The sequence below is a fragment of the Sebastes umbrosus genome, chromosome 3, assembly GCF_015220745.1.
Source record: "Sebastes umbrosus isolate fSebUmb1 chromosome 3, fSebUmb1.pri, whole genome shotgun sequence".
Classification (NCBI taxonomy): domain Eukaryota; kingdom Metazoa; phylum Chordata; class Actinopteri; order Perciformes; family Sebastidae; genus Sebastes; species Sebastes umbrosus.
Genome location: NC_051271.1, coordinates 5,357,902 through 5,429,990, shown reverse-complemented (window position 1 = coordinate 5,429,990; position 72,089 = coordinate 5,357,902). Strand labels below are relative to the sequence as shown.

At 40.5% G+C, this 72,089-nt stretch overlaps 2 protein-coding genes across 9 annotated transcripts; both read left to right on the top strand.

Moving 5' to 3' along the window:
- The first annotated feature begins 26,582 nt into the window (after positions 1-26,582).
- On the top strand, positions 26,583-69,274 carry LOC119484601 (phospholipid-transporting ATPase ABCA1-like). 8 transcript variants are annotated; one of them, XM_037763516.1, is made up of 49 exons: positions 26,585-26,755; positions 31,555-31,663; positions 33,033-33,126; positions 34,227-34,368; positions 35,183-35,301; positions 40,052-40,173; positions 42,411-42,602; positions 44,732-44,818; positions 50,517-50,760; positions 50,857-50,996; positions 51,100-51,216; positions 52,327-52,521; positions 54,394-54,602; positions 54,689-54,865; positions 55,131-55,353; positions 55,540-55,761; positions 55,853-56,057; positions 56,153-56,266; positions 56,397-56,571; positions 56,675-56,806; positions 56,904-57,043; positions 57,145-57,282; positions 57,401-57,630; positions 57,747-57,819; positions 57,907-58,109; positions 58,218-58,269; positions 58,414-58,527; positions 58,780-58,928; positions 59,085-59,209; positions 59,412-59,510; positions 59,637-59,826; positions 59,947-60,041; positions 60,127-60,159; positions 60,261-60,366; positions 60,596-60,670; positions 61,321-61,490; positions 61,582-61,759; positions 61,857-61,972; positions 62,071-62,215; positions 62,349-62,472; positions 62,581-62,710; positions 62,802-62,985; positions 63,117-63,223; positions 63,553-63,694; positions 64,476-64,610; positions 64,731-64,834; positions 64,946-65,038; positions 66,291-66,534; positions 66,620-69,274. In XM_037763516.1, the coding sequence occupies exons 2-49, from the start codon at positions 31,598-31,600 to the stop codon at positions 66,755-66,757; spliced, it is 6,807 nt and encodes a 2,268-aa protein (XP_037619444.1). In that variant the 5' UTR covers positions 26,585-26,755; positions 31,555-31,597; the 3' UTR covers positions 66,758-69,274. The 8 variants fall into 8 exon arrangements, with proteins under 8 accessions (XP_037619440.1, XP_037619438.1, XP_037619444.1 ...); XM_037763514.1 differs by having other exon boundaries at positions 26,587-26,755; positions 44,729-44,818; positions 56,400-56,571; XM_037763515.1 differs by having other exon boundaries at positions 26,587-26,755; positions 44,729-44,818; positions 57,750-57,819.
- Positions 69,275-69,519: 245 nt separating this feature from the next.
- spink4 (serine peptidase inhibitor, Kazal type 4) lies at positions 69,520-71,625 on the top strand. The gene is made up of 4 exons (XM_037763622.1): positions 69,520-69,647; positions 70,479-70,510; positions 70,824-70,936; positions 71,447-71,625. Exons 1-4 carry the CDS (start codon positions 69,596-69,598, stop codon positions 71,490-71,492), a joined length of 243 nt encoding a protein of 80 aa, XP_037619550.1. The 5' UTR covers positions 69,520-69,595; the 3' UTR covers positions 71,493-71,625.
- Positions 71,626-72,089: the final 464 nt, after the last annotated feature.

Below are 72,089 nucleotides of genomic sequence, written 5' to 3'. Positions count from 1 at the left end.
TACGACTTTTTTCTTGTAAAGTTATGACTTTATTCTCGTAATGTTACAATTTTTTCTCATAATATTATGATATTATCTAATCAGAGTGCAAACTAGTAAAGTGCTGATTAAGACAATATATACAAATGAGGATATATGTGGTGTATATACTTAGGCATATATTCAGATTGTAGTTGGATCGACATGTGTTATATTCTGATGAATAAGAGTTTATCTATAAATTGCATACTGATGAAACATTGCATAAAAAAATGTTGTATAAGAGTATTATAAAGAATAAATGGTATATACAGGTGGAGTTGTTATTTATTATTTACACCACATAGTACAACATATGTTTATGAACTTGACTATTTTATCTGGAAAAAAAAACAAATTGTAGACTGCTCATGTTCTTCTCCTTCATAACAATAATTGATCTGAATAAGTACCATCCTTCTACCTCCAATCTGTCTTTGCTTGGCAAAATGTGTACACCATGAGTTGATCATTGACAGTCCCTTAATGGTCGACTGATGATGTATTCTATTGAAAGACTCATCAGTCTGGTGTCAATATTAATCATTGTTGCATAGTCTAGTTATTGGCATTTCTTTGCTCATTATTGAAACTGTATCTGCATAGAACAAGAGAAAGCTTTCCATGACTTTTATTGCATCTCTCCAATATCACTCACATCTTTTGCCTTTCTAACAGTGGATAAGACTCTTATGACTGTCACTTAAAATCAACCTCATATATGAGTCAGAATCAGCATCAGAATTAATCGGCTTTATTTGCCAAGTACATACAGTACATACAAGGAATTTGACTCCGGACAAGGACAACAAAGCTGGACGTATAAAGGCAAAGAATAGACAGAACTGTTATCTACACAAGTGATGATAAAATAAGTGTTTATATAAATATTATAGAAATATAGAAGATATAGAAGATATCTACAGTGAGTAGGATTTATGTTGACAGTGACACATGATAAGTGAACGTAAAAATGAGCCGTGTTTAATCTCACTACCATGACAAAGGATATTATAAAGAGCTGCAGGGAAATGACTCATTTCTATCTCTCTAGGTGATGAAACTGAAAATCCTGCACTGTGTTTGTCATGCAATTAATCTTTATGAAGCCTATTAAGATATGGCACGGTGTGAATTAATACCTGTGTGTCGACATAAACTTCAAAGGCCTCACAGAGGTAGGAGTTGTGCAGTGCAGTGTTGGATTGCATGAGATTGCATGTGCACCATAAACAATGGAGACTGTTTATGACACACATTTGTGATTCTTTAATCTCTCTGTTGGACCGGATGTGACCAGGCGTTGTTCAAACTAGTGAGTATCCTAAAGTTTACAAGAATACACAATATGTGAGCCTGAATAAACATAACATAATGCAACATAATATATAGTTACAGTGGATGTAAATGCCAATACCAATAACTTTAATGAAGTGTTGAACCTATGGGACATTGGCGTTTACAGAAACTTTGAGGGAACATTTATGCAGAGTTTAAGAGGTCAAATATTCTGTAATTCTGGCTAATTCTGACAAATACATTTTTCAGCATGTCCACTGAAGCAACCAGTTATCATCTATAACCTTTGAATATTAATATTGCGTGGGCAGAGCATTACGATATCCACTTTTTCCAATGGGATTTCTCTATATTTCAATCCAAAGCCCTTTCAATAACCAGGTGTTTACAGGGGTTACTGTTTATTTATTTATTTGGTTACTTAATATTTATTCCCTCTTAATCTATATTCCTCTTTTTTCTGTAAAGAATAATGTAAATGTGTATTATCTTGAAATGAAAATGAAATGAATTACAACCTTGATTTTTTGGGTAGATGCAGCTTGGGGAAAAAGCGTTAAATGAATATAAAATAACAAAATAATAAGTATAGAATAAATATGAAAATAAACAAATAAGTAAATGACAAAATAAGTAAAATGCCCCCCAAAAAAATCACACACGTAAACAGATGTTTTAGTCTTGTATAAGTGTTTTCTCCTCAGGCGGTACAGTAGAGGGCGCTGGAGTCCAGCGTTCCCGCTGCTGCTGTCCAAGGAGGAGAGGATGAGTCACTCCTCAGTGGCAGACCTTCATGGTGACTTTGGAAAAAACGTGATTATATAACAAACACAGGCATGACACACACATAAACACACACACACATGTCTTGGGCACACCCGCAAACAAAAGAAAAGACACACATGATGATGGTGTACATGGAAGACACATAAAACACGTGTTAAATACACTCTTGCACCGTAACATTGTCCTTCACAGAGAGAGGACTCCTGAGACTGAACCGGCTCAGACGGACCAGAGTAGGCAAAGATACTGTGGCCTTCATACGTAAACAGCAATTATGGGAAACGCTGCCAGGCAGCACCACATTACTGGTAACAAGGCGCTGTTTAAATGAGCAGTGTAGATAGAGAGAGAGAGAGGTAGAAGAAGAGCTGAGATACAAGAGAAGAAAAGAGAAAATGTAGAGATTGTTGTGTAAGAAATCATTCAAGTTAGAGTCATAGTTCAGTTGTTATGAAGTTTCACTTGTGTCAAGAATTCTGTTGGAAACAAGAGAGTCAATATCTTACCTTCTTATCTTACACAAAATAGAAAGATTATATAAGATTGATTTGAACTAGAAATGGTGGATCATCCTGCTGGTAGATTCAGTCTAATAAGACTATTTTTAATGCTTGGGTATATTCACATTCACATGTATTATGTTGCTGTAATGAAATGCTACAATGAGTTATCCTCATGTGACCGCATCAGGTAAAGTGAAAAACAGCTTTTATCCCTCCTCAAAAAACTACCTGCAGCACTGTTAAAGCTGCAGTAGGCAGGTATCATTTGGTATCAATGGACAAATATTCCATAATAACCTTTCAGCATATTGTAATTCAAGTGTTCTGAGAGAAAACTAGACTTCTGCTCCTCCTCATGGCTCTGTTTTCAGGCTATAGAAAATCTAGCCCGTGACGGGAGACTTTGACCAATCACAGGTCATTTCAGAGAGAGAGAGCGTTCCTATTGGCTGTTCATTCAACAGAGGCAGCCGTCAATCACTCGCGAACTCCGATCAAACGGTTAAACTAGGCAGCGCTGATCAAATATGAATCAATATTCTGTTACTGTAATGCCTATTTCTCGCCTCAAATGTTTTCAGAAACATCTTGTAGTGTACTGTTTAGCTGTAAAATGAGAATGTTGGCTCCGGCTGGTGGGCGGTGCTTGGTATTTCCTCAACTGATCTCAACGTGGCTGCCGGGTCACAAACTTTCTCATTTTACAGCTAAACAGTACACTACAAGATGTTTCTGAGAACATTTGAGGTGAGAAATAGGCATTACAATAACAGAATATTGATGTTTGATCAGCGCTGCCTAGTTTGACCGTCTGATCAGAGTGATTGACAGCTGCTCAGAGACGGCAGGCTCCAGCTCGGCTCTGATTGGTTGTTTTCCTCTGGTCTGTGAAATCCTGCAGATGCCATTAGGAGCAGTGGAGGACACCGGAGGACACAGAGACACATGATGTTTTTCAGATTACCTGTCTCATGCACTACTGTCAGGATATAGTGACCGTTTTATAAAAATAACTTTTTTAATTCCTATTTGCTCCATTTCTACCCCTCTCTAGTTCTAGTGGGTAGAACATTTTTCTATATTCTTTTATACCTTCTTTCGGTGATCTACCATTTAAATAGATGATATAACCTACTAGTGGGTGTAGTAGGCCCCTATTGACCCACATCTATGGTGCTTATAGCGAACGATAATGCCTATTTAATAGCCTGACAACAATCTAATCGTCTTTTTTCTTTCAGTTTTGTAAAACAGATTCCATTGCTGGTCACAGCAGGAGGTGAGATGATAGACGATTGAGAGGCTTTTCTTTTAACAGAGCTATACAGATAGCCACGGTGAAAAATCCCACATGGTCTCTCTCAGAGAGACAAGCAGCTGACAGTAACACATGTTTCTTGCGATTACTCGACACTTGCTGATTCACGTCTGGGATCACAGCCAAATGGAATACTTGAATTACTTGGATTTCTTACATATTTAGAGGCTGGTCTTAAAAGGTTTCAAAATGAGACATCGACCACTTCCTTTAAAAAAAAGCCTACTCCCACAAAATAAGTGCATATGACTTTACTGAGGATGTGACTCACTCACTGTAAGACTGCTGCTCACCGAGAAATTAGTGAAATATGGGGATTCAGTCTGGATCACATCCGGAAATATAGTCATACATCATGAAAATGTATTAAGTAAAATGTCTCCTTTTGGTCTACACACAATTTGTTGAATTTCATCCACATTCAAATCCCTTTTTTAGTATAAAATGATGTAAATGCACCAGGATGTATAATCCTTACAGGGTTTATTTTTTAGACTGAACATGGTCGACTAAATGATGATGGAATACTGTCGTGGATTTCCCCGTTCGCCCGGCCAAAACCGCCACAGATTTATTTCTATCCCCGACTCATTAGACCAGAAAATCACCAAACCAGCTTACTGTGAGTCCAAGCAAGTATGTTTGTGTGTATGTTCATGTGTACATCTGCAACCATCTTTATTGTGACATTTCACTATAATAAACCATTATCAATTAATTGTTATGTGAATTGTTTGTCTGTGTTTCTAATGATATTTCTTAATGATATTGATTTGTTATTTTGTGTTTTTTCTTGTCTTATTGGAATTTCTTTGATCTATTCCCAATGTTCAAATGGTAGTTAAGACTTACTTTATACCACTACTACTCTTAATAATAATAGCATTTTTTCATCCCCTGTGGCCTTTTTTGGCAACACTTCATTTTACTGGTCTGCAAATTTTATGGTAATTAGGTGATAATTAGCAAGTCACCTATTTGAAATGTCTTTGGAATTACTGCCAAATTACCCCAATATTAACCTCAAAACTCATCAAAAATTACTTTGTTTGGCTGTCTTGACTTGATACTTGACTCTGGGTTTTTATTATTATTATTTTCTATCTATTATAAACATTATTTAATAATTATATTCCGCTATTTCCCAATAAGCAGTAATAAATAGCTGGTAATTATTATTTAATACATTTCCAGAAAAGATTACAAAGTTAATTGTTATGCTTTATTTCCATGTCTGCTGATAAATATATAATAATTAGCAAATAACTTCTTTGAAATTGCTTTAAAAAACTCACTGAATCATGACATCAGCTACCAGGTTACATTTGTGTTGACAATAAGTCACACAATGGTGAGATTTGTGCCTGATCAGAAGTGTCTTCTACTAGTTTTGGTTTTCCTTTTCTGATGAAGAGCAGCCACTCATGTTTATAATAAAGTAATTCTCGATACATTTTAAGGTAAATATTGGGGTAGTTTGGCAGTAATTCCAAAGAAGTTTCAAATAGGTTACTTGCTACTTATCACCCAATAACCATGAAATTTGCGGACCTGTAAAATCAAGTTGTTACCCTTTTTTTTCCACAAGATTTTTTTACAACTAATTACTCAACCAAACAACTGGTGAAGCTGTATTTCTTGCCGATGGATGGAGCAGAATTGCCATGCAGCGGTGTTCATCACTTCCTCCCTCCTTCTTCCTTCCCCTTCCCCTCCTCTCTCACGTGCATGCGGCAAGAGCAGCGTGCGGGGAAACCAAAAAGAGGCTCATCTGTTCCTCACTGGGGCAGCTGTACTGCTTCGCTCTCTCCTTCCTCCCGTCTCACCTGCTCCGTACACCGCCGCTCTTTCCTCTCCTCATTTTGCCATTCATTCTTTTTTGACCTCATTTGTTTGATCTTTTGCTCTCATCTCCCTTCCCTGCCCCGAGGGTCTAATTTTTCTTCATATATCTTATCTTCTTTTCATCTTCCTACTTTTTTTTTTGGAGTTGCCTTCAAGGTCACTGGCTGGAAGCTCTTATACTCTTATACATCCTTGGCTTTATGCATGCATTTGAATGTCCTTGCAGTGTTCTCATAGCCAGAGCTTCCTTTCATCTGTGAAATACATGGTTTCATCTCATCCACTGTCCAATAATAGATCCAGCTGCACAGCGCGCTTCTGGACAAAATTAAAGCCCTTTTTTTGCATTAACATTGCAGCAGCTGCTGAAACATAGTATTTTAAGAAAGTACAGGCTACAATAAAACAGAATTCTGTGGTTCTGACCGTTGGACACCGTCTCCATAATGATTACCAGAGGATATCTTAAGACAACTGGGAAGCGGGGAAGAACACTTTGAACTATTCAATTACATTTTTCTTCCATTTTGGGAAATATATTCACCGGGTTGGTTGATGAGAGATGGTTGATTGATACCACTTCTTGTGTCTATACAACCCAGGCGTATAAACAGCTTGACATTACAGCGACACTCCGTGTGTCATGAGGACGCATTTTAGGCTTTTCGCGTGTCATTTGTACGCCACGCAAAAAAACTAAGGTGACGTCCGCAGTTAGATTGAGGCAACAAAACCACTCTTTTGGGTTGCATTCACACGAGATCATTCGTTGCGGCGGAGGTCTGGGCGAGTCACTTTAATGGCCCATTAACTACAACGATTAACACCTTTTGTTCCCTCATGGCTGGCTTGTACAGCTCTGGATCGCCGGTTACGTGATTGGCCACCGCAGCGTGACGTTGGGTTTGCATTTCTCCAAAAGTTGATTCTGTTTCTACTTTTCTGCTGCAAGCCGCTGCGTTTACGGCACCCCGAACAAACTCATTCAAAATGAATACCACACCACCTGATTTCATGTGAATCTTTAGGTTTAGGCAATAAAACCGCTTAGTTAGGTTTAGGAAAAACGTCACGGTTGGGCTTAAAATAAGTACGTAAACTAAGTAAAATATGCACGTTAATAATGTAACATAAGTACAGAAATCACGTCACAAATGTCAATAAAAAACGCGTGACAGACGTCACTAACATAACTTGCAAAACACAACAGCAGTCTCAAACGCTGGTCTCCTGGTTAAAAGTTGTGTGTTTGTTGGACCCGTCCACCTCCCCATCCTCTAAACTGTCTATCTTACTTTTTATCCTACATCACTGGCTATGAGCGGAGCATATTGCGTTGCAGTCAGTATAGACAAGGCGTACAAATGACACGCAAAAAGCCAGATAGGTGTTCTTATTGCATATTATCGTGGTATTCACACGCCTTTTCCTGCCAACAGGCTGGTCTAAATGTTATACCTCGTTTGTTTTTTTTTACTTTTTAAACTTTGGTAAAGGTTAAAATAACAGCACATGAGAAAGAAGTGCTAGTAGGCAGATTGTATTTACCTTCGGACACAGTCGGGCCAGCTGTTTCCCTGCACTGAATATCTTTAAGCCAATCAGCTGCAGGCTGAAGCTACACAAACAGACATGAGGGTGTTATCGATGTTCACATCGAACTCATTAAAAAAAAAACGTATTTGCCAAAATGTCAAACTAACCCTTTAAAATTCTGGTATGCCATGTCATCATGCCAATGAGCATAACAGCAATAACCTTCGGTCTAGAGAAGATCGCCTATGTTATTCAATCCCTTTTCTATAAACTCACTCCCTCTGAGAGTATTAAGTCCTCCACACTGCCAAAAATAGCCACGGGATCTCCTTTGGGAACTACAGCAGAGCTTTGCTGTAATAATCTGTGCATGTGTGTGTGTGTGTGTGTGTACACAACAATCCATTCCTACAAGGACAAAACTGCGTTCATTTGCATGTGCATGTATATATGTGCATGTGTTATTCCTTCATATTTCATGTTTTAGTGTGCTTGATTCCTCTTGTGTTGAGAGCCCAGCGCTCTAGTTTCAACATCCCGAGACATTTTCACACATTTTAGCAGATTAATCCTTTGAGGTCAAGAGAGAAACAACCGCCAGCAGAGTTTGACGTTTCAGAGCCGAGCGATTCATTTCATCACATTTAGATTTCCTTAAATGCTCACAGTGATCTCTGAGCGTGACATGTCCTCTTGCGGGTGTGTGTGAGTGTACATGAATAACTTCCACATAAAATGTTGCTTAATCAGCAGAGTCAGACAGAGGCCCTGACAAGAGAAAACAACCACGGCAGCAGAAAGAGAGAAAGAAAAATATGGGACAACTATTCCAGATGGTGGGCCGAGAGAGGTAGGAAACAGAGAGAGAAAGAGAGAGAGAGAGAGTAATCGGACAAACACAACAACACAGCGTTAACTCTCTCCAAACATACCAGAGAGTCCTAAAATGGCTGAAAGTGGACAGGCAGATTACAGATTAATTATGGAAGAGACAGATGCAAAGTACTGGAGACAGAGAGTGACACAGATACAGAGGAACAGACAGAGAGTTATAACGACAAGAGAGATAATAAATGGAGAGATAGAGACTCATCACTGAACTTTACATTTCTTTTTTTTGTTGCAACACGCAACATTACCACATCAACCTCCACTCTTTCCTGTTGATAAGACACCACTGATGTTGCAAACAGTCACTTTGTTTTAATGCAGCTTGTATTTTATCTGAACACACACATGCACATTTAGTATGTGTAAAACACAAAGTAATAGCAGATTGAAGAGATAGCTCTGTTCAATGGAAGAGCAAGATGAGTTTTAAACACTCGTGTTCATGTGTTTTGATGTTGACTTATATCAGAAACAAAATCACGTTTCCGTATTTGGTTGCGTTTCCTCTATTTGCAGCTACATGTGTTGTGAAATCGGTGAATAGGTTTTCTTACGTTCCTGTCACATAGATTAGTTTTGACACAGTAAATGAAAGTTGTGAACTTGTTTTTATATTAAGTGATCATCACAGCACACTACATAGGCTATATGTAGGAACTGAAGTAAACATCCATCCATCCATTTTCCTCAGTTGGACGTGTTTGGAAAACCTCCAAATGGAGGCGTCCAGGAGGATCCTGGTCAGATGCCCGAACCACCTCAGCTGGCTCCTTTTGATGCGAAGGAGCAGCGGCTCTACTCCGAGCTCCCTCCGGATGTCTGAGCTCCTCACCCTATCTCTAAGGCTGAGCCCAGCCACCCTACGAAGGAAACTCATTTCGGCCGCTTGTATCCGCGATCTCATTCTTTCTGTCACTACCCAAAGCGCATGACCATAGGTGAGGGTTGGAACGTAGATGGACCGTTAAATCGAAAAGCTTTGCCTTCCGGCTCAGCTCCCTCTTCACCACAATGGTATGGTACAGCGCCCTCATAACTGCAGACGCTACACCGAACCGCCTGTCCATCTCCCGCTCCATCTCACCCTCAATGGTGAACAAGACCCCAAGATACTTAAACTCCCTCGCTTGGAGCAGTGATTCACTCCCAACCCGGAGGGCGCAATCTACCATTTTCCGGCAGAGAATCATGGCCTCAGACTTGGAGGTACTGACTCTCATCCCGACAGCTTCACACATGGCTGCAAACCGCCCCCAGTACATGCTGAAGGTCACGGTCTGATAAAGTCAACAGAACCACATCATCTGCAAAGAGTTTGGGGGCCTCAGAATTGAGTCGTTGAAGTAAACAAAATTTGAAAAAGGAGTTTTCAAGTGTGAGTTTCTGTCATTAATGGCCAACACTGACCTGTGAACATAATGAATGTAAGTCATTCTCCAACATAATAGAAAGGTTAATGACCACTGTGGTGTTTTCTGAAATCCCCAAAGAATCTGTCTGGAAAACACTTCTTGGGATATTCGAGGGATTCCACATGCAGCGGGATGCCTGAATAATCAGACTGAGAGCAGACAGACTGATAGAGAGAGAATAGACTGAGGTCAGAGTGGCCGCCAGCTGTTTGAGATGAATAGACTATTATTTAGAACAGAGGGCGGCAGATGGATCGTCAGCACGCTGATATACACACACTGAGTAGAGGGAACACTCAGATGACCAAAAAAGAAAAACAATCTGATTGTTGACATGTCATTGTTTGTAAGCACCTTTTTTAGATTTGTTTGAGCACAGAATGGAGTAACACTTCATTTTACAGGTCTGCAAATTTCAAGGTAATTAGGTGATAACTAGCAAGTAACCTGTTTGAAATTTCTTTGGAATTACTGTCAAATTACCCCAATATATACCTCAAAAATAACCTTATTATAAACATTATTTATAATTATATACCATTATATGCTAAAATAGGATATAATGGTTAAAATAGGGCCCTTAGGCTTGAGAAGCGGCTGCTCTTCATCGGAGGTGGAAAACCAAAACTAATAGAAGACACTTCTGATCAGACACAAATCTCACCATTGTGTGACTTATTGTCTACATAAATGTAACCTGGTAGCTGATGTCATGATTCAGGGAGTTTTTTAAAGAAATTTCAAATAAGTTATTTGCTAATTATCATCTATTTACCAGCAGACATGGAAATAAAGCATATCAATTAACTTTGTATTCTTTTCCTGGAAATGTATTAAATAAATTACCAGCTATTGGGATATAGCAATTTATAATAATGTTTTTAATAAAGTATTTTTTTATACATTTTGAGGTAAATATTGGGGTAATTTGGCAGTAATTCCAAAGAAATTTCAAATAGGTTACTTGCTAATTATTACCATGAAATTTGCGGACCTGTAAAATGAATTGTTACCCAGAATGTAGATGAAGTGGTAATCTGGGGTAAGGACACTTAAAACTAAAAATCAGTGACTTTTTAATGTAAATAAATATCTGTTTGACTTATCGTTACTGCTAACGGCAAAAATTCACCCTGTAAAAAGGCAAAGCTTTTCGATTTAACGGTCCATCTACATTCCAACCTTCACCTATGGTCATGCGCTTTGGGTAGAGACCGAAAGAATGAGGTCGCGGATACAAGCGGCTGAAATGAGTTTCCTTCGTAGGGTGTCTGGGCTCAGTCTTAGAGATAGGGTGAGGAGCTCAGACATCCGAAGGGAGCTCGGAGTAGAGCCACTGCTCCTTCGCCTCAAAAGGAGCCAGCTGAGGTGGTTCGGGTATCTGACCAGGATGCCTCCTGGACGCCTCCCTTTGGAGGTTTTCAGAACACGTCCAACTGGTTATATTTCTACATTTGACAAAATTAAAAATCCTCTAATGTTCAGCAAGTAATGTATTTTTTTTTTCTACACTAGAGACATTTCATAATCAACAGAAAAGCCGAGCTCACCCCTTTTGACCCTAAACATGATCTCTACATCTGCAAAGACGGGATGAGATGAGCGTTACAGATGGAGGCGAAGCGAAAACAGAACATGGAGAGTGATGTAAACTGATGAGTGAGATTTTATCAGAGAGAAAAAACATTTATAAGGATAAATATATATACACACACATACACATAGTGAGTGGATGCAAACACACTCAACATTACAGATACAAACACTAACAGATGCCTTGTACACACACAAACACACACACACACAAACACACAAACACACACTCACACACACACACACAATGGTCGGGTCAGTTATAAGTTCACGACGGCCGCCCACTGACAGCACGGACAACACATTATGCAACACGCTGTATTCAACAAACAACTTTCACCTACATTAACTCTGTATTATATGCACCACAAACACTTCTTCTGAGTATTTATATTCGTAGTATTTAAATGTATTAAATGGGTTTTTCCGACAAAAACATCTTGAGGTCAACAGCAGCACACATGATGATGATGAGTCTGTTTGGTAATGTTTATCATTAGAGCTAAACACAGCAGGGTATACAGGGTCATTCTACCATTAATATCATATATATATTTCCACTTTAGTAAATTACACAACACAATATGTTTCTTTTGAATACTTCATAAATCCAGGGAAGGGGTTTCACTGAGCACGTTATGATGTCTTGTTAGCACCAGCCGGCTTCACGTTCAACTAGCCAGTACAAACACAGTCCTTTACTGCTGGACACTGAGGGGCTATGGGCTGTTCAATCAATCAATCAATCAAACTTTATTGATATAGCACTTTTCAAACAAGTCAAATGCAATTCAAAGTGCTGTACAGACGATTGACAAAAATGTAGAATGTTAAAAATGGATTTAGAGACTAATGCACACCAAAACAACCAGTATAACAGTGTATTGAATAAGGAAGCAATAAAAGATGAGTATTTAAGATAATAAAAGATCAATAAAATACAAGGAAATAAAAATTGATTGATAAAAGAAAAAATACTAAAATACCACATTAAGACACCAAGACCTTGAGGAACACCATAGAAAAAGCCATGCTGTGATTTTGGATCAAAAACCTTTGACATTTGGAGATTTCTGCAAGAATTGCTTGGATGGCGAACACTAGAAACTGCTCAGAAACCCCCTTATTGTCAATCTACCTAAGAAAGTCATCCATCCTCTGAATGTTCTAGGTCTCTGGTTTGTGGCTGTAAAGTTTCATGAGGCTGTGATTATCCTAGAGGTCACCACAGGTCATTATATACAATGAGGTCAAGTTTCAAAAAATGGTCTCAATACAATGAAATGGCTCCTATGGGGACTAACATCATCACACATGAATACAGTTGGGGTCATTGGATCCACAAGAGTCTCAACTTTACAGTGATACCATTTTCATTCACATATTTTGAGGTCAGAGGTCAAGGGACCCCTTTGAAAATGGCCATGAAAGTTTTTTCTCGCCAAAATTTAGTCTCTAACTTTAAAGCGTTATTTAGCCTCCTTCCATACAAGCTAACATGACATGGCTGGTCAGACCACTGGATATGAAACTAGAAAACCAATGGATTCTTTAGGTTTTCTAGTTTCATATGATATCAGTAGCTTCACTCTAGCTCTAAAACTGAACCTGCTACAGCCTCTGAAAGACAGTGAAGTCAGTCGGAATCGCTGGTCACACATTTTAAACATCTTGGTATAATGTATTTGTATATATTATATTATACAATGTTTTAATATTGTTAGCCCAGATCTTATTTCATGTTTTTGTTCGACTCAAATATTGACGTGTAAAACCCTCTATTCTTATCAAAAATCTAAATGTCTTTGCTGTGTCATGCAGTGATCCAGTAATCCCAGCAGGCAGGGATTAACAGCCTTTTACACAGTAGGAAATCTTGACGTGATGTCGTAGCAGGAAAAGCACAGGTAATTAATAACATTAACGAGAGCTGCTGCATCCCATTTAGTCTGTCCCATTTCAGGGCTCTGCTGGCGTGCACGATGACCCAGGCTTCATTAGGACACAAATGGAACGGAGCATTCGTTAATGACATTAATTCCACCACAAGTCGAAAGGCATTTATACATTTTTGATATTTACACCTTGAAGCTATTTTAAAGGATCACCCTCTGAGTTCAAACTTTTTCTTAGAAAGTCTATAAAAGGCACAAGTGATGTCACTGTAGATAATAAAATGAAAACTTTATTCCTAACTGCTCACTTGGCTCATTTAGCATTAACCCACATTAACACCACATGACTGTCTCGGAGACTTTGTACTTTGACACATATCGCTGAAAGAAAGAGGATGTTTGCTGATGTCAACAAAGCCTGCGGTTAACACCTCAGACTCTTTAACCGGCACGACATGCACACTCATGAGTCACACCTGCTGCCAGATGCAATCAAGCGAGAGAGAGAGAGCAGCGAGTGCGTGTTTTTTTCAGGAGGAGTGTTAATATATTGCTCTGTGTCCACATAAATCTGAAACAAACTGATGGCCACAACAACAATATGTCTTTGAAGTGTGTTCACAGGTCACGCTGCACCGCTGCAGTTATGATGTCATCTGTGGGAGCTGGTGGGTCACAAGGACCAGCACATAGCGGTTGTATTTACACAACCTTAACTATGGTTCTTTGTGTCCTTTGTGTCGAGAACAGAATATATGCATTTCTTTAATTTAATCAAATTCAGTGTATCTATAAAAAATTGCGTCTGTTTTCCGCTGAACAAGATTGTTTTGCATGTAGAGGCCTGGTTAATGTGATCTGCTACAGGTTTTATCTTCAAAGTCACACATGAAATGAAGAATGCATGAACGAGGGAAAGTCCTGGACAGACCAGAGGTCAGCAATTAGACTCAGCCGAGGAGCGGTGCTTTTCAACGCTGTTCATGGGAGGCCAACAAGATTTACACCAGCAGTGGAGACATGGGCCTCTGGATTTTAAATTCTTTGTCTCTTTAAAGGTACAGTGTGTAGGATTTGGCAGCATCTAGTGATGTGGTTACCTCTCGATTCACTCCTCCCTTTCCAAGGCTGCGGCTCACGTTACCGCAGTTTCAGAAGTGTGTCGATGGCCTACGGTAATGTAAAAACGTGAAAGGCTTTCACTAGAACCAGTGTTTGTAGAAACATGGCGGACTCTGTGAAGAGGACCCGCTTAGGCACAGTTTGAACTTTAAAAAGGCTCAACTACACACGATTCTTAGTTTCAGGTGATTAAACACTAATGAAAACATGAATATTATATTCCATTTCTGCTAGACCCCCAAGAATGTTACACACTGTCCCTTTAAATGTGTTTTTAAAATCACACCAAGATTTATTTATTTAAGCGAGACTGATGTTTGATGTTTGAACTCTTCTTTCCAGTTTAGACCTACAGTATAGCCCCTGAAATAGACAGATACGTATTTATTCTAATGATCTATAAATATACTGTAAACAAACAAATCCAAAGGATTATAAAGTCACTTTGGATTATCAAAAGTCACAGTAAACATCTCAATATTTGTATATTGATATTATAGGAGATTAAAAAAATACTGTTACTTTAAAACTATGTTGTACAATGCAACCTTTAACTTCGTCAAAGATCCTTAGACATGCTGTTCAGACATATAAAAACATTCCCCAGGTAATAAACTAATAACAATCATCTTCTTCGTTGCCCTATTTCTGCCCAGTAACCATTTCCAGCCTCCATTGTTCTCCCCAGTCGTCCTCAGCCAGCCAGTGACATCATTCCCCTTTCACCCACTTCTCTGACGGCTGCAGCGAGAGGTAACCAGCGGTCAAACCACGAGGCGTTCACGGGCTCTTTCGAAAGCTCGTACATCCAAGATATCAGGGGAATTTCTTTTAAGAGTTGGATTGCTCGTGGTCAGAATAACTAATGAAAATAATTGGCACATGACAAGACTATTTATTAGTTAATGTCGCTTTATTACACAAAAAAGTCACACAGAGGGAGGTTTTAAGTGAGTTGGACTGTGGTGTATCGGTGCATAGTACACTGACTTCTATGTGCTACTACAAAAGCTATAAATGTCTTGATGTGCATGTGAATCAGATGAAAAGAGAAGTGTATGATAATTCTACAAAATGAAAATAGACTGAAAAAAATATCAAGCTAATTGATGTGTGCCTTTGCCCCTCAGCTGTAAAGAGGGGGATGTATCAAGAAAGTAATTGAAATTTGTATGTACTACATTTATTAGATATTTAGATAAATAATTAAAACAATTATTTTTAATTTCATTTATATTTATAATTATATAAATTACATTTAAATATATAAATTATTTATTTAAAATTAAAACTGTATGAGAACTGAGTCAAGAAAGTGATCATCAATTATAAACATGTAGCCTATTACCACACAATTAGCACACAAACCTAGCCTATGGACCAGTGAGTTCAACTTAAGCACAACATGATGCTATTCTAATGAATACCTGTGTAATCCGGTCAATTTATGGCTGATTAATTTACTGTTTTGTTGATTAATGATTGTTCATTTGCAATATTTCCGACAGCACCTGAAGGCCACATACGTGCCGACGTTGCAAGCGAGAGAAATCCAAAACAACGTTTCTCTAACTCCTGTTCCTGCTGTGGAGCTCGTTTTCTATTGCGTGTCACACATCAGTATCGAGCAATGTTTCTGATTCAGTTCATTAAGATGTTTTTGATGCAAATTAATCAATTAAATCGTGTGTCTCGCGCGGTTCTTTCCGCATACAGCTTCTTCTTCTGAGATGATGATGATGATGTTGCATTCAAACAGATGCATTTAGAGACACAATCAGGCATTTTTTTCTCAGTAAACCGAGCAGATGTGACACATTTTTGCAGCACAGAGATAAATATAGTGCAGTCCTTCCACCATCCCCCTCCTATCCTGCATCATCATCATCATCAGGGTTACTATCGGACAAACCAACCCTGCTCCTTCATTCTCTGTGCTGGGGTTACTATCGGACAAACCTTCCATCCTCCTCCTCCTCTTCTTCTTCTTCCTCTCATCCTGCTTGTCTGCACCCACATCATGCACACATGCCTGTATATTTAGTTTTGTTTATTAGCTATATAGGAGGAGGACATATTCTCATGCAGTTTTATCAGCTCTATAAAGTGAGACACAGTTTAATTTATTCCTACAGAGAACACCGGTATATTAGCAGCCTGCAGGTCTATCTTAGGTTACTATCGGTCAAAGTGAAAGAGAGGAAGCTTAGCTGGTACACTTTTTTTTCCATTCGTGCTCTCTCTCTGTAAACCAAAAGGGAAAAGAATCCAATCATTCATATCAAGGGAATGCTCCCCTTCACCAAAAAATGAAGGAAGGAGTGATCAGTGTACATGTTTCATCTGAATAAGTGAATCAACTGGCTGGTGCATTTCAGTGCAAAACAGATGAGGAAAGAAATCAAAAATCCCCAAAAACAAACTGTGTCAATAAGCAAAGAGCCAGTAATTGTATGATACACAGAAGCCCAGTTTCTTAGAAAGAGATTCTTCACCTTCTGCTCAGACCTTGACTTAAATGAGTCCCACTGTGTCCCATTTTCTCATTTATACCCTGATTGTATATGTCTCTCTCTCAGTCAGTGATTCTCAAGGCTACCTGGAATTGGTCCCAATGGGTCCTCAAGCAAAACCAAGAATGTGCAACTGTTATTTATGTACCTGGAAGTGCAGCCGGATAGTGGTTAGGATCAAATATAATGTTTGTCAGATAGATAACATGTCGACTTCTCAGTTTATACCACTATGAAGAGTTTCTGTTTGAATGGTATGTAAACGTTTTTTACTCAGTCGATACTAAACTGAAGGCAGCAGACGTTAATACCAGGTCTGAAAAGAGCCTAATGTCTGTGACTGAAACACTGCAATCAGTCTTTCAGCCACAGACATTAGGCTCTTTTCAGACCTGGTATTAACATCCGTCCTGAGTGATCGGATCACAGGTGGACAGCTATAAGTACAGGTGTGAACACACTCAAGATGCATCGAGGACGCATTGAGTTCCAATCGCTCAGACCACATTCGGAGCTGGTCTGAGCCACATATGGTCACATTCTTTTAGTTGTGTGTACGTGAATGTGTCTTGGCCACATTAAGGACCGCCTCCTGCTGGGATCCGCGGGGTCTCTGCGTTCCTCATGTGAATAAACAGACAGACACAGCCGTTTGTGTGCCTCGCGGCATAGAAACGGCTTCTGTGCTTTACTGTATTCTGTCAGTACAACTGTAAATTTGTTTCTTATTAAAGTATATCTTATCTATAGGCTACATAATCTACCAATTATCAGACGAGGCACAGGAAGTACATTATTATCATACTGTCAGAGATGTGTCTGTGTTTTTGTTCTAGTGCTTTACGCAGAGCTGACACCCGCCTGCTCCCTCTCATCTCCGGCTCTGAAGCTCGCTCTGTACCCCGTCGTTACCTGGCAAAGGCAACGGTGCCGGCGGCTCAGAGGTATTTTAATGTTTAGAAAATGTACCCAAATTCACAAATATTTAGGATATTAACTACTGACATTCATGTAATATTACATCACACCGTCTGCTGTATTAGCCGTGCGTTTGCTACGTGTTTATTTGCATATAGAGCGGGGAAGTGAGATTGGATCACTTCTAATGCCAGGTGTGAACAGACGTATACTTAAAGCTGTCTACTTGTGATCCGATCACTCAGGACGCATTAGGTCTGAACAGATAGCCTTAGAGATGCCGGGTTTGTTGCCTTTGACCAAGCTGCAGGGGTTTTCTGCAGAAGCTGTGCGCAACCATGCACGCTTATAATTGTTTTTACATCTGTTTCCATATGATCACGCTTCATAATACGGATAAATTTGTGTTTTTTGAGTGAACTAAAACATTGTATTCTGGCTACTTTTCAATGTAAAATCTGATGGTCGACTAACTTGTCAGTTCTTTCAGGTTTAGCCGACTTGGATAAACTGTTAAGGTCCAGACACACCAACCCGACATTGAAGAACTAGTGGCGACAAAGGCCGACTGTTGCGTCGCCTCACGTCGCCTTTGTCTTGGCCGACAAGTTGCACTTGAACACACCGTAAAGGCTACAGCCGCACATACATTCTGTGCCTGCGTGAGAGGAAACAACTCTCCACACCAGCAGGCGGCGGTAGACCGGAAGAACGAGGACGACGGATATACAAGCCGTTGTTATGATACGTACATGAAACAAAGCGACGTTTGCCGACCATTTTCACACCACTCTCATTCACCACTTAGCCTCATTCCAGATGGCCATGTCGGTGTGAAAATATCCATGTGTTGGAATGATCAGATGAAATGAAGATGAAAAATGAGAAGCATCTTCTGTGTTTTTCCTCTTGACTTCACTCGTTTGCTTTCTTCGCTTACGTTTCTCTTCTTGTGCACTGATTCGCTTAAATTGAACAGCCAATCAGAGTGATTTCTCTAAGCGACGAGCTCCGACTCCGATTCAACCTGCTGAATCGGCCAAAAAAACCTCAGTCACGGGCAGACTAGAGCCGACGGTGCGGGACACACCGTAAAAACTAGGGCAACACAGTCCAATTTGGATCACGAGAACACAATATTTAATCTCTCAAAATGACATCATCACATGACGATATTGCTAGATTGTTTTATCTTTTTATGATATATGCACACCACAAGTGTAATGTGTTATCTCAAGATTGTGATGCTGTTTAATAGTTGAGGATGTCTTGATAATTAGAGCACACATTCCACCTCAGTGATCTACCTTTCCCATAAAATATTTCCTTTTTACTATAACCCCTAAATGTGAATTGTGTTGATCCGTCGAAGTCTTATATAAACTTACATAACATAATATGAATGGACAACTGTTTTATTGGTGAAAGACAATAATAGCTCATAGACTATGTACTGTACAAATCCTCCTTTAGGCAGTCACAATCCCAGTTCTCTGCATTTTTTCTTTATGGCGTCTTTATGTGTACAAAAGCTGTTTTGTCTCCCAAAGAGACGTTCGGTCGCAGCCCACTGGGCTGAACATCGTCTGACTTTGTGTGCTGATACACGCGTATCGGTAAAGAAGACGAGATTGTTGTCTTACTTTACATTTATTTTTCTGATGCTTTTCAACAAAGCGACTTACAATAATTGTCATACCATTGCAACCACAACTCCTAATATCCTAAGTGGGTTGAAGTCCAGGGATCCCATCAGTCCTGAGTGGAAGCTACCCCCCGCTGTGCCAGCCAAAACAAAACCATTGTTCTCCAGCCAGTGGGAATAACTGCACCTGACAGTTTACCACACATAATCACAATGAACGAGATGTGAACTGCTGAACTCTCTATGTTCATTTCAACACAACTCGCTTTATAGCCACACATTTCTCTCTCTCTCTCCCTCCAGTATAATTTGAAGAAAATGGACTATTGTTGCCTTAATGCCTCCAGCTTTTGTACTGGACTGGGCAGACAGGGGAACTCCTTGTACTTGTACTTTTGGTCAATTTCATTCTCGCAGTTTACTGTCCTCAAACGTCCCGGAACATCGTGGACAGTGACCTCTGACCCTCAGATAGGACAGGCTGTGTCAATAGAAAAAAAAGCTGTTTCCCTCCAAATCTATTTGAAATGAATTCATTTATTTATCATGTAAATACAGAATGATTACAGAAAACCGTAGTGATAATTTCATCCCTTTTTACACTCTTTTGAATCGTATCACTTAAGAGCAAATTTAATCAGTCTCTTTGTAAATGGACCACTTAACAAGCTGATTAGATTTAGCCACTGAGGAAGTCTATAATTAGGTGAGACACCCTCAGGCAAGGACATTGTTTTACATGCACTGGTCAATTTTGAGATTTTGGGCTATTTTGCGTACATAACGTGTCTTCTTCAAGACTATTGGAAAGAAAACACCCAAAATACACGTTTAGGTGTTTATTTATACACTTTGTCTATATGTGTCTGTAGATTTCTCCTAAATTCACCAAAGGTTAGCATTAGATAATGCCTCATTTGCATATTTAAACATACATTTTCAGAAAACTTGTAATACAAACAATAATTATCTTAATGTAAGTAATTAACTGGAGAAGTTTCATGGTGATGTGACTCAACACTACGGCTTTAATTTCCCTCAGTTACCCTGAATTCTTCAGGTAAAAAAATGAGCTATTGTATGACTCAGTCATCCTGAATGATTATCATCCATCTTCATCCGTGCAGACAGATCTAGAGCTGCTTTGATGGATTAGATGACTAATCACTCTGATTGAGGATCCTGTTTTAATGAGACTCCACACTGGGAGACCTCACCGTACCCGTTCCACAAGTGGAGGAGAAATGGTTTCTAAATGACACACGTTTACCTTTTCCGACACTCATGTTTCATTTTGTTCCAGCTGGCAGAGCCAGGCAGAACGTACTGTACCAGTTATATATATATGGGAGTTGTATATATATATAACTCCCATATATATATATATATAACTCCCAGGCCTCTGGTAGAGGACCCGAGCTTGAGGATGACACAGATACCAACCAACGAGGGTGAGAGGGAGATTTTTGTGCTCTGTGGTACGTCAACCTATTTAACATACAAGGAATACCGACTATGGAGGACGGAACCTGCCGAAATAATTTAAAAAAATGAAAAAAAAAAAAAAAAAATGTGTAATGTGTAAAAAAAAAATAAGTAAAAAGAATAAATAAATAAATTTAAAATAATTGTTTCAGGCTTTAGAAAATCTAGCCTTTGACAGGAGACGTTGGCCAATCACAGGTCATTTCAGAGAGAGTGTTTCTATTGAGTGTTCTTATTGGCATGTATCTCAACATGGCTGCCGGGTCATAAACTTTCTCATTTTACAGCTAAATCGTGCACTACAAGATGTTTCTGAAAACAACTGAGGCGAGAAATAGGCATTACAATAACAGAATATTGATGCATATTTGATCTAGTTTGACCGTTTGGTTGTTTTCCTCCGGTCTGTGAAATCTTGCAGATTGCCGTTAGGGGCACCTGAGGACACCGGAGGACACAGAGGCACATGACTTTTTTCAGATTACCTGTCTCATGCACTACTGTCAGGACATAGTGACCGTTTTATAAAAATAACTTTTAAAAAATCCTATTTGCTCCAGTTCTACCCTCTGCTGCTTTAATTAAGCAAAGAGAACAGAATAAAAGACAGTGGAGGCACACTAGGCTGGATAATCACTGCCAGATGGTTGCCATGTTCTGTACATCAGGCTCCTGCAGCTTTTCGCAAACATTAACAAAAGCTAACCAGCAAACAAACAGGATTAGTGTTAAAGGGAAATGCTGCTTTAGTCTGAGGATTTAAGTCAAAAGTGTATTATGATGGTCAGCTGGGGTTGATTTTAATTTTTTTTTAAAAGGTCTTTCTCCTTACAATATGGGTCATAATGTTCTGCATGTAAGAGTAAGACATCCTACGGTTGTTCTATTTAATGCTGAGATAATAATCAGCAGGCATTGTTAAAGGTTAACACAAGGAATGTTCCCTCTCCGCCTTGACCCCCTACTTTATCATTATGAAGGGAAAATGCCTCTTCTACTTTTGCTAACAAGGACCACCTTTTAGTTGTGTTTAATCTGGTGTGGGTGGCCGGCAGCTATGCCGTCAGACAAACAAAAACCAGCCACACACTGGTGTCTGATGACATGTGAGGTGTTTACAGTTGCCCCTGATTCAGAATGATGTCGGGCCATGGAGCGGTCCAGTTACCCGGCGGCCATGCTCGATACAGTCTGTCACTGTTTAGCCACACTCAGTGGGGTGGAAAAGGTTTTTGAGACACACTTACTGAGCAGCAGACAACAAGACAGTATAGAGAACGGAGAGCATTTTAATCAGGGAAATACAATCGCACTGCAATGCAGGTTATTAATTCTTCTTAATTCATGGAAATGTCACTGTGGATATTCCTGTTTCATAAAAAGCCTGTTGTTAGAGGGGCACTGATTAACTGAGAGCAGCCACAGACTGTTGGATTTATTATGTACAAAAGTGCTTACAATGACCTGAAATAACCTGACTGTTGGATTTGTTGTGCATGGAGTGATTGCGAGGAAAGGGAGGAGGCACGTGCTGTTCTTTTTACAAGGTCAAGGGAGGAAGGAGTCAGAAGGAGAAACAAAGAAGAAAATATGCAGCAAAATCACGTGCCATAAGCTCATGAATATTACTATTGTGTAAACCATGAATAGGCTGGATCAGGGATAGCTTGGGGTTCAGACTTCGCGAACTGACCCATGCACTGTATGTTGTCAGGGACACGTTGATTGGATCCAGATATCTGTAAACTCTTTTATTTTACTTATGCAACATTGATTGTTCGGAATAAATTGAATCATTATGCTTTAACTCATCTGTTTGGAAATTCTCTTTGTCACACAAGATTAACCAACACGTAACTGGGCCTTGACCTCTTGGAGGTAGAAGGCCAGTTCCTTCACCTGTGCCTACTTGACTCTGAACAGCACAGGTGAGCCCAATCAGAACACAATCCATACCTATTGCCTGTCTTCATCTTCATCAACACTTGATGAGGTTAAAGGGTGAAACTCATCTAAATACATTTCCCGGCTCTGTATCCCTAATTCTGGTTACCTCATGTCTGATACTCAGATGTCCAGAGTCTCGGGCCCTCGCCGCTTTGGTCACCTGAACACATAGAATAAAGGAAGTGGTCACTGCTGGCTGCAGTTGCTTCAATTAAATAAACACATGACCAACGGGCTGCCCTGTTAATGCACTGTATGATGTCATGTTTATTTGTCATACTTATTGTTGCTGCCGTGATTCAATGTTGTTGTCTTGTTATGTGTTGGATGCTTCTATTTGAGCTGCCCTGTCTTGACTACGTCACACTTGTATAATTTTTTATTTATTTATTTTAAATGATTAAATTATTTTAATTTTAATTTTTGTTTGTTTGTTGTTGTTTTTTTACCTTTTTTCCCCTCCCTAGTTTTTGAATACGTTGTTATTCAATTTACATTTACTGTCAGTATTTGTTATGGTTTAGGTTGTTGTAGTGATTTTTCTTAAGGAAACAACAAAAAGCATGATTCAAAACCGACTCTGTGTCCATGAGTGTGTGTTTGCATGTCTTTACATTCATCATCATACTTGCATGACATAAAAAAGAGGTATACATAGAGAAATTACATAAATAGAGAATTAAAAAAAAATGAGTCATCTGACTGCCATAGTCTTCCGTAGGCTCAGGAGTGACAACCAGTCACAACTCTTAGCAATTTGGTTTCTGACAAAATAATAAAATGCTTTAATTTCACTTTAATTGGTTTCAAAATATATTATCTCAGTTAGAATTGTTCATTGTATTCAATGTCCCCAAGAGGAAATTAGTTGTTTAATCAGTCATTCAATCAACAGCAGGGGACAGGAAACATGAGTATTACAGCAACACGACTGACATGAGCAGCAAAAACAATAAGGTGCAACATGAAGCGTGAGAGTTACAGTTAAAATAACAGAAACACTGCTTTGTTTTACTGGGAAAAATTGTTTTTGAAGGTGTATTTACTTACTCTCAAAACTGTTGTAGGAAAAAATGAAATCAAACAACCTAGCTTTGTGAAAATAAATGTTGGAAACGGACACAAATTTTCATCTTGCTATGAAACTTGTAGAGAGATGTGAAGTGAATAATGTTATCTCCGAGTGCAGACAGCAGAAACAGCAAGTTAGAATCATAAGCTGGGTGATATTGCAACAAGTATAAAAGAACATGAGTATATTGTGCTTTGCTTGAAGCATCGCTGCAACTGGTTGGCTGTCCTTGCCCTGCTGTGATCTGAGTTCAGGTTTTGATGGATGAAAGCAGCAAGTGCAAATGAAGCAATGGCAAGTTCACATCCATCCATGGATTTTCTAAGCCGCTTATCCAGTTCAGGGTCACAGAGGGCTGGAGCGTATCCCAGCAGGCATTGGGAGAGAGGCAGGGTGCACCGAGGATGTCAGTCTGTCACGGGACAAACACACATACAGACAGACAACCACATTCACACTCAGCTCAGAAGAAAGAGGAGAAGGATGTCAGCGAGGTGACGTGTGACTCAGAGAGATTTGCGTGGAGTCTTGGAGGGACGAGACCGATAGAGTCTTACAGTTTGTAGTGTGGAAACCCAGAAGTTTTTCAGCAGATTCCCTGTTGTAATCATAGTATTTACGATGTGAACAGAAACTATGTTCTGTGGGTCACGCAGGTCTATGTCACATTTTGCTCTGTGACATAAAGTTACACCAGCAAAGTAATTTGAAGCTATAGATTTGTGGCTTTTAGATGCAAAGTTCCTCATTTAACGATAAATACCTGAACAAACATCTCGACATACTGTATCTAAGTGTCTTTATAGTATTGTGCTCTCGTATACGCTAACATAATTCTTAGAGCCACTTTACAATACATTACATTTTACAATTACTTCTGTATTTTTTTTTATCAATGTCCATATTGTTATATTATTATTTCTCCATGTTTTATATTCAATGTTTCTTATCCACTTTTTAACTCCTACTCATTTACTCATATTTGAACTTGTCTTTATTTTGTCACTTGTGAGGACATTGAACCAATTAACCTATAACTATATGTTAGAGTTAGAGATTACGATCAGTTCTTTTATTCTCATAAATATATAGATAGATAGATAGACATAGGATAACAAACTATATACATTACACAAGTGTGCAAATTAGCTGCAAAAATCATGTGCCTCTGTGTCCTCCGGTGTCCTCCGGTGCTCCTAATGACATCTTCAAGATTTCTCAGACCGGAGGAAAATAACCAATCAGAGCCGATCTGGAGTCTGACGTCTCTGAGCAGCTATCAGTCATCGATAACCCCGACCAACGGTCAAACTCTGCAGCGCTGATCAAATATGAATCAATATTCTGTTACTGTAATGCCTATTTCTCGCATGAAATGTCATCAGAAACATCTGGTAGTGTACTGTTTAGCTGTAATATGAAAAAGTTTGTGACCCGGCTGCCATGTTGAGATCAGTTGAGGTAATACCAAGCACCGCCCACCAGCCGGAGCAAACTTTCTAATTTTACAGCTAAGCATTACAGTAACAGAAAATATATTTGATCAGCGCTGCCTAGTTTGACCGATTCGTTGTTTTCCTCTGGTCTGTGAAATCTTGCAGATGCCGTTAGGAACACCGGAGGACACCAGAGGACAGGACACCGGAGGACACCAGAGGACACCGGAGGACACAGAGGCACATGACTTTTTTCAGATTACCTTTCTTATGCACTACTGTAAGAATATAGTGACCGTTTTATGAAAATAACTTTTATAAATCATATCATATTTGCTTTTTTAAAGCCTGAAAACAGAGCCATGAGGATGTGCAGAAGTCTATTTTTCTCTCAGAACACTTGAATTACAATATGCTGAAAGGTTATTATGGAATTTTTGCCCAATGATGCCAATAATTGTTGTTATACGATACGATACGATACGATATGATGTGATACAACTTCATTGTCAGTTTGCACTAAAATTAATTTTGCATTCATAGGCAGCTCAGTTTGAGAGAAAGTACACATACAATAGACATACTGTTACCATAGACAGACAGACACATCAGACAAAAAACAAAACACATCACAATTATTCATACATAACCCATTAAAAAATTACCATATGTCCTCTGGATTTACATGTCTTTTGCAGCACATTTATTATTATTTAACAACAAGATGTTATGTTAATGTATTGCGATGTATTATGCTAATAATATAAGTAGTAGCCTAGTAGATCTAGCCTAGCAACGCAATTCTGTTGCAATTCCGTCAAAATGCCGAATGTTTCAGACAGAGGGAAAATACAGGCATATTCAGCCAAACAGTATGAGGAAAATAAAGTTTTTTTTAACATTACAGCATGTAAACATGTTCTAGTAGACACACAAAATACAAGTATGAACCTGAATATGAACATAATATGGGACCTTTAAGTTGTTATATGTTTATAATGATAATAATAATTGTTGTTATGCTTATAATATAAGTAGTAGCCTAGTAGATGTAATCCAGCCTAAAGTAGTATTAATTGAATCTTGTTCCCTATACCTTCTTGGTGTTAATTGAAAAGCCCCAGAGAGCACTGATGAGGTGTTTGAGGTGTCGCTGGCCCTTTAAGAGATGTTTTGACTCGGCACGTGCTTGCGTTATAAGAGGAGCAGCATCAAACACGGTGACCGTTAGTTACCTCTGTCTCTCTGCTCGGCTCCGCTCGGCTGCTACTCGGCTCGACTCGGCTCCGCTCGGCTGCTGCTCGGCTCGACTCGGCTGCTGCTCGGCTGCTGCTCGGCTCCGCATCGAGCTGCGCTATAAAACCCTGCTGGAGGAAAAAAAAAAATAGTCAGACAGTGAGACGCGGAGCTGCCGGAGGACCACAACACAAAACTGGAGGTCTATTCATCTTTTTAAAGAGTTGTTCTGGAGGAAGGATTTCACTGTATGAGAAGAGACAGAGAGGATATTATCACCTTTAGGTGAGTTTGGAGGTTTTTTAGGGTTGGATGTGAGTTCTGGGGGTTTATGAGTTTCTTTGTTGGGTCAACAAAGAGATGTATGCCACCGTGGTACAGTTAAAGTATATTGTCATACCACTATTCCTTCATGTAGGCAATGGTTAATGCTGTGTTTGGGCTTAACACATGTTGGTGTTGAGTCCTATGGTTAATTGCTGAGTTTTTTTATGTGTTTTTATTTCAATTTAACATCACAAAGTTGAACAAAAACTGCAATGTGTTGAATGGACTGTGTGTTTTTAATGCAATGTGGTTGTTTGAGTGAGCTGACACAGGTTGTTTTTGCTGTTTTTGTGCTCTTTTATTGTGTAGCTGTATCCTCTTTTAGGACCAGTAATCAAGGTAGCTACAGGTAACAAAGAGCTTCCGGTTAGGTATTCCAAAATAAAAGCCTCCTTTTGTGGCAACATCTTGATTTGATTCAAAAATATATACATTAAGGCAAGGCATCTTTATTTGTAGAGCACATTTCAGCAACAGGGCAATTCAAAGTGCTTTACATAAACATTCAACAACATTGGGACAAAGTGCAAAAGAACTTTAAGACATAATTAAAACAGTTATAAAAACATTAAAGATTAAAACATAAAAACAAGCTAAAAATAAAAGCTAGGATAGAAAATAGCAGACAAGAGTAAAATCTATAGTGCAGTATAAGATCATTATCTGGTTTAATAAAAGGCAGCAGCAAACAGGAAAGTTAAATTACAAAAAACAAAAATTATAAAAAACATTAAAGAAGAAAGTGAGAAGTGGAAAGCAAATGTTTCTGTCTTCAATTTAAAGCCACTGCACACTTTTTCAGCTTAATGGTACTTTATGTAGTCATATTATTTCTTAATATTAATCTTGTCTCTAGGTGGAGGCTTCAGATAAGCTCTTCCTACACTGTATATTATTCTTTCTTTCATTTTTTGTTATTTTGTATAGTCTTACATTGTGCAAAACAAATAAACAAAAAAACAACAACTTAATGGCAAGTATTTTCAGGGTCTTATTTATTGAGGTTTTATTCTGAAAGCACATCCGGCTTCCTTGTAGTGTAACTTTGGCTGACTTGCTTTTGGGTCAGCATCGCACAGCTGAATGACCGACAGTAACCTTTATTTTAATAGAACAATGAAACACAAAATAGCAATAAAAAAGCCAATCAATCAGATGATGAATATTGACATTAAAAAATGACATTATGTCATACTGTTGACAAAAGTGGAAAAATATGCCCCTTATATGATAATTAACAGTTTATCATTCCTTTCATGTTTCCATGTGTTTATCATATGTGTGAGATCAGTGTAATGTTTTAGTGTTTTTATTTATGAATGCTGCAGTGTTGGTGCATCGTCGACGTTACTTGCTTCATTTTTTCATTCTCTGGTTTTTGAAGATGCAAAAAAATATATCTTTCATACAATCATCGAAGGTCTTTTACAGTATAGTCTTTTTTTTTGTCAGGGGAAAAAAAATCATTGTTTTGATAGGGTTTTCCATTTTAAATGATCTGTTATGTATGTTTGGTAAACAATGAAGACACTGGAGTTTTGAGAATAAAATCCTGTATGAGTGCGATGTAACACGTGAGTGAGAATTGATGGTAAACAAGTATAAAAAAGGAGGTTTGTGTTTTTACCACTAGAGGCGCTCTGGCTCTGCACCATTCTGGCTGCTGCTGCTGCTGATCAACACTCAGCACAGAGTCTCTCTCTCTTATCTCTCTGCCTGCGATGTGTTTTCACCACCAAAACCACACGATGTATGGAGGGTTAAACTCCTCAAAAACGACTCAAGCTTTTTCTTTTCTGCAATCAAAATTGGTATCCAAAAATATGGGATATAATTAGGAAGGAAAGAAGAATCCATTCAATGTGTGCCAAATGTGACGAAGGTGTAAATTGTATAGGTTGTTGTCCACCCACACGAAAACAGCAACAGTGCAGACCATAATATGGCAATGTAGGTGTTGTTTTCCCCCTTATTCATTTGGATTTGTGCTTTTAGCTTGTGGAGCCTATTGAAATATACATTCAGAGAAAAAAAATCCACATTTACTGTAAAAGCATATAAGGTATTTTGTGACTAAGGACAAGCTGGTGCTGATGTTGTTTTTGTCTTGCGATAAAGGCATTAAAAAGAATTTCATATTGTGCCCTTGTTGCATAAATCACCTGATATCTGCTTAAGTCATTCATTCAAATGTCCAGTTGTGTATTCAGAATCAGAATCAGCTTTATTTGCCAAATACAAGGAATTTCCTTGATTTGTTTTTTGCATCTCTCTAAGCGTACTTACACAGAAATAGAAACAGCTAGAGGCAAGGACAACAAAGCTTGACAAATAAAAGGCAAGGAATAGACAGAACTGTTATGTACACAAGTGTTTGTTTTTAAATGATGTTTTCTTCAGTAAGTCTACAGCAGCTATTTTATATTGTTTGTCAATGAAACTGTTCAATATGTGCCGCAGCCGCTGCCGTTATATCAGTGACTCATGGAGTAAACAGATGTACTAGTACAGCAGATATTGTACATGGGTCACTGTGCTGTTTACTCATCCCAAAGGTCCTGTTGCGACATTTCATACATTCCAGTGGATTCACTTAATACAGCCAGTTGCATGAAGCTGTGGAAAATGTGTGCAATACAATCGAGCTACTGGTGTAAAAAACAAAATGTTGTTGACATCTGTTTTGTGTTTTGTTCCCAATAGTTGTCCTTTTGGCCATCCCCAATGGCGATTATTGAATGCTCGAAGGCGTACATCCTGGCAGTGATAAATTAGTTTCACCCTGCAAGCAAGTGGAGGCTGCCGGGGCAGTGGTTTAGATGTGGCTGGTCTCATTATGATTGCATTAGAGGAAAACAGGTGTCAAACCATAGAAGTCTGGATTAGTGATTGGATTAAGGCAGGACTTTTTTTTTCAACCCACAAGCAAAGCATCATGTTTGAACATCACTGTGTCCTTGGCGTCGTTGAACTGTTGTTCCACTTTCTGACATCACCTTTATACAGAATAAAGGGAACTCAATATAATAAACAGGATGGCCATGATCCTTTGTTTAAAGATTTCCAACTGCAACTCTAAACTATCCATCAAACTTGAAGTAACAGACACAAAAATGACAGCATTGTTTTGTAAGATTTTGTGTATGGACTTTAGACGGGGATGTACCCAATGTCTTGATTAGCTCTTTGAGATAAAAGTTAAATGTTTACCATAATACAATGTCTCTTCTTTAGATTACATAACGACGCTGTTCATTTAAGACCTAAGCCATACTTTCCTCTTGTGCTGTAAAGCACGGTGACCTTAATATAGGAGTTAAGGGTCTCAGTCTTGAGTGGCTGACCTGGTTTTAGCTCCTGATGGTCTGGGTGTCTGTCTCAGAAAACAAGATTACAAAATTAGCTGGATAACTCCTGATAAGTCCATGTTTCTGATTTGTGGGGCTTCCCCACTTGTGGGGTTTGACTTACCATCCAGTAGAGCTGAGCAATATACCAATACAATTTCGACATCGTGATATGAGACTAGATATTGTCCTAGAATATCACGATGTGGCATAAATGTTGTCTTTTCCTGGTTTTAAAGGCTGCGTTACAGTAAAGTGATGTGATTTTCTGAACTTACCACACTGTTTTATTATTTACCTTTACCCACTTAGTTATTATATACACTTTACTGATCATTATTTATCAAAAATCTCCTTTTTTTTCCATATCGCCAAGCCCAAAGTCATTGTTCTTTGAGCAAAAAGACACACAAAACTGCAATGAATATTTTGTGTGTGTTGGTGTTTCTTTCTGGAGTCCAAAACAAGCCCGGGCAATACCCGAGGACTTTTGAATCTGCAAATAGAATAAACAAATAGACATGAAAAAGTGTGCGCCCGGCCCCACAAAGGTTTTCATATGAGGGTGAATCATGTGTCCTTCAGTAAATCTGAGATAGTCCAGTTTCTAGCAACAAAAAAAAAATAGTGTAAAAGTGAATCTGCTTATTACGTTACTTTGGGTAAACCCACTAATGCTGTTTAATCAGCGGGTCGTCTGAACAATGGGGAGTGGAGATGCTTTCTTGTAACATTTACATCAAGTACTGCGTGTGATACCGAGGTGTCGACGGGGTGAAAATTGTGATGATAAAAAGGATTAACAACAACTTTCACCACATTCAAATACTGCCCACCACCCACTCATTGTCCCAGTTCAGCTGTGGCTCGACCTTTGGACAGATGTGTCAACATCAGGTGGACCTGAAACTGCAGCGGTTAGCAGCCTCCCTCAGTCATCAGGCGACTTCATCTGCTGAGTGTTGCTGAAACTTTTTTGGCTGGTCTGCTTTTCAGAACAGTTTTGTTCAATAGGTGAATCTGTTGTTATGATTATTTTTCTGTCAGTCTTTGTTTCGGATGGCACTTTCATGTATTTTAGTTTTAACAGTTTTTTTTAGATCAACCGGATGTTACAGCCATATTTGCTACAGTTGCGTGCATTTGGTTATGGTTTTGTTGATGTAGCGACTTTCTGTTCTGTTTTCACATCAGTGTTGTGCGTCAGTGTTTGGGGGATTTACAGGTTGTTTTTTTCTAAATCATATCTTTTTCCACAGGAACAAAGTTGGACTGCAGAGGGTTAGTTAGCTGACTGTGTTTTAATCTGGGGCCCTTTCACTGCGAGGAAAGTGTTGCTTAGTTTTGCCTGTTTTACATGTACAAGTTTGCAGTGGTTGACCGTCTCTCAATGTCTTTTTGGGTTGACAGTGAGGAGCTGGAGCGTGCTCAGTGAGGTTGGGAAGACGTCAACATGTCCGTCTCCACTCAGCTGGGTTTACTGCTTTGGAAGAACTTCACCTACCGACGGAGACAGACTGTAAGTAGGAGTTATTCAGATTACTGACTCACGAGAACAATAGACTGGATGAGTACACAGTACAGTACGCAGTCAGTTATCTATTATCTATTTATTGTTTTGTTTTTTTAATTTATTTAATTTAAAACAGCTTTTCACTAATCCATGCTGTGTTATTTCTGTTCATTTTATTTTATTCATGATCCACAAAGTAAACTTTTTATATTTAAATGTTCGTCTCACAAGTGCAGTATTGTGTATGCTGCCAGGCAGAATCATGAGCTTACGTTGCATTGTCCTCCTGTTTGAAGTTAGTTGTGCTAATAATGCAATCAAGCACATTTTCAGGTCAATCCACAAAACAAGATTAAAAAACGGAGTTGTCTCTGTTCTTTTGTATAATTTCCTCTGAATGCTTTGTCACATTTTCGATGGATCACCTTTAAATCGGAAGTGATTCTTCCAGTGCCACATGACCAGTCACAAGGGCTTTACAAAGACTTTCTAGATCTTTATGTCTTTCCCATAAATATGCGGCCCACAACAATGGAAAGGATGTGATTCTCCTCTGAAGCCATTCGGACTGAGAAGCATTACAGTTTACAAATGACTGTGAGTCAGTCAAAGATGTGATGATGACACATGTCAGATGCATTGTCCAGTTACCATCTTGTCCTGGTTGATGCCCACGCACTCAAAGTTATGTAAAACTAATTCAGTTCCAAGCTGCAGCATAGTGGCTCTTTATATGTCAGGAGGCTCGTCTGCATGCAATTAAGCCAGTTGACCATGAAGCAGAAACTCCTCCTGAAATTGGCGGCTGTGGCTGCTTGACATTATGTTTCCAACAAAGGGATACAGTGCGTTTCCTGAGACAGCGTCTTTATTCTTATCCCGGCGCTGCATGTGTGCCATGCTGGTTAAAGGCAGCTGAAGTAGAGGGGCCATATGGAACAGATGGACATAGTCCTCTAAACCCCTGCAGACACCTCTCTCTCTCTCTCTCTCTCTCTCTCTGTCTCTCTCTCTCTCTCTCTCTCTCTGTCTCTCTCTGTCTCGCTCCGTCTCCCCTTATTAACCCATATACTGTACCCAGACTCATGGTGGGATTACTGTTTACAAAGGACAACAACTGATAGCCCCTCTACACACACACACACACACACACACACACACGCACACACACACACACATGATGTTGTTTTTCTTCTAAAGCAGCAGAGATTACCTTTAATTGAACTGGAAATACACAAAAACTGCAAAGTACAAAGGAAACTTGTCACTGTTTTGGGATGATTAACTCACTTGTATCACACGTTTTTGTTTCCCTGGAGTGTGACGCCTTCTGTGAATCACTTGATTGATCATCTTTTTTGTCTTCCTCTCTTAGATCCAGCTGCTGATTGAGATCATCTGGCCCCTGTTCATCTTCTTCATCCTGATCTCAGTCCGAATACATTATCCACCCTACGAGCAACATGAATGTAAGCAGACGGGGAGGATTAGTTTCTTACTTCATTCACATCTAATACAAGAATGCAGTTTCCTTGCTTTTTTAAATAATATAAAAAGATAAATTCCTCATTTATTCTGAGGAATTCTACCAGGAGTTACTTCTTATTTTTCATGCTAATTTATGGCCTTTTTCTATTTATCTCAAACACAGCGGAGTATGTTTTTAAAATGCTGAGTATCAGTCTGTTATTCAACTGCTCTTAGATGTCCGTCTATTTTTAGCCGTTATTTTTTTATGCTCTTGTTTCTTGGTCAGATCAACATGTTAGTAAGCCTGAAGGTTTCCACGTTTTTGTCACATTAGGACGGGTCAGATTTGTCAACATTTGTTTGCACTGTGTGAACATGTAATAGGACCTTTAGCTCCTGGAAAAGTTGGTTTCACAACTTTGGCCACGTTTAAACTCAATAAGATTATCACTGGTCGAAAGCGCAAACAAAAAAAAAAAAATCCATGCGCCTGCACCTTTGGGATAAAATCATGTGTTGTTATGTAATCATTATGAGCTCGCATGCGATCGCTTTGTTTTCCACAAAACCAGTTCCCCTATTTGGAGTAAAAATCATTGATATCAAATGACAGTGTGGCACAAGTCAGTCTGAACCCAGTTAACCCGGTGAACTCCAACATCCTGACCCCCTTCTTGCCCGCTACACATATCTTGTCAGTATAATAGCTAGTTAACCTCAGTAAATTGCAGTAGTGGCAGTAAAGTTAGCTGATAAGAGTGCAAACAATCGTAAAGATAACGTCAGTGCAACCGCTGCAATAACAGCTGTTATAGTTAGCCTGGGTTATAATGAGTTGGAAATACTGTTTTTGTTTTTGTTCCAGTTCTGTGAAAATATCTTACACATTAACAATAGTTAACTTGACTGTTATTAAAACAGCTGGCTAATAATTTACACACAGTGGAATACAGTCTATGGGTTGAGGTTTGTTTGGTGGAGAGTAAAGTGGAAGAAGACACTTAACGTTTAAGGATTCTCCTGATTTGCAAGAACATCTGTAAGTTTAGACGATTTTCTGTTTTACTGTTTAACTGTATGCTCTCCCTGTCCTTTCCAGGCCATTTCCCTAACAAGGCCATGCCCTCAGCGGGTACCCTGCCCTGGATGCAAGGCATCATCTGTAACGCCAACAACCCCTGCTTCCGTAACCCTACGCCTGGCGAGAGTCCCGGGGTGGTGGGGAACTTCAATGATTCTATGTGAGTAACATGGAACCTCTTGCTGATTCACAGTTATGTCACCGCTTTGAATGATTCAAAGTATTCACGTCTCTTTTAGCGCTGTCAAAGTGTCAAATGCATTTACACAATCAATCTTCCGGAGGTTGTACTAGCTCGTCAGGAAGGAGGCTAAATATCGCTTCAAACTTGTGCTGATTTTTGCCGAGGAAAAACTGTCATGGCCATTTTCAAAGGGGTCCCTTGACCTCTGACCTCCAGATATGTGAATGAAAATGGGTTCTATGGGTACCCACGAGTCTCCCCTTTACAGACATGCCCACTTTATGATAATCACATGTAGTTTGGAGCAAGTCATAGTCAAGTCAGCACACTGACACACTGACAGCTGTTGTTGCCTGTTGGGCTGCAGTTTGCCATTTTATGATTTGAGCATATTTTTATGCTAAATGCAGTACCTGTGAGGGCTTCTGGACAATATCTGTCATTGTTTTGTGTTGTTAATTGATTTCCAGTTATAAATATATACATACATTTGCATAAAGCAGCATATTTGTCCTCTCCCATGTTGATAAAAGTATTAAATACTTGACAAATCTCCCTTTAAGGTACATTTAGAACAGAACACAAAATGTGTGATTAATTTGCGATTAATCGATCGATTGACAGTCCTACTCACTTTGCATTAATGTTATTAAATCTTTTTATCAACATCGTAATTATGATTCAGTCACAAAATGTATTCTTTTAGAAACATTTCGAAAAGATACTCTGAGGCTTTCGAGACATATGAAACAGCGTGTCTGATTTAGTCTGTTTCTGCAAACATCTCCAGAATCTCCCGTCTGTTCCTCGACGCCAAGAAGATCCTGCTCTACACTCAGAACGATAGAAGCTACGATGGCTACAAAGGGCTGCTGAGGGCCCTCAGGAAGCTGCAGAAGAACACTGCCAGTAAGTTTCTTACATTAAGTTTTTGAATGACCAACTGATTGATCACTTCAGTCATCGATCGTCCATTCATTCTTTTTTTTTTTTCTTGCCTGTGAGCTCATTGAAACAGAGAGGAACAACGCCTACACAGTTGCAGGTGCAGATCTGATTTAACTGAGTCAATGACTCACACCTACAGCTGATTCACACATTGCTGTTGATGCTGCTGAGCTTCAGCTCGGGAAATATTTAGGTTCATAAAAACATGTTGTTTCCCAAAGAGGTAGATTTTGTCACGATATTTAATCTTGATGATTATCTTTTGATCCTTCTTTTAGAAACACAGTAGATTGTAGTTTGTTCAGGCATGGTGGTCTCACAAATGGAGGCCCTCTCTCCTTTCCACATTTGTCTTACATGTTGAAATATTCCACATTATATTTGCAAACAAGCCAATATTATCAAGTTGTTGAGTGAAAGATACATGTGTCTGATGTCAGAGAGTGAGGCGTACCACTCATTTAGTACAAAGTGAATGAAGCTTGAATCATTGCAGATCAATAAATTAAGAAATAAAGGGATTAGCTACATGTTAAAACTAAATAAAGAGACTGCTCATGATCACTTTCAAGGTGCAGCAGCTGATTTTAGCTTGAAGTCTACAGCGCAGTGTTCAGACTAGTGTAACATGTCCCTTCCTTATCGCTGCCTGCCAGCCGTGGCGGGCCCCTCTCCCAGAGGTCTCTGTTATTACGTACCAGTGGTGGCAGGAAAAAGCAGAAAATTGTGGACCACCCTGACGATCATGAAACAATCACTGCACAGATCTGATCAGATCTGGTCACAGACGTGATCCTGCTATCTCTGCTGACGGTTTTACGTACACATTTAATCATAATCTTACATTTCAGTGCTGTGGTTTGTAGAAGAACGTTGTGGAAAAAAGAAAGCAAGAGATATTTATTACCGTGACCTTGGCTGTTTTGGAGCAGAGAAAGGTCATCTGTCTAAAATAACATCTTGTTGATGACTCCGTCCAAAGCAGACTGAAAATAGGAAACGGCTGCTGTGTTAAAACTGCACTGACTTTACTTCACTTGAATAGAAGTCACACAAACACATTAACTTTGCTCAGTGAAAGAGATTTTTTTTCAATTCAGCACCCATTATTCTGGTGTGGGAGGCATGCTGGGAGCAATCTCTGTTGTCCAAAGACAGTCGGGACAAAAAGAAAATGGAAAACATGTTATGACAAAAAAACAACAAAGGGCATTACAGGACAGAGAGCAAGAACAGAAAACAGAAGTAGTGACCTCAGTTAATTGCTGTAGTGAAACGAGGGCGTCTAATTGGACTGGGTGTCATTTTGTTTGTTCCATCGGGGTTGCTACAGCAATATTTCTCTGATACACAGTTAGTTTCTATAAATAAAAGAGGGATATAAGCTTAGTTTCACATCAGACCTTAATGAAAGGCTAAATTGTACCATCAGAAATTATGCAACGAAACAGAACAATCAAGGTTGTTGTTTTTGGCTACAGTCTGCTAGACTAGCCTAGAGGTACGCTACGTTATGCAATGGTCCTACAAAGCATAACATGGCCTGAAAAAAAGGAGAGAGATTACACTTTAGAGCAAATAAATAGAAAATAATAATTAATATTCATTTTTAACTCTAAAAAAATCCTAAATTTGCAGTTTGATTGATTGGTATGGGATGTATAGAATATATGTGATCTTCTATCTGTGGGCCATTTCATTTTATCTGGATTTATTATTTTAATCTGTGCACTTCATCACAATTGATATCTACTGTAAATGCACAGCAGCGTTGTGCTCAATCCCATTATTCCACCTTTTAATCCACGTGAGGGAATGCACCAACGTAGCGCCGGGACAGTCATATATGATTCAGGAGGAAGCAAAGAGAGCGCTGCAGCTGCAGAGGGACGCTACGGGAATAACGGCGTGGATCAAAGATCCGAGAGTGGAGACCCTCACGTGTTGGTTAATAATTCAGCGACCGGCGGGGTCAGCGAATGAGATTTACAGTGACAGGAAAGGGGCGCGGTGAAAGGGTCAGGGAGAGGGATGAGCTTGTTTCCCCCCCCCTTAGGATAACTAGATAAATCACACAGCGGCACACACTTTATGTGATGAGGTCTGATGCATTCCTGCTTTATGAGCTGGTACAGGATGACACGGCAGATAGATGAGAGGAACAGACTTTTTGAACATTTAAAGAACAGAGTAGAGCAACATTTTTGAGATGTGAAAGGTGAGAGATAAGTACGGTCTGATTGTCAATGTTGGGCTTTTCATACGCCACAGCTTTTTCTTTCTTATCTTCCCACCTATCTTCACAAAAGTGAAACTGGATTTGCATAATGGAGGAGAACATGTTACATTTTTTAGGCTTTCAGCACCTTTCATAACGTCTTTAAAAGACTCCATTTGATTCAAAGGCTCATTGTGTCTCAGCCTGATCTTTTAAAATGGAGACTGTGCTGCCTTTTTTGCTTGAATGTATGTATTACTCGACATCAGCCCTTAAGGTCTAGCTCAACTCTTACTTTAGCCTTCAATCTAATTTCTCTAACCGTAGTGTTAAAACCAGGTCCTTGGGGAAGTGAGAAATAACATCACCGCACATTCATTTCCCGATTTAGGATGTCTATTACTCTTAATAGGTTCTCACATACAGCTCACACGGGGTCAGACATGCTCAGATAAAATCCAACAAGTTATTGCTTCCCCAGCTGTCTACATCAAAACAGCCATTGTGTGGGTTGATTTCACGGCTCCATCCATCTTTTCTTGATCAGACTGCAAAGTCACTCAGGATTCAGGAATGCTACTGTGGTAGATTTTGGGAACGTGTGCTTCCACAGAGATCACAGACCGTGTATGGACCAGTTTGACCAGTGAAGTCACGGGTTGCTAAGTGCGTGTGTGTCAAATATGAAACAGATTAGGCACCGCCAGGAGCAGGCACAGACTTGTGTAACGTGCTAACGTGGGGCTCGCCCTTGTGTACGGCTGGCTCCGGCGTATAGGAAAAACAAACACAAACACGGTTTGTTACTTCTTACGTTGTGTTCAGAAAAGCTCTCTGTTCCTGATAACTCAGGGGATTTAAACCACTTAGGCAGTGGAAGCAACGCCACGCAGATAAGATAGAAACAAGGAAACGAAGTACACACGTACAAACACGCGAGCACCTTTGCTGACTGCACAAAGTGCCGCTAGACTTTCCATCCGGTCTGGTGTGTCCTCAGGGGCCTTTGGATGCAATGCACCATGGGAGCTGTGGCTTCCTACTGGGACACTGATTAGACCTTATTAGCACTCCCTGGTTGTTCACCCCCGAGAGTTGAGGTCACACACACATGCATGCACAGAGGCCCACGGAGAGCAGGGATGTAACACACACTCTGGTGCACAGCCAAGGAGGCACTAAGGGAGAAGGACACGGCACATGTGCCCCCCTGAACACACAGAAAACACACTGTTCTGTTTCACTTCCTCTCAGGGGAAGTTCAGTTCAGTAGAAGCAAAGTGTTTCCTGTTTGTGTGTATGCGTGGGTCATCTGATAGCTTTAAAGTAAGCAAGTAGAAAAAGATTTACTGGAGATGAAGGGAAGACGAGACGGAGGGTGGTGCAGGAAGATATTTTTAATTAGCAATCAAATTTCAGCTTCAGCATTATTAAGTAGTGAGCAGAGCAGAGCAGTATTCATTCATTCATTATAAAACATATCCATCTTATAATCAGTAAAAGAACATGTCAACCTCTTTAGGGTGAGAAATAATCACTTGATGCAACATAAACGTGTGCAGTTACACAACAGATAGAGACAGCGATGTTAAAATTATAGTCCGCGGGCTGCAGGAGCTATTCCTGTGCTCTCTGCATGATTCCACTTAACCAGTGTCACCCAACGTCTAAAGACATGTTCTGGTACCACTAGTGGGTGCGTGGAGATGCTCCGGGTAAAGAAAAGTAGGTGAAAGGTGAAGACAGAGAAATGTAGGAAGGGAGAGAGTTCAGAGAGAGAGAGAGAGACAGGAAGACTGGTAACTAGAGCAAAGTGGAACGCCCTGTAGTAACCTCGGTATATAAAACTGTGTATGTGTGTGCGTGTGTGTGCGTGCAACCACACAGCTGACTCAGGCCAGTTTCAGAAATGGTTTGACTTCTTTGGAATGCAGCAAAAGTACAAAAAGCTCTCAGAGTGCAGAGAGGACAGTGCGGTTTCTGTGCTGGCGAAGTTTTCACAGTATTCAAGTACATCATTTGATTTTGGAGTCATTTGGAGTTCAGTTCAGTGATGTTTTTTGTGTGTTCTCAGTTTGAGTCCACTAATTATAGATGTATTATATATTGTGGTTATCATTGAAAATTACACCATGGAGTTCTTGCACTTGTTCAGGAACATAAGGGAATTTTAAGAGGTATACTGTGGACAAGGAAAGTCCGGGAATTTGATAGATAGAAGTCAGAATATTGAGGAATTTTATAGTCACTTAACAAGAATACACAATGATACATGTTATCACTTGTTTCTCATGGTCATTGTATGAGAAAGTGGTTTGCAGCCCAACTTTATAGTGGAAAATAACTGGAATGTTGTTGTTTATCACGCTGGGAACGCTGCCGCTGTGAGTCCTGGTATTATATGAACCGCCAAATAAATACGTCCTGATTGTTTTAGTCAGCTGCCGTTAGCATAGTTGGCTGAATCTCTGCTTTCTGTGTTTTTTTTTCTAGGTTTCAAGCTGAAGGACTTTTTGCAGGACAACGAGACCCTCTCCCACTTCCTGCACCACAACGCCTCCCTTCCTCGTCACGCGCTGAAGCAGATAGTGGAGGCCGACGTCAATCTGGAGAAGGTAGAATATTACAATTCTAAGATCTTTTTTTTAACTAAACCCCTTTATATACTGTCTTTTTCTAAAATGCCCTTCTTTAATCAACACTATATTATAAGTTATTATAAGTTTTTTATTATAGTGGCATTAAAACGAATTTGCATTAAAACAAATACATTTTAATGCCATTAATTAAATGATTAAACCACATGGGAGAATTTTGAATGTTACAGGCCTCCACCGGTATCAGCTGCCCGTAACCTGTCACAGCGTGTTATTTTTTGGTACCGACCTTTTTGTTTAGTCCTTTTCACATGAGATCATCATACTCCTCTGGCCACAGTGCACGTGCATAGATCCCATGACCTTGGCTTGACAGCATCTGTTGGGCCACAGGACTCTGCTGTGGCACAGCTAAGCCCTTAATACGCAGCAGAAAAAGTGAGGAGTAGATGGGTGAAGAGTCTGCTGGGCACCAAAAAAATATATTTATTTTTATTTTCATTTTTATTTTTATTTTTATTTTTATTTTTATTTTTACTTTTATTTTTTATTTTTATTTTTATTTTTATTTTTATTTTTACTTTTACTTTTACTTTTACTTTTACTTTTATTTGTATTTTTATTTTTATTTTTATTTTTATTTTTATTTTTTGTATTTTATATTTATTTTTCCCACAAAAAGAAAACCTAATTCTCTTTCGGATATCATTCCTCTCTCCTCCTGTGCATCATTTTCTAGCTGACATAATGATCTATTTCACGGCACTCTCTCTCACACACACACACACACACACACACACACTTCCATTCAGCTCACATTTACTCGTATAACCCAATATCACGCACATACATTGCCAGATTCTGCTACCTATAGGTCCACCACAACAACAGCTCCCACCACATCATCCCCGCTTTGCAATTGGCGGGCTGTCACATGACTGCTCCTCTCCCCTCTTCCCTTCCCCCCCATTTCTCCTCACGTGCAGAGACAGAGAGGCTCAAAAACAAACTCACGTCACACCGTCTGATTCTCTTCTACCCATCCCTTTGTCTCGGGCATCTATTGATCAGAGAACATGGTTGTCCATTAGTCCGTAAAGGCCGTTAGGAACATTATTTAAGGATGGGGGGGTGAAAATGAATAAAGGCTTATCATTGCTGTGAGATGCAACGAGATGCACGAGAGCCAACGCATAAATAGATGATCATAAAAACCTCTCAAGGGAAATATGTGTTTTGCATTCTCTATCGGACGATTACTGCGATTCCAGGTCCTCCAAACTTACTGCTGTAAGTCTTGATGTTTTTCCAATGAAAAGATTACCAGCTGTGACTGTGTGTGTGTGTGTGTGTGTGTGTGTGTGTACAGTTTGTAGTGTGATAGACATGATGGCATAATACAGACTGGTCAAGGACATCTAGATGATAAGTCAGCGTGCTCCCCTCTGGCTCTTTGTATCTCTCACACACACGCAGAGACACACTCCGAACGTCTTGACTCTGTCAGAGTGAACCAGAGCCTCTGTCCAGACCTTGAATGCTCTGATGTCCCAGAAAAGAACGTTGTGTTACTCCGCCTGCACATAACGCAGCTGTGCCTCCTCTTCCGAGTAATGTGTTGAATCCGTTTTTAAAAAAGTGAGTGGGGAGAGAGATGTATTTTCTGAATGACAAAGATAAAAAATATATATATCGCAATCACCAGATGAGTCTCTCGGAGTAGAGTTTTATTTTGATGAAAAGTCCTTGGCAAGCTCCGGCATTGACATTCATAACATTTCTTTCCCTCGACGATATCTTTCTGCGAATATAACTGTTTTGTTCTCATGGCCATGGTACCTTTTTGGACTGATACATAACGTTCTTTAACGAGTCGAGACAAACCACCAAGGGCGCTCTGTGTTGAAACACAAACCGTGTTACTCACCACATATTAATGCAATTATTACTGGTGAAGGCAAAGCAACCCAAGCATCATGTAGAAATACTCCTCTATATCTTTCCATTTGTTTTGTTTAAGATTTTTTTTTATGCTCCTGGAAGGGAGATAGAAACTATTGACTGGATCATCTCTTAATATTTATTGGCAGGACGCTCGGCTCTTTTGTTTTCTGTTTCAAAGTAAAACAGTTATTGTGTAGTATTTATTTAAACTGACGAGAGGGCATATAATGAATCCAACATGAAGGGAGATCAGTTTCTTATGCCACTATGCTGTCACAATAACACCCTGTCCTCTTTTTTCTTTTGTCCAGGTGCTGACTAAAGGTTTCGGCTTCCATCTCAGAGACCTCTGTAACACCACCCCCCTGGAGGAGTTCGTCCACATTGCCGACCGCAACGTGTCCCGTCTGACGCAAGAAATCATCTGCAAGTCCTCCAGTGATTGGCTGGACAAGGCCCAGAGCCACTTCCTGTCCAACTTGGACTTCTTCAAACCCATTCGGGTGAGTTCATCCGTTGAGTCAAACGCATTACAGTGGATTTTTTATTTTAACATCACAATCAAAAACGCAGCAACTAAATTAAAAGATTGCCATCTTTTTGTCATATTTTGGGCCATGCATCTTTCAAGGGATGTAGCGACACTGCAAGATAACCAAACCAACAAAATTAAGACCAGATTATAAAAAGATGTGCTCTGTTCTCCACTGCTAAGACATTCCCCCTCATGTTTTAACTGGAAAATACATAATATCATCACTGACCTGTGTTGCTTCATCGCTCGATAGTTGGGTGTCCTCCAAAAGCAGGATTAGGTTGTATTGGTTATGATATTCCCAGAAAATGCAATATTCTTTAGTCAACTGGGAGTCACATATTGTTTGGAAACAAGAGATTGACTCTCCTGTTTTACAAGCAGAAATATTTGTTTTCCATTTAATAACTTGGGTGTTTACTGACGATGAACTGGGACATCATGAACAAGTCCACACAGATGCAAACACACATCCACACGGTGGATGGTTGCCCCTACACTTATTTGTGACTTACTGTAATTACCTTTTGAGCTCATTTTACTGCTAAATGGGAGCCATTGACTGTGACACTAATGTTATGCGACAAGGGGGATCATTGTTTGTATAGGTCTGTCTGCATTCATCCTTTATAAATCTCTGATCCCTCGTTTTTTTCTGCTTACTTCGACACTTTTCGCTTTCTCTCTTCCTTCCGTTGTTTTCTTAACTCGTTCTCCCTCCGCCTCCTCCCTGTCCAGCATCACCTCTCCTCTGCTTGCGTCTTCCCGCACACCCTGCCCCTTTCCCATAAAACCCGTGACCCAAATGTGAGTCACGATGGTGGAGGGTGGCAAAAAAAAACATTATGTTCTGTAGTGCTGAGAAACAGACAAAGGAAGACAGACAGTAGTATCATTACCAAGTCAGCAATTCTCAATATCTCAGAGCCTCGCTGTGTTTGCCGTGCTGTTAAAAGAGATTAGAAAAGCTGCTATCTTGTCTCATGATATGAGAATGAAATCATTTCCCGTCTCACAGTGGACCTGATTCACCCAAAAACATCTTCTTCTTTATAGGAACTCAGTCTCCAAACTAGTACAAACCACACTGTTTATTGTGCGTTTTGTTTTTTGGAAAATTAATTAAGCTCAAAATGCGAGTGTAGGACGGTGGAGAGAAAGTCTGTGACCATAACTGTACAAAAGCATGATATCATCATGATATCATGATATCAAAATTTCATTTTTTTAATTGCAACGCCCCTATTTCAAATGCTGATGCAAGAATGGAAATTCCTTTTCCACAAGTAACAAAATTGTGCAAAAAGTGAGTGACCTCTTGCATGACTCAACGCCCTCCCGTTAGTTGCTCTGTGCGTGGGTGTATGTGTGTGTAAGAGGGAGAGAAATCGTTATTAGGTAAAGAGGAAACGAGACCGAAGAGTGAACAAATGAGAGAGCGCTACGGTGTCTTTCTCTCTTCTTAGACGACTGTTCTGTCTTCAGCGACACATGCGCTTTTATTGAGTGTCAGACGTTCCAGCAGCTGACAGCTTAGTGTGATAGACGGGAACACACGCACACACACACACACACAGTTTGACAGACGGGAACATAAGAGGTCAAAGCTGCGCTGACCTGTTGTTCTTTCCCGGCTCACCTTTGACCCCAATGTTGTTCCTCTTCTTTCACTCCCATTTCTCCTTTAGCACAGCCTTTCTCCCTTCTAATCTTTATCTTTAATACTAAAGTAAATAAATGAATAAAAAATGGAAAATAGTATAGATGTTAATACAACAATACATGACAGATAATAAATAAAACATAATTAAGATAATTAGAAATCTAAATGGCAAGCAATTAATGGATAATAAATCTAAAACATAATAATATGGAGATGAAAACATTATCATAAATTACATTTATGTTTTTCTACAGTTTCTTGATTATCAGATTATTATAACACACCTTTCCCCCTGCACATCAATTTAGTTTCATTGTAATGTTTCATTGTATGTCTTATTCCAGGATGTATTAATTGTGCACAGAAAACTGCAGTGTAAAATTTCTTCAACCTAAATAAAGTAAATAAAGACGCCTCTTTCTCTCCAACAGAAGGATGTGCAGTCGGACCCCAAAGTCGTCCAGGAGGTCTCAGCTGCAACCGACAATCTTCTGGAGAGCCTGGGAGCGCTGGCCGTGGAGGTAGATACACAACCCACACACAACCCACACACACACACAGAGAAAACAACCCACAGATGTTATAACAGTTACCAACAGGACCACTGGATTATTTACTTCCAAAGTTCAGGCTCCCTTAGTGTTTAAAATCAATTCTTACCAGGAATCAGCTCTCGTGAAGTAATTTACTCACACAGGGGTCACATGTAGTAGTACAAGTTGGGGGCAGATGGGTCAGGGCCATATTGACAATATTAACACATATATGCTTACATACACACTGATTCATGGAATTTCATCACATGGAGTCATACGATGGGGGATGTGGGTTTAAAAGGTGCAAAGAGCAAAGCAGGTGCTCCTGATGCACAAATGAATAATGACACAGAAAAGGAAAAAAGGGGGATTCTTAGAGATTCAAGACACACAGCATCATTGTAATACAAAAAAATATTTTTAGAAAAGCTACTAATGTGATTAAAAACAACACTGATGCATAATAACTAGGGCTGCATCTAACCGTTATTTTCATTGTCAATAAATCTGCCGATTATTAGTAGTTTGGTCTATAAAATGTCAGAAATGGTGAAAATGTGTTTCCCAAATGCCCAACCTGACGTCCTCAAATGTCTTGTTTTGTCCACAACTCAAAGATATTTGGTTTACTGTCATAGAGTAAAGAAACTACTGAAAACAATGAATCAATTATCAAAATAATTGCCGATTAATTCAACAGCTGATAACTAATTGATTAATCGTTACAGCTCTAACTGTTCATTGCTTCTCCTCAAGGCCAGCGGGCCATCATGTGTCAATATGGGTCTTGCAATTCAACATGCAGCCATGTTAATAGAGGCTTTGTTCCAACTCAGTGGGCTTTGATTTCTCTGTGGATCCCGTTCCTCTTTTTTTAGAAGCTCAGAGTCCACCTCAGATTACTATATAAAGATGACACAGATAACAAATTACAGTCTAAATCATAAAAGGTCAGCAAAAACATCTTTCACAAGCTTAAATAAGAACAAGCTGTGTGAAATAGTGGCGGCCTTACTCAGCCAACCACCAGGTGCACTGTCTCGCATACGCACGCAGTATAGGATCACATGCATACGCACACACACACACACACACACACACACACACACACACACACACTCACAATCCAGACCTATAAGCCAATGTAAGGAGCCCAGTCGGAGCTGCAGTCGGTGGTGCAAACACACAACAATGAGCATCTATTTAATCATGATTCTGTATATTTTGTTGCAAACAGAAATCGCTCCTCTTCCGTGTGTATTATTTAGTTGGAAGCAGATTATTCGGGCTTGCTTAGCTGATTGGTAGATGAGGTAAGCGGCTGGCAGAATGGAGAAATGCACTCATGTAGCCAGTAATCATCTGCAGCCTGTGTTTCAATCCAGGGCTTATCCCTGTTGGAAGGCGAAAAGAACTACACTGGTGTATTTTCAAAATGTCTTTTTAGTAGACAAGATGTGACAAACCACATGCAAATTCTGCCGGTGGAGCGAATATGTAAATATACAACTTTGACAGGCCAGAATAAACCTAACTACATTACTAGTGTGAAGTAAATGTTGGTTCAAGAAAGTCTGAAACAAGTTGCACTTGAAAAAGTTGCAGATTTTCCTCCTTTAACTCCTCAGTAGTGCTCAAGAGCCGTCCAGGCTCTTGATTTATTGTTGTTAAATCCTAATTAGTTGCGTTATTCCCCGGTCCTTAACCCTTCTCTCTTTGTAAGTAGATTATTTTGTTAAACCCAGAAGGCTGGCAGTGCAGAGATTTGAACTCCTAATAATCTGGACTCCCACTCATTCCACACTAACGTATACTAAACCCTTCATTATGAGTGGTGATAATTAATAAATTCTTCCCCTTGCATGCCTAACAAATGCATCCTCTTTTTGATAATTTATTCTAATTTAATCAACATGCTTCTCTGAGACATTAGTGATATTTATCTTCTTTGCTTTGTTTGCCCTAAGTAGCTTAAGCGGTTGCTTAGCAAAAGCGTTAGAGAGTGTGTGACTAAACTCCAGTAACCTTTCTGTTCCAACACCTAATCACTGTCATCACGGAGAAATCTACCGCCTGTAGATCGTATCTAAATTCAACTGAACCACTTTATATGGTAAGAAAGCAAAGACGTCATTTTAATTGAGGCTTTACTCAAAAGTCTATTTGCTTTTTACTGCTTTCACATAGAGCAAGAGTGCACTCTCGTAACCTCAAGAGGAACTACTCAAAAGTCTGATATTCAGGTCACAACCTGGTTTAGATGTGGTTAAACTGTATTGTTTCATGTTAATAATTCGTCTGTGATTGGCCCCTGAGCCGCTCCGGTCTAAATAGCTGTGTGCTGGAGTGGAAATTTGAACTTTAGTAACCTCATACAGGCTCTGCTACGAGGTTACTTTGGGACGAGCCTCCTCTTCTGCTGCCGTCTATCTGTGTGTGTGTGTGTGTGTGTATTTCTCACCTAGTCACCCAATGACATGGGCTTCATCCCTCTACGGAGATGACACACATACTCAGTCACACAAAAGCGTTTTCAGCACAGCCAAATTAATTCTCAGATGCACAAACCAATACAGATTTTTGGCAGGCACAGTCTGGTGCACACAGTAGTCAAACAAAAACCTACTTAAATAATATTGATACTTAAAATATTGGTCTATGTGTGTGTGTGTGTGTGTGTGTGTGTGTGTGTGTGTGTGTGTGTGTGAGCATTTGACACGGGAACAGGAGGAACAAAATGGTGGCTGAGGTTTCTGTCAGTTTTTGCGGATACTGTAGCCTCTGGCAATGAAGAGATGACACATATTCTCAAGTACATAATATGTAACACGTGCACATACACCCCCAGAGACCTGTTCAATGCATAAACAAACACAGACAGCCACACAAGAAAACCACCTACAGAAAGACCCAGATCCGGTCCTACACACACACACACACACACACACACGCACACACACACACACACACACATTATGACACCCAGTTCTTTTGAAAGAGCAGGAAGGAGACGCGTTGATGTGGCTGCAGGCTCAGCTGCAAAGCAACCGCATACAAAACGATCTCACGGAGTGTGTGTGTCGGTGTGTGTCGGTGTGTGTGTGTGCGTGTGTGTGTGTGTGCGTGTCAGTGATCCGAGAGGCAACAGTTCTCACAGTCTCACTTTCGCTTCGTTGGAAAACAGTGTTGAATATCTTGTCGACGCCGGGCAGAATAAGAATTACATGCTGTAGACTGGACGGCTTATCTGCAATTACGCTGTTGACAGAGAAAACAGTGTTATTTGTCTTGAAATGTGTCCGCCCGTTAATGTGCGTGCTGTGCATGCATGTGCTAGTGAGTGTGTGTGTGTGTGTTAGTGAGTGTGTAGTCAAGTATAATAGCGCTCTACTTGTGGAGCCTGCGGAGGTTTGCCTATTAGGAGAACGACCGATAGTAACCTCTCTTTGTTCTCGCGCCTTCTGCACTCGTTTACACCTCCTGCTCTGCTGCAACCTCTATCATCTCTCTTTCTTTCTTTCTTTCTTTCTTACTTTCTTTCTTTCTATCTTCCTCCTTTCTTTCCTTCCTTCCTTCCTTCCTTCCTTCCTTCCTTCCTTCCATCCGTCCTTATTTCTTTCTTTCTGTCTATCTTTCTTTCTTTCCTTCCTTCCTTCCGTCCGTACTTCTTTCTTTCTTTCCATATGTCTTTCTTTCTTTGTCGTTCCTTCCTTCCTTCTTTCTTTCTTTCTTTCTTTCTTTCTTTCCAGATTTCTTTCTTTGTCTTTCTTTCTCCCTTTCTTTCTATATTCTTTTCCATATTTCTTTCTTTCTTTCTTTCTTTCTTTCTTTCTTTGTCTCTCCGTTTCTGTCACCTATCTGTGACCACCTCAGGAGAAGGTGTGATTTCCTCCGGCCTCCATCCCTCCTCAGCCCGGTGCTTATCGTAAGCTTGAATAACCTCCTGCGGTTCACACTTGGGAAACAAAAGCTCTCCTCTTCTCCCACCATTTCTTTGTTTTTACTTGCACGAGAAACAAACACAAAACCCCTCCCTTCATCCCTTCCCCTATCACGAGTTAGTGACATAATTGCGTGTGTCGTCGACCAGTTTGGAGACACCAACGGGGAACTTGTGGTGACTTGTCTCTTGACCTGTAGTAACCTCAATGAACTCCCTGCTCTCTTCAGCCTGTCTTAACACGCATGTTGATAGACTGTCAAGGACAGTTTCTCTGCAGACTAGAGGGATATGTTTTGTAGTTATGATGAACTTGGTCACAGAATCTTGTGTCTCGCAGTTGTCACAAGAAAATGAAACAGATATAGTGAATACGGAACTATAAAAGGAGCGCTAATAGGAGCTGAGGAGCAACGAGGCAACAGTGCTGCACTGCCCCCAAGCCTTCAGCATTGAAATGGTTTTGATAAACCTATTACTGTATCACCAGTGAATACAGGACGATTCTTATGTAATTAAAGAAACATACATCATCAAATGCTTTTTACATAAGAAACAGTGTGATAACATCTCCTCTAGAGAGAAATGCAAACACACACACACACACAGGGAGACAGATAGGACTGGGAACAGCAGTTAACTTTATCTTAGTCAGGCAGACGGCTAAGTGCTTAGCGTCTCCACCCCGCAGCGCAGCACTTAGCTTCCATGAATACCATTCATAGTGTGCACATGATAACCTTTAATAACTTCAAACACACACACACACACACACACACAGGGGGGGGGTCATATAAGCTGCCTCTGTTGTGACAGGTGATTGCCCTTCAAATGTAGATGTGGGCATATTCATTTCACATCTCACACTGTGAGTTACAGCATGCGAGACACGTGAGATACCCTGGAGGAAGAAGCACGTACACACTGCGAGTTTGAACACAGATGAGTTGACACACGGAGCAGATATGACATGCAGAACGTTCAGCGAACTCACCAGCAGCACAGAGAGAACTTGTTCTGTTGCTGGAGGCTGATGTCATCTAGGACTAATTTCACAGACACGGATCTCTATAATTATCAGACTAAAATCATTTTCTACAGAATTCTCCTTTATTACAAAGAAAAACAGTCATAATCCATGTAATTTAAATTAGGCATGCATCGATACCGATCTATTCGATTCAATTCTATATATTATACACTGGAATTTAAATTTAAATTTGGACCAATTTCTTTATACACTTAAATTTGTACTATTTATTTTGGGCTTCGAAGTTTTGGTGAGAAATATTGGAAGGTATTTGAATCTTCGTTACAGTGCTGCTGCCACACTACTGTACACACACGCACCTCTACACATAAACAGCGATAGCGTCTGATAATAATTAGTTTAATATTGGATATGAATATTGAATAACGTTTTGGGATTATTCCTTATTTCATGGGCTATTATCGGATTTATAAATTATTATTACATACTTATATATATATTAAAAAAAAAGAAGACGAAAAAAGGAGGCGTTCAAATACTGATTCGGAGGTTGATTACCATGGCAACGGTCGAAGCTTCGAAGCATTCGGGTCAGCCATAGATTGTATAATGTTTAAAAGCAATATTTGTCGTCTGATATGTGCTTTATTGGTCTGGGAGATGTATCTGTGTGTATTTGTGTCACCTAGCTTCTCAACATTTAGACTTGGAATGATATATTTATCATCACGTTAACATTTCTCTCCCTCCAGCTTGCCAGCATGAAGAGTTGGAAGGACATGCGTAAGGAGATCCTGTATCTGAATGCGAATGCCACAGGCTCTCCAAACCAGATGTACCAAGCTGTGTCACGTATCGTGTGCGGACACCCCGAGGGAGGCGGCCTCAAAATCAAGTCTCTCAACTGGTATGAGGACAACAACTACAAGGCCCTGTTCGGTAGCCATGGCAACGACAGCGACAATGAACCCCTCTCAGCTTACGACAACTCTTCCAGTAAGAAACAGATTTATTTTTCCCTGAATCCTTGCCAATCATTAATCACAGGAGACAGATGAAGTTCAGGACTCAAAATGTGTGTTTATTTTCCAGCTCCTTATTGTAACAACATGATGCGGAGCCTGGAGTCCAGCCCCATCTCAAGGATGATCTGGAGGGCCCTGAAGCCTCTGCTCATGGGGAAGATCCTGTACACCCCAGATACTCCGGCCACACAGAGAATCATCCACGAGGTACAAAAAGGCCCCTCTTCATCTTTGTAAACCCCCCCCAAGCAGAATCATGAATGAAGCCCCATTGAACGAGGCTGAGCATGCTTGTGTGTGTGTGTTGCAGGTTAATAAGACCTTCCAGGAGCTCGGCGTGCTGAGGGACCTCGGAGGGATGTGGGAGGAAATGAAGCCCAAAGTTTGGAACTTCATGGAGAACGGCGAGGAAATGGACATGGTCAGGGTGAGTTTGGACGCATTGCCGACACACATCAGAGCCAGTCCTCTTCCTGTTTACATGAGGGCTTTAAAGACGGTAATCTGTGCATCTCTGATTATGGGTCTGATACCATACAACTCCTGAGGCTTCTGTAGGGGTCAACACCCAGACTGCTGTACGTAGTGTGGGTCCATGTTGTGATTATATCAACAGAATATCTGACTGACCCTGAATGACAAGGTCTGGCAGCAGTGTGAAACCACAAAGCAACACAAGACTCTGCTTCATTTAAACAGTTTGTTCTCACATCACACAGTGACAAAGCACACAAAGTGTTGGTTTTCTTGGAGTACTTGATCTGTATAGATATCAATGGGTATGAAATTACAGTCGCTCTACCAGAATGAGCCATTTACCGTCATGTTCTTAAGATAAAAAGTCTATCAAGGTCATAAAATGACGCTTCCTGGCTAGAAATGTGTTTGTTTTTTCGCCATTTTTTGCCACAACTCCATGTATCCTATGTGAATTACACGAGTACCACTTCCACCTAGTGGTGAAAGGTGATACTGTAAAATAACAGAGACCATTAACTGTATATAAAGTCCTCGGAATAACAATTAAGTGCATTTTGACAACATGAAAATAGAAAAACGTTAATTAAAAAAAAGTATTTTTGCAGGGTTTCATATGAACACAATTTGTTTTAATTAGTTTTAAACATTTAATTGAAAGCTCTGTTATATTTTGTTCCTCTGTTTTGAGAATAGCAGGGCTTTAATAATATTCTGTTTTGCATTGTATTTGTTTAGATGGCTGTCTCTGTTGTTTCAGCCTGTCTGTCATTAATAGTTTTCTCTGTCTGGGAAATGGATGTTAATAAAAAAGCCCAGAGGCCAGAGCAGGGATGCCAAAAAATCTAATGATAGTAAAATAGGTCACAAGCCAAACAAACACAAACAAGCCTAAAGGCAAACAGTTTATGTTTTTCTCTCTAGTTTGACAAACATTTTACAGCGCAAGAAGAAGTAGAGTCACCTGTAAATGTTTATCTCTGTTTATATTTCCCTTATCCAAAGAGGTAATTGTACGTTGACTCTCTATATTGAACAATATTAACCTTCCTTCATACAGACGCTGCTCCAGAATAAAGCCAGTGCCGCGTTCTTTAACGCCCAACTCAGCGGGACTGAGTGGCGTGTGTCAGACGTGTCGGCCTTCCTGACGAAGGTCTCGGAGGACCAAAGACCCGCCGGATCCGCCTACACCTGGAGAGACGTCTTCAACGAAACTGACCAGGCCATACAGACCATCTCACGCTTCATGGAGGTTAGTGTGTTAGTGCAGGATGCATCGCAACAACACACACAGCACACAGTAAAAGCAGTGTGTGTTATGATGCCATATGTCCGTTTTTCCAGGAAACATTTTCAGTACATAACATGCTATGATGTTTTCACATGACTAGTTCAGTCTGCATGCAGACGTGTGAAATTATGTTACTGCGTAGCAGACCGTGTGGGTCTCAAGCTGTTATCCAATATCTTCCAATTAGGTCAATTAGGTGCAAAGAAAACCTCCTAGAGGGGAAATAGGTTAATTGCCTAAATAGGTCATTGCATTAGACAATCTTCCAGTTATCTTTCATTGTTTTTTAATGCACTTTTGAGATGCATTTAGATCCCTGCACGACTATTAAGAGCCTTGAAATCAAATGTTCTTTCCCCTTTCCTTCCGTCACCAAATCTAATCATTGTCCTTGCTGATTGTGTCTCTGCTGCCTATCTCTGCGTACTGGGTCAGTATGCCAGAGACGAGTCGTAGCGATAAATAACTACTCCTAAACTCCAACCAGATGTGAATCAATGTCCTTGTCCAAGAGAATTATTGTCTTACTTATCTGTGTCAGGGAATTTCTTGACTATTGGACAAATAGCCTTGTGATGTACCTCTGATATATAATGATGCGATCTATAACGATCAGATTAGCTAAATAGGTAATGATGTTTTCCGGTCCATAGATAGGTGACGCAGACAAAAGACTGATGATCTTGTAACTCTTATAAATCGACCTCATGACTTTAGACTCTCCTCAATCTCCTCGTCTCTCTCACGAATGTGGATAATGCAATAAAATGCACAAACACAATAGTAATCATTTAAAAAGAGGGGATTTTAAACTGTGACTTGAGGTCAATAAGGTATTATTTAACAGCGTGAGATTTCTTTGAATGTCTAGTAACACTGCAAACAACCTACCGTCTGTGTCTCTCCCTTTAAGGAGATCATATAAAACTATGTCAAGGCCTTACATGGCCATAAAAGTCGGTCCTGCCTGCAGCTTTAGGAGTGTGCATGCTGTACTTTTAATTATGCTTTCTGAACTCAGTGGCTTCTCCCACAGTACGAGGCGTATAGGACGTATAAGTCCGCTTATGTGAGAGGCTAATCTGTAGGAGGTCTCAACAAATCAGCTAAACAACTCTGTCGTGTTTACTCAGTGTCCACACAGGGCACATGGGTTTGTGTTAAAGGGTATAGGGTTCATTGTTATTATCAGTTACAGAGAAATATTTATGAGGAAAGCAAAGGAATTTTTATGATTTGCGTTTAAGAGCTGGTTAGTTTGTTTTGAGCTGACACCCACCACCTCTGATGAATTATAATCAGAAACTTAACATTAAAGGTGCTATTGATAACATTCAGCCACTAGATTCATTCTCCCTCCGTCGTTCCATTGCATTTACTTCACAAGTCGTTGCCAGGCACTTACTGTCAATCCCAGCCATTTATCCAGGTTTTTTTCCACACTAACTGAACTCGTAAAACGAACGATACACAAAACATTTATTTTGGACCTGCCAACATTTTTTTTGTCTACATAAAAATGTAATCAATAAGACCTTTAAGACATTAACATTTACGAGATGCTCTTATTCAGAACAACTTCCAAAAAAAACCCCCACAAGTAGTATATTCAGCTGTTGTGGAGATAAAGCTTGAGGCTCTTTTACTTCTTTCTCTCTTCGGAAAGATGTCATCAAATGCATGTTTTCTTTTTCATCCTTCTTGAACTGGGCGACACGAACCTTCATGCACCATTTAGACCCCACAACACCTCATGCAAATGCAAACTCCATTCCTATAGTCAGACTCTCAGAGTAAAATGTGCCCTAACCAACCCGTCTGTTTTCCTTTCAGTGTGTGAACCTGGACAAGCTGGAGCCGGTAGCCAACGAGGAGAGACTGGTCAACAAGTCCATGGGTCTCCTAAACAACCAGAAGTTCTGGGCTGGAATCGTGTTTCCCGACATCGCCCGTAGCAACAGCACCGACTTGCCTCCCAATATCAACTATAAGATCCGCATGGACATTGATAATGTTGAGAGGACAAACAAGATTAAAGATGGGTAAGAACCTGCACCCCAACTGTTATTTAATTGCGGAACCCTTTTTTGTTTTTATGAGCTTACTGATTTTCTTCTTTGCTTTGCAGCTATTGGGACCCCGGTCCCAGGGCGGACCCCTTTGAGGACCTTCGCTACGTCTGGGGCGGATTTTCTTACCTACAGGACGTCATTGAGCATGGAATCATCAGAGCCATCACTGGCACCAAGGAGAAGACGGGCATCTACGTTCAGCAGATGCCCTACCCCTGCTACGTTGATGACATGTAAGTGCCCTCTGGGTGACGAGTATCACTATTACACATTCCACAGGCACAACGTTTAACTCGAAATCCACAAAACCAGTCTGAAAATGAAGACAATCTGATACAATTATGAGCAGAGCCATACAGTTGTTGGACCTCGGTCAGAGCTTGCCGATGCTACGCTATGATTGGCCAGTCTGCATTCGAGGGGCAGGACTTAGCGAAGGGTCAATTGTACTCTACAATCAGTTTAAAACGTGCGTAACCAATCTTCACTTTTTTTCAGTTTCCTGCGGGTGATGAGTCGGTCGATGCCTCTCTTCATGACCCTGGCGTGGATGTACTCGGTAGCCATCATCATCAAGGGCGTGGTCTACGAGAAGGAGGCGCGGCTCAAAGAGACCATGAGGATCATGGGGCTGAACAACGGCATCCTGTGGCTCAGCTGGTTCATCAGCAGTTTGATCCCGCTCCTGATCAGCGCCGGCTTGCTGGTGATGTTATTGAAGGTAGGTGTTGTTAACACACGTCGTCATCGTGCAGGAATGTTTAGCAAATTGTAGAAAACAAGCACTGTTCAGTTGATAGTTTGTCCATGATCTCAACACTTCATTGTCTAGAAATGTCATTAAATTGGGGAAAACAAGTGATATCATACCGCTGTAACCGGGAAACTATTTAATTTTCTTTCTCAGATGGGAAACCTGTTGCCTTACAGTGACCCTGGCGTGGTGTTTCTATTCCTGGGATCCTTCGGTGTCGTAACCATCATGCAGTGCTTCCTCATTAGCACCCTGTTCTCTCGCGCCAACTTGGCAGCCGCCTGCGGTGGCATCATATACTTCACACTCTACCTGCCCTACGTGCTGTGTGTCGCCTGGCAGGACTACGTGGGGTTCGGAGCAAAGATTATGGTGGTGCGTGGAAGAAATCTGATAATACACATTTGAATACGTACAGTATGTGTTGTATCCAGAGTTGGTTTTTAACTCTCCGTTCTCCTCACAGAGTCTGCTGTCTCCTGTGGCGTTCGGTTTCGGCTGCGAGTACTTTGCCCTGTTTGAGGAGCAAGGGGTGGGCATCCAGTGGTCCAACCTGCTGGCCAGCCCTCTGGAGGAGGACAGCTACAACCTGACCACCTCCATCTGCCTCATGCTGTTTGACGCTGTGCTCTACGGAATAATGACCTGGTACATCGAAGCCGTGTTCCCTGGTGAGTCGTGGATATGTGATAAATCAATAATATACAGTTAAATAGGGTTGTTTTGGGAGACAGTACTGAAAACAGAACAATTCCGTCTATTCCAGGTCAGTATGGGATCCCCAGGCCTTGGTATTTCCCTTTCACTAAGACGTACTGGTGTGGAGAGAAAGAGAACACCAACCTCTCAGCCTCTCTGTCGAAGAAGGGCAACGCTGAAGGTACAAATCATCATCATTATTATTTATTTGTCTCTATGTTTAGGGATGAATTTTCAGTTATAAAACCATTAGTGAAATATGGATGATCCGTCCCTTTGTGTCTTTAATGCTGTCTTTCTTTTATCCAAAGCAGTGTGTATTGAAGAGGAGCCAGACCACATTGAGCCAGGTGTCTACATCGAGAATCTGGTGAAGGTCTACAGCCATGGGAACAAGCTGGCTGTAGACGGACTGTCCCTGAGGTTCTATAAGGGACAGATCACCTCCTTCCTCGGCCACAACGGAGCCGGCAAGACCACAACTATGTAAGATAATACACACATTATCTGCATCTACTTCTTCAATACAGATTGTGAAATCTCAATTGATGGTAACTTGTCGTGTTCCTGCCTGCTTTTTTTCTGATAGGTCAATCCTGACGGGGTTGTTTCCACCCACATCTGGCACGGCCTATATCCACGGCAAGGACATCCGCAGTGAGCTCAGCACCATCCGGCAGAATCTGGGCGTCTGTCCCCAGCACAACGTACTTTTCAGCATGTACGTATACAGCAGCAAGAACAAGAACTATTTGCACACGCTCGTAGCATTCTTGTGTTTTGTTAATTGTGTGATTTGTCGGTTTGCTGTAATCCAGGCTGACGGTGGAGGAGCACATCTGGTTCTACGCCCGTCTGAAGGGGCTGCCGGAGGAGAAGGTGAAGACCGAGATGGAACAGATCGTGAACGATGTCGGACTGCCTCACAAACGGCACTCTCGCACCAACGCGCTGTCCGGTCAGTTTCAAATTTCTACACCTTTTAGATGTTTCAAAAGTTTTTTTTACCATATAGATAGTGATTTTGAAAACGGTCCTGCCTTCCTGTTGTCTTTGTAGGAGGGATGCAGAGGAAGCTGTCAGTGGCCCTGGCTTTTGTTGGGGGCTCAAAGGTTGTGATCCTGGATGAACCTACAGCTGGGGTTGATCCCTACGCACGCAGGGGGATCTGGGACCTGCTGCTGAAATACAGACAAGGTACAACACAACTGATAGTTGGTGCTTAGTCGCTAACAGTTATGAATTCTTTTCAATAACTCTACATGTGATTTCTGCAGCTTGTAAGCTGAATGTGTCCCCTCTGTTCCTCCGTCAGGCCGCACCATCATCCTGTCCACCCATCACATGGACGAGGCCGACATCCTGGGCGACCGCATCGCCATCATTTCCCACGGCAAGCTGTGCTGCGTGGGCTCCTCGCTCTTCCTGAAGACCCAGCTGGGCACGGGCTACTACCTGACTCTGGTCAAGAGAGACTACGATCTGACGCTCCAGTCCTGCAGGAACTCTGCCAGCACCGTCTCCTACAGCAAGAAGCCCGAGAAGGTAAGAGAGATGTTACGGATGTGTGTGTTTAAAGGATACAAGAGATGTAGTCTCTCGTCCATTGTTGTTAAAGAGATTCAAAAAGGTACTACAGTGTTTTTTTGCCTTTGGTTAAGGAGGACAGTGTGTCAGAGAGCAGCTCAGATGCTGGTCTGGGCAGCGAACCCGAGAGTGAAACCACCACTATTGGTAAGAGTAAAATTAAAACTTTGCAAGGCATATCAGATGTTGATGTTTTGATCATTCCCCCTCACCAAGCTCTCTTCTTCCCTACAGATGTGTCCCTCATCTCCAACGTGATATTCAAGCATGTCCACGAGGCTCGCCTAGTGGAGGACCTCGGCCACGAGATCACCTACGTTCTGCCCTACCAGTCAGCTAAAGACGGAGCCTTTGTAGAGCTCTTCCACGAGCTGGACGACCGTCTCACCGACCTGGGAATATCCAGCTACGGGATATCTGACACCACCCTGGAGGAGGTATGGAGCAGTAAACACCTCTTTGTCTGCTTTAAGTTGGCCTTTATACTTATATAGTTATATACTTATACTGCCAATGGTTTAATCACGCGTCTTCCAACTCTGCAGATTTTCTTGAAAGTGGCTGAGGACAGTGGAGTGGATGCTGTTGAGCTCTCAGGTGAGATTTATGCTGCATTTTCAAGATTCACAGCATTTAAACACCTAACATCTGCATTAAAACATAGTTACACTTGTGTTTTAGACACACATTAACAGCATCAGTACCATATTAAATTAACTTGTTGACCCTCTGTGGCTGCAGATGGAGTTGTGCCGACCAGGATTCGTCGCCATCACGCGTTTGGAGACCACCAGAGCTGCCTGAAGCCCTTCACCGAAGACGACTTTGATTTCAACGACTCTGAAGGTGACCCAGGTAGAACTGCACTACCCAGCATGCAGTGCAATGATAGCTGCAGTCATGTTGCTACCATTGCTTTTACGCTTTTGTTTGCACCCCGAGGTGTTATTTCACCAAAAATATGTATAGAAAATAAGGAAACATACGTCACATCTCATTAAAGTTGCAAAGCATAGAAATCAGTTGCCACTAAATGATCGCAATATTACAAAATCAGGAAACAGACAAGGCAAGTTTGCTCATGTGTGTTGTGTCGTCTGTGTCCAGAATCCCGTGAGACCGACTGGCTCAGTGGAACAGATGGCAAAGGCTCATACCAGGTCAAGGGCTGGAGTCTGAAGAGACAGCAGTTTGTGGCACTACTCTGGAAACGATTCCTCTACGCTCGTCGCTCCAGGAAAGGCTTCTTCGCTCAGGTATGCTGATGCTATTTTCATATACACCTACTGTAAATATACAGCAAGTCAACGTGGGTCTTTCTGCCTTTCATAACAATCTCGAGCCTCTCAGAGTGAAGCGATAGTTCTGAGGTGTGTCAAGTAGTAATGAATCGTCCTGATGTTATTTTTCAGATTGTTCTCCCGGCGGTGTTTGTGTGTATCGCCCTGGTGTTCAGCCTGATTGTCCCTCCGTTTGGAAAGTACCCAAGTCTGACTCTGGATCCCGGCATGTATGGAGAACAGTTTTCCTTCATCAGGTGAGATCCTATTCTTTATGTCCTCTTCATCAATTTATCTCTTAGTTCTGCTCATTCTATATATTGTTTATATATATTCGTCAAAGCACTTTTGAATCTTCAATTCACCTCAATCAAATCATTCTTTTTTCAGTCAAGAAAAAGAAACAGTTAATAAATGCTATGTGATATTAAAGGCAGTGTGTTCTCTGTGTCTTCGTAGTAATGACTTACCTGAGGACCCTCACGTCAACAAACTACTGGGAGCCCTGACTGAAAAACCAGGATTTGGAACGCGCTGCATGGAAGGACAACCCATACCGTGAGTTTTGAGAAGTGCATTTAGGAAAATAAAAACACATAGATCTACATGTAGTTTTAGTCTACACATACGCATTACAATGGAGATTTGGAGTTAAATATAAATGTGTCTGTCTCTGTGCTCCAGGGACTCTCCCTGTACAGCGGTTGAGGGCGAGTGGTCGCTCCCGCAAGTCTCTGAAAGCGTGAAGGACATTTTCGACAACGGCAACTGGTCCATGGAGAACCCCTCCCCCATGTGTGAGTGCAGCTGTGGAGGACGCAAGAGGATGCTCCCGGAGTGTCCCGCTGGTGCCGGGGGACTTCCACCACCACAGGTTGGTGACACCAAACTATTAGAAAGTCAAAAGTGTCAATCTATCCGAAATTACAAAGGTAAAAACACCACCAAATATGCAAAATTTAAAAGAACTGTTTTGTCTTGTTTGTGTTTCCAGATGATGATCAGTGACAAAGACACGCTTCAGAATTTGACTAGCAGGAACATCTCAGACTATCTGGTTAAAACCTACGCTCAGATCATTGGCAAGAGGTAACACTCGTCTTCACACTTAACACACTTAAATGAGTTATTTTTATTATGTTTCATTGAATTTGAATCTTTTATTTTCTCTCAGTCTGAGGAACAAGATTTGGGTCAACGAGTTCAGGTATGTGATCCATCTTGAGCTTATTTTGTCGATAATATTGACCCTCGTGTCTCTCTCTGCTGTGTCCTTCGCCGATATTAAAATGAATTTACTCTACACAGATATGGCGGATTCTCATTGGGCGCCAGGAGTTCTCAGTTCATGGCCCACACAGGTGACGTCGACGATGCGATCGCTCAACTGACGAAACGTTTCCAACTGGAGAGAGTAAGAGATTTCATGGCATTATTGTTTTAACAAACTGCAAAGGAAAACACTAATGTGGTTAATTTTACTACTGTGGTTTCAGCTAGTCATGGTGAGACATTAACTGCTGTACACAGCGACTCGTTTTATATAATTATAGCTGGAACGGATAGACTTATATTACTGGTTTGAACAGTGTCAGTTTACCCGTGTGCTAAAGAAGACTCTCTCCCTCCCCCCCCCCCTCCAGGGAACCGCAGCGGATCGTTTCTTTAACAGTCTCTCCAGTTTTATACAAGGATTGGACACCAAGAATAACGTCAAGGTTAGCACACACACACACACACACACACAAACACACACACACACACACACACACACACACTGGTTATACAACAACACGTGACTCTGTAGGTTACCTTCAAGCCTCCCTCACTAAATTCTTCAAAGCATACACAACATGCTTCATGCACTCCATTCATATCGTGTGCGTGAAAATTGATTTCTGTTTTGTGGTGGATTAAAGGATGCATGATGATAGATTTCTTGCTCTTTTGAGGCTTTTTTCCCTTTTCATGAACTACACATCCTGTGTATTTCTCTTCATTTGCATCAACTTGTCGTTGTTGATGACAATGATAACGACAAACCTTCATTTTGCACGTTACATTTTCACATTTTTAGGCATGTAGGGAATGGTTTTATGCAGAGCAGAAAGAGCTTCATTCCAAAAAGAAAACACAAGTTCAGTGCTTTTTTCAGAAAATTAATAAAAAAGAAGAGGTGAAGAAGGAGACAGAGTAGAGGGGAAAACATATATTGGGAAGAGAGTTGTACAGTTTGACGTACTTTACGAATACATAATCTTTACACTCTTACATGCAGACTTATGGCACTCAGCCGATCACCAAGCTGCTAATTTACTTTGCATTTCCTCTGAGGTTGCAGACGCTAACATGCCTCTCTATTTTCCAGATCTGGTTCAACAACAAGGGCTGGCACAGCATGGGCTCTTTCCTCAACGTGATGAACAACGGCATCCTGCGCGCCAGCCTGCAGGCCGACCAAGACCCCACCAAGTTTGGCATCACTGCCTCCAATCACCCGCTCAACCTCACCAAGGAGCAGCTGTCGCAGGTCGCACTGTGAGTACTACCTACCGTTAAGACACTTCAAAACGACGACATCTCTTTGACCTTTTTCTAAGAGAGAAATTGCTTCCTCCCTCTATCTCAGGATGACGACATCTGTTGACGTGCTGGTTTCCATCTGCGTGATCTTCGCCATGTCCTTTGTCCCGGCCAGTTTTGTGGTCTTCCTCATCCAGGAGAGAGTGAACAAGGCCAAGCACATGCAGTTCATCAGCGGAGTGCAGCCTTTACTGTACTGGCTGGCCAACTTTGTCTGGGATATGGTAAGACATCTCACTCCGCAAACTAGATTAAATATGACGACATAAAGCTTGTTATTGTCTTCATAGAAACTTACTGAACTTCACTCCTCTCTTGCAGTGTAACTACATCGTCCCAGCCACACTGGTCATCATCATCTTCATCTGTTTCCAACAAGACGCCTACGTCTCCTCCACCAATCTGCCCGTGCTGGCGCTGCTTCTGCTGCTCTACGGGTAAATATGACACACGCTCAAGTTTGTTTTGGCTCTTCCTTTCTTTTATTTTCTCTAACCTCTTCTCATCTAAAACGATCTTTGTGTCTCTTCTCCAGGTGGTCGATCACCCCTCTGATGTACCCGGCCTCGTTCTTCTTTAAGATCCCCAGCACGGCCTACGTGGTCCTGACCAGCGTCAACATACTGATAGGAATCAACGGCAGCGTCTCCACGTTTGTACTGGAGCTGTTTGGAAGCAATGTAAATAAAGTTATTTTAATTCAGATAGTTTATTGTAGATTGATTGATTTAAAAATGTGAAGAAAGAAGTTTGAAAGCGTTACCTCTCATGATTGAATATTAACTGTCATTGTCAACTGTTCTTTCATTTTAGGAAATCGGTGGCATCAACGACATCCTGAAGAACGTGTTCCTCATCTTCCCTCACTTCTGTCTGGGCAGAGGACTAATTGACATGGTGAAGAATCAGGCAATGGCCGACGCTTTGGAGAGATTCGGTAATTACGGCTGACCTTTTTCACCAACTATTCTGATTTGTTTCAACAAAGGAAGTAAATATACATTTTCTAAATGTCTTTAAATGTTCTCTGGTTGCATCTCCGTAGGCGAAAACCGCTTCCGCTCCCCGCTGGCCTGGGACATGGTGGGAAAGAACCTGTTCGCGATGGCCATAGAGGGCCTGATCTTCTTCATCATCACCGTCCTCATTCAGTACCACTTCTTCTTCAAGGCCAGGTGGGTGAAACCGTCAACACACATGTGATCCATCTGAATGTAAAAAAAAAAATCCATAAGTAAGACCTCTCATCCTTCTGCTGACCTTCAGGTCGTCCACCAGTCACCTGAAGCCGATTGGAGAAGAGGACGAGGATGTGGCCAGAGAGCGACAGAGGATCCTTAGCGGAGGAGGAAAGTCGGACATCCTGGAGCTCAAAGAGCTCACCAAGATTTACAAGAGGAAACAGAAGCCGGCAGTGGACCGGCTGTGTGTCGGCATCCCCCCTGGAGAGGTACGATACCGACAACATACATGATTCTGAACCAGGAAAACACAGATAAACAGTTTGTTAGAGGATGATACAGCTGATACAGATGTGCACGATATAGAAAATAAACATACACTGTCCCTCTTTTCCTGCAGTGCTTTGGTTTGCTGGGGGTGAATGGAGCAGGGAAGACCAGCACCTTTAAAATGCTGACAGGAGACTCGGTGGTCACCGGTGGAGAGGCCTACCTGAATGGCAAGAGGTAAAATCTCAAAAATATACATCCAATCATCTGTATTGGAATTAATATATTCTCCTAGTTTGTTCAGCTTATCTGACTGGCAAGAAGTAGTAGTCACCATAATATATTCTTAGCCTCAATTATATAATTAAAGGCACTTGAAATAAACACTGAATAAAGCAAACTCCTGTTGATATAATGATTTCAAACAAGCTGATTTGCACTTGGAATTCAATTCTTTCATTTGTGGGAAAACATTCACTACAAGAGTAAATTCTGTTTAAAAGATATATTGCTTGCTTTCTATGAAACTTAATTATGCTCTTCTGTATGTGTTTACCTCACTCCAGTGTAACTAAAGAGATAGATGAGGTGCATCAGAACATGGGCTACTGTCCTCAGTTTGACGCCATCAACGACCTGCTGACCGGCAGAGAGCACCTCGAGTTTTACGCCATCCTGAGAGGAGTACCTGAGAAGGAAGTCTGTGAGGTAAGGAAACTAACAAAACACATGAACACACATACATGGACATATTGTACTGGTCTTTTATATGTAAATCCGACGTATAATTCTACTTTTTCAGTTCTATCTTTGTAGTCCATTGAGTCATTATATGGGATATTGTTTTTTACAAATAACGCAAAATTTTGGCGAGGAAAAACTGTCATGGCCATTTCTAAAGGGGTCTTGACCTCTGACCTCAAGATATGTGAATGAAAATGGGTTCTATGGGTACCCACGAGTCTCCCCTTTACAGACATGCCCACTTTATGATAATCACATGCAGTTTTGGGTCAAGTCATAGTCAAGTCAGCACACTGACACACTGACAGCTGTTGTTGCCTGTTGGGCTGCAGTTTGCCATGTTATGATTTGTGCATATTTTGTATGCTAACTGCAGTACCTGTGAGGGTTTCTGGACAATATTTATCATTGTTTTCTGTTGTTAATTGATTTCCAATAATAAATATATACATACATTTGCATAAAGCAGCATATTTGCCCACTCCCATGTTGAGAAGAGTATTAGATACTTGACAAATCTCCCCTTAAGGCAACAATTATGTGATTAAACGAGATTAAATGTTTGAATCGATTGACAGCCCTAGTATGTATGTAATATAATGACTTGTTTTGTTATTTTTGTAGTCCACTCAGGCATTATATTGGATATTGGTGTATACAAATAAACACCGTTATGCAGGCCTACGTATGTACAAAAGAAAAAGAAGATGGTTGACACTCATGAAATCTTTATTGTGTCCACTAGGTGGCAGAGTGGGGCATCAGGAAGCTGGGCTTGGTCAAATATGTGGACAAGTCAGCAGGCAGCTACAGTGGAGGAAACATGAGGAAACTGTCGACTGCCATCGCTCTCATAGGAGGACCACCTGTCGTCTTTCTGGTCAGTGGAACAAACATAATACACTAAATACTTCTGAGTTATTTTTGTGTAACGCCCAAAAGCTCCTGGAGTGACGGTGGAATTGTGTGTCTAACAGTATCTGTTATTTCCTGTCCACAGGATGAACCGACGACAGGCATGGATCCTAAAGCACGTCGTGCTCTGTGGAACGCCATCCTGAGCATCATCAAAGAGGGACGATCTGTAGTCCTGACCTCTCACAGGTTAGACGTGGCATCTGAATTACATCTATTCAGTTAACTGAACTATATATTTTTTTGTCGTTAATTTACCTCAACATGACTAACCTCATCGTCCCGGTGTGTGTTTTGCAGCATGGAGGAGTGTGAAGCACTTTGCACCAGAATGGCCATCATGGTCAACGGCAGGTTCCGCTGTCTGGGCAGCGTGCAGCATCTCAAAAACAGGTGAGAACACATTTCACATAAGCTCACACACATATGAGGAATGAAATCCAATCCAAATGTATTTATAAAGCAAATTTAAAAACAATACAAGTTTACCAAAGTGCTGTACAATTAAACATAAAAACATAAAAGCAACACAATAAAACACTAAGACCAGTTTAACACCAACAGGACATTAAAATAATAAAAGCATTAAGACCAATAGGAAAGGATTGAAAAAGGCAACTCTCATGCCGAGCCAAAAGCCAAGGAATAAAAGTGCGTTTTGAGGTTTGATTTGAAACCAGGCTGTGTGGGGGACAGCCCAATATGTGGAGGCAGAGCCTTTAACAATAGGCTCATTGGAGATTAATTATTATTATTATTTTTATGTCCGCCTTGTAAAGCACATAATGAGCACTCGTTTTGATAAGTGTTATATATGAGATATCCTTCAGTATTATAATTATTATTATAATCAACCACACAAGATATGTTTGTTAACAGATGAAACCTTCATTGCACAACATGAGACTAATACAATCTAATGTTAAATATTACAATTACACAGAAAGTTGTGACTTTCTACAACACGTGGTTTTTGCTGTCAAAACTAAGAGCCAATCAGATCTTTGATTAGGCGCGAGCCAGGCGTTTCCCATAATGCCCTGGGTCTTGCAGTCGGTGGAGAGCAACTGCGGCGCCTGGCTCTAAAAACTGCGGCCGCCTCGATTTCGTGAGTTTACCCACGTGTGCATGACGTCAGAGCAAGTCGGGATCAAATCTTGCGCAGTGATCTCGAAGCATCTGGTCAGTGGATTTGAGTGTCCTTGATAAAAGATGTGGTTTTAAAGGTCTGAGAGATAAGTTGGAGCTTGCCCATTTAGTGATTGATATGTTAATTATTAATTATAAAATCTTAAAATCAATCCTAAAACGCACAGGGAGCAAGTGAAGAGAAGCCAGAATCGGGGAGATGTGCTCACGTTTACGTGTACTAAAGACGAGCTGCCGTGTTCTGAACAAGCTGCAGGCGAGACAAATAGGCTTATTGGCTAACACCAACGTAAAGTGCATTACAATAGCCAAGACGTGTGGTGATAAAAGCATGCATCAAAATCATTTAAAGATAAAAAAAATGACTTAACCCTGGATAAAAGCCACAGTTCATTCTAAAATATCCCCCCCATAGAATGAAAGAATAATAGTTTTCCCCAGATTGTCACATAAACAGTTCAGTTGAGTGAACCGTGCTTCGTTGCGTTCTTCTCAGGTTTGGTGATGGCTACACCATCATCCTGCGGGTGACCGGCCCCGACCCAGACCTCCGGCCGGTGATGGAGTTCATAGAGCGGGAGCTGCCCGGCAGCACGCTGAAGGAGAAGCACCGCAACATGCTGCAGTACCAGCTGCCTACCTCCCTCACCTCCCTCGCCCGCATCTTCTCCCTGTTCTCTACGAACAAGGAGGCCCTCAGCATAGAGGACTACTCCGTCTCACAGACAACGTTAGACCAAGTAAGAAAGGCTCTGACTGTGTAACTGGATTGTTAACTTTAGTTTAGGACTGAGTCTAATTCCTCTTCCTTTTCCCTCCCTGCAGGTGTTTGTAAATTTCGCCAAGGACCAAAGTGACGAGGACCATTTGAAAGATCTGCACAAACGGGACGCTGTGGTAGTGGACATTTCAAAGTTGAACTCTTTCCTCACGGACAACAAGACCAGGGAAAGCTGCGTCTGATTCCACAACATACCATCAGTGGGGGTCGCTACGCTTCACCCACCCTCCCCCCCCCAACCCAGAAAATATGGACCACTACCCTTCAGGGGGGAGAAACGAACTATGTTCATTTTTTTTTTCTATTTTTTAGTCTTTTTTAATTGTTATCATTTCTCAGTGGACCTGCATTTCAGCGCACAGCCTCTTGAGGCAGAGACTGCAGGTATTATGACACTGAAGCAATGGAAACTCAATGCAAATCAATGCAAGAAATATATATATATGAATATATTTAAAGATGAGAAGATATTCCTGTGAGGGTTGGAGACCGGCGCTTCTCCTTCACGAGACGGACAGAAAGAACGAACACTTGAAGAAGCGACGGCAAAGGATTACGATGCTGCGCTCGACTGGAAAGCCCCGTAGCCCCGCTACTCGCTCACTCAACGGACAACGGCATCGGGGACGATGGAAGGAAATATCTCTAGTTTTTAATCCCCGTTCCTAAAGGTTAGTTAGCAGTAGTCGGTGGGACTGTGTGTGGAAAAGAAAAATCAGATCATTCACTGCCAACTGCTACAAAAAAAGGATGGACGGACTACTTTTTTATTCAGGGTCTCTCGATTTCTCGACATCACCAAGCGCAGTTGTTTTTATCATGCAAAAGATGGTAAAAAGAAAAAAGCATTTACAATCCAATTAATTTCAGTCGCAATCACGCAACATATTAATTTTTACTAATTTTATTTTATTTTTTAAGATTAAGAATTTAATTCTAATAGACAAACTTAACCTCTATGGAGTTTTTCTTTGTTTGGGTAATAATTAAGATAACCAAGTTGTCTTTTTTTTATTATTATTTGTTGTTCTTTGTGTCCTTGACATTGTCCAGCACAGTGCCTATACTGTATCACGGTGGAGAGAGAAATCTGAGCACTCCATTAAAAACAACAACAATGTATGTAGGCTGCCCAGGAATGTACAAGACAGACATCAACACGCATCAAAGCACAAAAAAAGGAGCTTTTTTGTGAAGATAAGGAATGAAACTTGACTGTTTTTCTGTTTTTTTTAATTGTGTCCTTCATCATTGTCAAAAACCATAAAAAAAAAAATCTTGTGGTTGCTTGATGTCTGTACGAGATGTGCAGTCTGCTATTACTGGCTTGTTTTTACTCGCTCTGCTCTCTTCGGATGAACCGATCAGAGTGGACGCAAGGTGACCATCGTAAACTGGCTTCAAGAGAAAGATGAAGAATTTGGTTTTCTTTGAAAGTTCATTGGAAATATATATACTGCATGCTTTCCACTGGGCCACACACACCTGGACTATCAGCACATCTGTGTGCGTGTGTGTGTGCCGAAGCATGCCGTCAGATCAGCTTGTAAAACGACTGGTGGCAACTGAGTTGTGCTTCATAGTTGTGGGATTACTGGCACATATATTGTGGAGTCTAAATCCAAAATTCTGTTGTAAAAAAAAAGAGGGAAAATCTGTATCAAAATGTGATTTTTGGATGGAAATGTTAAAGATGGGCTACTTTTCCGGGCATGATGGGAGCGTTTAAGACCTGAGCCAGCTCCGATGTGGATATTATGTACAGTAGCAACTTTGTGATGTCGAGTCAAAAAAAAAAAAAATGTTACCAGTGGAGTGAACAAACAGTATCTGTGCCAAATGGAGCTGAATATATATCTTTGATCCACCAGCATAATATGGAGAAGGCAACTGTTTTGTAAAAGTTTTAAGTTGTGCTTTGGTTTCAGTTCTTCATCCATCGTCAGCGGCTGGAAAGCACACATTATGTGCTCCCTCGTTCAGCCTCCATCCGTTTTTCTATCTTCTAGTCATGTTGCCAAATTCTAATCTTTGTCTGTCCACACTAATATGCTGCCACACTGATGTCGACCATGCTGTCAGTAACTCAAATCTTTTAGACCTGAGGTCGAGATACTTCACACAAAACGATGTTTCCAGAAGCTCGTCAACAAGCCAGACTACACATAAATGGGGACCATGTCAATTAGAGTTGTGCTTGTAATGCTTTATAGTCCAAAAACAAATAGTATCCAGGGTTTAAAACAGATGACAGATTATTGTCATTACGGGTTCTCTGTGTCATATCGAATCTCGGAACGCACCAAAACCCCTCAGCTAAATGTGAGCACTTTATCATAGCCTGTCCTGTGTGAGAGACGTAGAAGTAGGGATTTGGTTTAAATTAGACGTTTAAGAACGAAATCTCTGCACTGGAACACAGGTGTAATTCATACAAAATGAAGCTGCATTAAAACGTTCGTTTGAGACTTGAAATGAAGAAACGAAGGCTCACATGTGAAATGAGTGAAAAGCAGACAGACGTTCTAAAGAGAGACATGCAGGACAGAACTACGGTGGTGATTTTTTCTCTTCTCGTGCTCAATATTATTATTTGTTTACATTTTTAAGTATTAAACAGCTGTTTGAGTCTGTTACGCATTGTGTATAGTTACTCTTTACATTAATAAAATAAAAAAATTCATACGTTTTGAAAAAAACAACAACTCCTGGTTTGATTATTTTGCTTTTTGTTTGTCTGGTTGTGTCTAGTTGTCAAATGGAAGTTTGTAGCTAATGACTGAACAAAAGATACTGGGTGTGTGTGTGTGTTTGTGTGTGTGTGTGTCGGTGTCGGTGTGTGTCGGTGTGTTAATGTGTGCTGATGACTATAAGTTTCTAGAGTGTGCATGTGTTTTTTTTCACCTGCTGTGTTCCCACCCACCCACCCACACCTACACACACACACCTACACACACAATTATACTGCCAGTAACTGCAGGGTCACGCTCAGAGGTTTCTGTTATTCATCCACCAACATCATGATCGGAAGAGTTGTTTTTCTGGGACTCCTGCTCATCTGTGTGGCTACAGGTAAGTAAGAAAAACACATTATTCGAGGTATTTTTTGCATTCTAGTTCGAGTGTTGTTGTTATAGATTAACATTTATGTCTATTTCTGTTTAGATACCAATAGAATGAAACACACAGTGCCTATTAAAAGTAGTCACCCACATTGGAAGTTTCATGTTTTATTGGCTTACAAAGTTGTGTCAAACAGGGTTTGATGTGACTGATCAACAACAAAAATTAAATTAAATTAAATTAAATCAAATTGAATTGAATTGAATCGAATTAAATTAAATTAAATTAAATTGAATTGAATTGAATCGAATTAAATTAAATTGAATTGAATTGAATTGAATTGAATTGAATTGAATTAAATTAAATCAAATACTAAATCATAATTTTTTATTTTATTCTTATCTGTTCTGTGAATATTAAAGAGTTAACTGCTTGTTTTTTTATTCTTTATTTTATCCTACAGTAGGTAAAGCATCTTTGAGAACTTTATAAAAGCGCTGTATAAATTGTTGTTTGCATGCTTTTTAATAGGCACTGTACAGTATGTTATATGCTCACATTTAGGGATATCACATATGTAAAATCATATGTTACATTATAATATACTCTACCTTTATTTATAGTGTATTAATAGGTCAGAAATATCATTAACAGGGACTGATATTAAAATGTATTTCAGGGAGTACTGACCCTTTTCTCATCACAGCATAAATTCATGTAATTTGAGTGTCTGGGTGTAGTTTATGAAAATGTTTTCAGTAGGAATTGATGGCGTATGGAGTCAATTGTTTATATAATTATTTATTTGATGGTTTTAGAAGTCATCTGCTTTCTTTCCAGATGCTGAGGAGAACAATGGACTCATGAGAAAGGTTTGTGTGTGCATGTAGGAGGGTGTTTTGGGCATAAGAGAGAGAATGATATAGGGGTGTTATTGAAGGAATTGTACATGTTTGTTCGTATGATGTTCCACCGTGTTAGCGTGGGTTTTCTCCGGGTTCTCCGGCTTCCTCCCACAGTCCAAAGGTTAATTGATGACTCTAAATTGCCCGTATAGGTGTGGATAAGCTGTTACAGATCATGGATTGTATGTATGATGTATGTATTATTATGGTGAATTAGCATTCATCTGAGGCAATGAAAGAATGTAACACCAGATGCTGCTGTGTTTTTATCTCCTGGCAGGCTTCCTGTCCAGTCATGGAGGAGATCATGGCGTGCCCCCTGAACCTCGCTCCTGTGTGCGGCAGCGATGGGAACACCTACGCCAACGAGTGTACCCTGTGTGCCCGAAGCCAGTGAGTACACACAGCTGCTCCCACTCTCATGGCATTCACACATGATGACTTCATCCAAGTTGACTGTAGGGAGGATGAAGTGCTGGAGTCTCCCTCTGCTGGTTGACTACAGTCACAATACTGAGCCCTGATTGGCTGACAGCAGCAGCAGCAGCTGATTCAACACTTTGGTCTATGATTCATGTCATGGTCTTTACAGGAAATGAGCTAGATGATTCATTTTCCTGATGAGCAATTTTGCTGATTTTTCATTTAAATAATTTTAAAAAGTGCTCTTTGTCTTTGGTTCTCTGTCTTTTAACCTTCTAACACACAATTTGCTGTATTAAAAATGATGATTAGTTGATAATTAATGGCTTTTAACACTTCATCTCCCCTGCTGCTCGACTTATGTACTTTATACGAGTTATGATTTCCCAGAAAAAATCTTTTTGATGAACTAAATCTCAGCTGAGATTGAAACAGAATGAATCCCATCTTACGTTTTCATGTTATGATCCTCTCCTTCAGTACAATCAAGATGGACATCTTGGTTGCCAAAGAGGAGAGCTGCTGAGCCGGGGGATGATGTCACCGCTAATGGGACCAATCAGGATGCGACTATCGACCCAACATGGATCTGTGAAATTACATTTCCTAAATGTTTGTGTCATTGCAATGAGTAATAAATGTCTATCAGCAACAAACAACCTTCTGATGCTTTATTTTTTCAAGACAACAAAGAAGTCTGGATTATAATTACAGCATATAATACGACAGAGCATTAGGGCCACATTGAGGGGGAAAAAAATCAGAGATTTCAAGAATAAAGTCATAATATTATGAGAAAAAAGTCGGGATTTAATGAGAATAAAGTCATAACTTTATGAGAAAAAAGTAATTTCCTCCTCCACAAAAGAGGCATTTCTGTGTGGTTCTTTCTTCGGAATAAATGCAGTTTCTTGCACAATCTTTTCAAGGTCCTGATACTGATGATAATGTGGTGCTGATGTGCCAAAAGATGAAGTATTTTGTTTTTTGTGAAACCTAACCTAAAGTATAACTTTACAAGAAGCTTGCTCTATTTCCCCTTTAAAATAACATGTAAAATTACTACTTTATATATTGACTTACACCTTCTTTTTTCTCTTCAACTCCTGACTTTATTCTCATA

Excerpts from the sequence above, each read along its gene's own strand:
- LOC119484601 (XM_037763510.1), top strand. The coding sequence starts at position 31,598 with ATGTCCGTCTCCACTCAGCTGGGTTTACTGCTTTGGAAGAACTTCACC. Across the intron at positions 55,354-55,539 it reads TGCTGGTGATGTTATTGAAG|ATGGGAAACCTGTTGCCTTA; the intron begins GTAGGTGTTGTT and ends TTTCTTTCTCAG. Across the intron at positions 61,760-61,856 it reads CCAACTTTGTCTGGGATATG|TGTAACTACATCGTCCCAGC; the intron begins GTAAGACATCTC and ends CCTCTCTTGCAG.
- spink4 (XM_037763622.1), top strand. The coding sequence starts at position 69,596 with ATGATCGGAAGAGTTGTTTTTCTGGGACTCCTGCTCATCTGTGTGGCT. Across the intron at positions 70,511-70,823 it reads ACAATGGACTCATGAGAAAG|GCTTCCTGTCCAGTCATGGA; the intron begins GTTTGTGTGTGC and ends ATCTCCTGGCAG. Across the intron at positions 70,937-71,446 it reads ACCCTGTGTGCCCGAAGCCA|TACAATCAAGATGGACATCT; the intron begins GTGAGTACACAC and ends CCTCTCCTTCAG.